General features: G+C 46.6%; 5 protein-coding genes across 6 annotated transcripts; all 5 read right to left on the bottom strand.

Annotated features, from left to right (window-relative positions):
- Positions 1-933: 933 nt before the first annotated feature.
- Positions 934-7,915, bottom strand: LOC104485120 (keratin, type II cytoskeletal cochleal-like). The gene is made up of 9 exons (XM_086768718.1): positions 7,352-7,915; positions 6,533-6,747; positions 4,794-4,854; positions 4,195-4,290; positions 3,732-3,896; positions 3,081-3,206; positions 2,437-2,657; positions 2,024-2,058; positions 934-1,898 (listed from the first exon to the last, which is right to left on the bottom strand). Exons 1-9 carry the CDS (start codon positions 7,913-7,915, stop codon positions 1,606-1,608), a joined length of 1,776 nt encoding a protein of 591 aa, XP_086624844.1. The 3' UTR covers positions 934-1,605.
- A 5,179-nt stretch (positions 7,916-13,094) lies between these two features.
- LOC104485121 (keratin, type II cytoskeletal cochleal) lies at positions 13,095-18,031 on the bottom strand. Of its 2 annotated transcripts, none has more exons than XM_086768707.1 (10): positions 17,686-18,031; positions 17,315-17,652; positions 16,270-16,490; positions 15,630-15,690; positions 15,030-15,125; positions 14,743-14,907; positions 14,495-14,620; positions 13,948-14,168; positions 13,794-13,828; positions 13,095-13,567 (listed from the first exon to the last, which is right to left on the bottom strand). In XM_086768707.1, the coding sequence occupies exons 1-10, from the start codon at positions 18,029-18,031 to the stop codon at positions 13,095-13,097; spliced, it is 2,082 nt and encodes a 693-aa protein (XP_086624833.1). The 2 variants fall into 2 exon arrangements, with proteins under 2 accessions (XP_086624833.1, XP_086624834.1); XM_086768708.1 differs by having other exon boundaries at positions 17,315-17,661; positions 17,725-18,031.
- Positions 18,032-22,516: 4,485 nt separating this feature from the next.
- Positions 22,517-28,896, bottom strand: LOC104485122 (keratin, type II cytoskeletal 4). The gene is made up of 9 exons (XM_010127383.2): positions 28,348-28,896; positions 26,962-27,176; positions 25,752-25,812; positions 25,356-25,451; positions 24,676-24,840; positions 24,109-24,234; positions 23,479-23,699; positions 23,027-23,055; positions 22,517-22,911 (listed from the first exon to the last, which is right to left on the bottom strand). Exons 1-9 carry the CDS (start codon positions 28,894-28,896, stop codon positions 22,517-22,519), a joined length of 1,857 nt encoding a protein of 618 aa, XP_010125685.2.
- A 14,439-nt stretch (positions 28,897-43,335) lies between these two features.
- On the bottom strand, positions 43,336-48,644 carry LOC104485123 (keratin, type II cytoskeletal 4). Its single transcript, XM_010127384.2, has 9 exons — positions 48,186-48,644; positions 47,251-47,465; positions 46,869-46,929; positions 46,118-46,213; positions 45,350-45,514; positions 45,138-45,263; positions 44,640-44,860; positions 44,324-44,352; positions 43,336-43,814 (listed from the first exon to the last, which is right to left on the bottom strand). Exons 1-9 carry the CDS (start codon positions 48,642-48,644, stop codon positions 43,336-43,338), a joined length of 1,851 nt encoding a protein of 616 aa, XP_010125686.2.
- Positions 48,645-54,310: 5,666 nt separating this feature from the next.
- LOC104485124 (keratin, type II cytoskeletal 7-like) lies at positions 54,311-66,873 on the bottom strand. The gene is made up of 11 exons (XM_086768650.1): positions 66,787-66,873; positions 66,344-66,642; positions 59,172-59,364; positions 57,760-57,971; positions 57,501-57,561; positions 56,982-57,077; positions 56,502-56,666; positions 55,976-56,101; positions 55,064-55,284; positions 54,909-54,933; positions 54,311-54,382 (listed from the first exon to the last, which is right to left on the bottom strand). The coding sequence occupies exons 1-11, from the start codon at positions 66,871-66,873 to the stop codon at positions 54,311-54,313; spliced, it is 1,557 nt and encodes a 518-aa protein (XP_086624776.1).
- Positions 66,874-68,594: the final 1,721 nt, after the last annotated feature.

The raw sequence follows: 68,594 nt of genomic DNA, 5'->3' as shown, positions 1-68,594 counted from the left end.
TGCTTCCCAGTCACTGCTGCTAGGAATTGTGCATGGCCCTACATCCTCTCAGGGAGCAAGAGCCAGGAGATGCCCACAGAGCCACAGGAGGGAGCCCGGGAACAGCGTGGGAGCTTGGTGAAACCCTCCATCCAGACAGGTCTTTGAAACCTCCCTGGGGCAGTGGGGGGGTTGGATGGCAATTGGGAGGCTGGATTCTGCGGGCACCTTGAAAGACCTCAGGTTCATTCAAAATGAAGCTGAGGCCTCGAAACAGCCCTTCCAGAGGAGCAGACAGGATATTTAGTGTATTTGCCTGTGCTAGGGTAACCTCGATGTGCAGATATTGGGAGCTTTGCCCTTTGCCCACCCCTCTTCGCTTGTGCTGCCCTCCCTTCAACTGCTCTTCTGGCTAGGGTGATGTTTGGCTGGTCCATCCCCTTCACTGTTCAATGCTGTTCTCGCTGTATCCTTACCGTGGTCTTAATGCTGGAGCTGGGCTCCTCTGCTGTAAGAGTTCCTCTTGTTTGCATTGTTAACAACGGCCTGGCTGAGCCATGCCCCACGTGCTAACTCATGAATCCCAACTAAACTGTTGGGAATCATCTTCCTTTTCCCAATCCCCTGCTCTTTCTCACTTCTGCAGTGACAGGCAGAAAGGGCAGTTCTGCAGTTAACCACCGTGTTGGGCTTCATCCAGCTTTGGCTCAGCCCTGAGGCAGCTTTTCCTCCCTGTGCCTCAGCTCACTGTCCATCCCACCCTTCCTTCCATGTTCCACAGCCTGTCCCAGAGCTACGCCAGAGCCTGAGTCCTAAAACTGAGGGTTTTTTCCTCAAGGCAATGGTCCTTTCTCATGAACTGCCTCCAGAGAGTCCCCGCTGCAGCGGGGCACAGCAGGCATCAGTACCCAGATCAGCGGAGAAGAAACGCTAAAAAGCAGCAGATTTTAAAAATGACAAATGCTCTTTATTGAACCATACAGTATGGTAGGTTTGGAAGTGAAGAGGCTGTAGCTGTGAGGAGAAGGAGTTAGAGATCAGTGTGGCAATTCATATACACAGAAAGCAATAACCTTTCCCACAGGTGCCTGAGAAAACAGAAGGGGCTGGAAAAATCTTTAGTTGTAGACAAAACATTTGGAGGTTGTAACACGCAGCAGAGGCTTTTAGAATATCTTGCAGTTATTTTCATTGCTGAGGACCTGGGACTGTGGTTTCACAAGGCTGTCACCCTTTTTTTAGGACGAATGAAACCAATGTGCTTGCCTGAGCGCGGCTGTCCCCGTTCAGCAAAGCGCTTCCACTTCGCTTCAAAGGCGTGACTCCGGCGGGAGACCAAGGGAAGAGCAAGGACTGTGCTGAAAGAGGACCACCACCAGCATCCACGACAGCTCTCCAAAGCCCTGTCAGCAACCTGTTACAACCTATGCTTTGGCCAAAGGTGCTCCAGATTCTCGCGGTGGGGTCCGGGTCTCCCCCCACTGTCCCAAAGGTGGAGGGTGAAGGACGGAGAAAGGAGAGGCTCTAGCGCAGCTATTTACACCATCGCTTTCAAAGGGCAGCACTTGCTTTCAGAAGGCAGGAAACATCTCGTCATCCACGCAAGGGGCACCATGCTCTTCATCCTTATCTGATGGTCTTTTTGCTGGTGGTGGTCTTGGAAACGATCCTCACGCTACCTCCTCCTGTGCTGGAGCTGATGCCTCGGCTGCTCCCAGAGCTGAAGGCGCTGCCTCCACCGTAGCTGAGCCCCCCGCCAAACCCTCCGCTCCCGCTGAACCCTCCGCTCCCGCCTCCGAAGCCACCGCCGCTGCTCACACTGTAGCTGCCGCCGCCACCGCCTCCCATGCCGAGACCTCCGCCCATGCCCACGCAGCTGCCGCCACCGTAGCCCATCCCGCTCGAGGTGCTGACCACGGCTGCAGGGAGACAGAGTACACACCCGCTTTAGGATCTTGCCAGCAGCCCGAGGTGGGGGGACCTGCACCACTGCCCCTGTGGCAGGAGAGGAGTGAGCAGGGGTGGTATGGGGGGCGATACTTACAGACGCTCACAGCTCCGACTCCCTCTCCGGCAAGCCTGTTGAGAAAGTGGAAAGTAAGCAATAATGCCAGAGCACAGACAAGATGTAACATTAGCCACCCGGACCATCTAATTAGTCTTTCATAGCCTTCAGTAGGGACTATTCTTTGGTGAGGTATGTCTGCATCACAGGTGAAAGCTGATACTGCTCATTTTTTTTAGTGCATCAAGTTCTAAGAGCTGGAGAAACTGTTTTCTTAGAAGGCTCACAATTTAAATTATCCCTCTGTCTGCACTTGTTTTAAGCTTGGTGCTCTTTTGCATCTTCCCCAACTTGGTGCTCCAGCACGTTGGGGTCAGCCCTCTCTTTGAGCTCAAGGAGATGCACCCTGCTTGGAAGACCAGCACACAACAGGTCCATGTGCTTGTCCTCACCTGCTCTCCTCTCCTTCCAGCAGTTTCCTGTAGGTTGCGATCTCGATGTCCAGGGCCAGCTTGACGTTCATCAGCTCCTGGTACTCACGGAGCTGCCGGGCCAGGTCAGCCTTGGCTTTCTGTAGAGCATCCTCCAGCTCGGACAGTTTGGCCTTGGCATCCTTCAGGGCCAGCTCCCCACGCTCCTCGGCCTCAGCAATGGCCGCTTGGAGACTGGCACACTGAAAGCAAGAAAAACAGACAGTAGTTTAATGTGAGCTACCCCAAACTGCTTTCCTGAATATTGCTATGGTGTTGTAGATACTGGCTAGTGACTCCCAGGATGGCACTGAGAGCTTCTGATGGGAAGGTGTCATAGGGTGGGTGACTGGGGAGCTGCAGCTGTCCCCAAGAAAAGGAGAGACATCTGCATCTCTTTGCTTTGCTATGCACCTTTTCTGGGGTGACATTGTAGCTCACAAGTTGCTGTCCCAGCAAGAAAGCAGCTATCAATGCACATCGTTGAGCTGAGGGACCTCCTTCAGCGGGCAGAGACAGAGGTGGCCATGCCCTCATTATTTAATGCAGAAGAAGCCTTTCCACCATCACCTCCCACCTGCCCCCTACCATGCAGCAGCTGCTCTGCAGGAGCATCCCCCTCCTACCTGTTTCTTCACACTCTCAATCTCATTCCGCAGCCTCTGGACCATTCGGTTGATCTCAGAAATTTCTATCTTGGTGTTACGCAGATCATCACCATGCCGCCCGGCAGAAACCTGGAGTTCCTCATACTGGTATGCAGAAAAGAGGAGAGTGCTGGTTAGGCACCACAGGGTTCAGGGAAGGGTGAGGGGACTTCAGGGCACAAAGTGTGGATCTGGATGCAAGTTGAGGGTGGGGGACAATGTTCCCCTGAGCAACCTGCCCATGGTATAGGAGCATTTGCCCTTAATTATCAATATATTCTAAGGCAGCAGCTGTTGCACTGCATAGACCACCTATGGGTTATCATCTACTGTTAAGAAGGTGAGAGGGAAAGAGGAGTGCTCTGTGTCTAAGGCCAGATCTACCAGTGACTCCTTGTGAGCCCAAGGTCACTTAAGCTTGGTTTCTCCACAAGGAATGTAAGGGTGGTCAAGAGTAGCGGTCCACAAGTGAACATGGGGATCTGTGCACAAGAGCCTATTGTGACACAATAGGAAATAAATTAATCCCTGGTGTAACGCTGTGATCCTTCCTCCGTTAGTCTGGCCTCCCAGAAGATAGTGTGATGCCACATGAATCACAGAAATCTGTCTGTCATTCTGGTTAGCCACCTTGTTCTGGTACCAAGCCTCAGCCTCAGCCCGGCTCCGGTTGGCGATGTCCTCGTACTGTGCTTTGACCTCTGCAATGATGCTGTTGAGGTCCAAGTTACGGTTGTTGTCCATGGACAGGACCACAGAGGTGTCGGATACTTGCTGCTGCATCTGGGACAATTCCTGCAGAAGATGCAAAAAATAAAGTCAATGGTCTGGTATCTGGGATGGAAACTATGCAGACAAGAGGTGGCTTGGGAGCTCTCTCCACCAAGCCATTTTCTTGCGTTTCCCCTTGCTCTGTCTCTAACTATCTACTCTTTTCTATCTTATGCCTGCATTATAATTTCAAAAAGGCAGTGACCAGTTTCTCTTCTTCTGCTGTACAGCACTGAGTATCATTGCCAGAGCTCCGGGGTATGGAGAGCTGTACGGCAGGGAGCTGTCGAGGATGCTATCGTGGGGCGAGCTGACTGCTTACCGCTTCATAGAGAGCTCTGAGGAAGTTAATTTCATCTGCCAGCGCATCTGCTTTGGCCTGCAGCTCAACCTTGTTCATATAAGCACCATCCACATCCTAAAGAAAAGAAAACCAAAAACTTATGATGAAGCCACAAGCCAAAGGGATTTCAGGACACCAGTGGGACCATCTCTCTGCTTCCAGGTCTGTTATTCTTTAGGCTTGTTTTCATATTGCTGTGATCAAGATTTGGGGTTTTTCTAATGTAATATTGGACATTTACTGTGAGCCAGAACAGATTCTTGGACAGAAGGCAATGCTCTGACTCATGGGGATGTGACCAAAGACACAAGATGAACTGAGTCACAAGAGGCCAGATGGTTTGCAACTGCAGCCAGAGGAGCTATCTTCAGAAAACAGGGCAGCTCCATCGGCATAGAGAAGATCATGCCCATTCATGGCCTCAGGAGGACCCAGCCCATACTTACTGCTAGATGTGCCAACATCATAGCCTGACCCAGCCATGAAGTTGGAGGACCCCAGCTCCCATCAGCTTTGCTTGAACTCTGTGCATGCTGAGTTAATTTAATTATCCGACCCATAACTTCCCGTTCACTCACCTTCTTGAGGACCACGAACTCATTCTCTGCACCAGTGCGCCGGTTGATCTCATCTTCATATCTGTTAGGATAAAAGAGTGAGAGGTGCAAATGAAGAGCAAAGCCAGCATGGGGAGCAGAGATGGAACCACTCCAGTTGTGGCTCACAGATATATTCCTTACTCCCACCTGTTTACAGCCCAGAGCAGATGCTGAGCAAATGATTAGTGACTCTGAGCCTGCGAGACTGCATGGTGTGAGTAGTCTCAGCTAAAATTAATGGATTTTAATCACTGCCCTTAAAGTCAAGCTCATACGTAAATGTGTGCAGGATCAGAGCACCTTTTGGTAGGAAGCAGGGGCAGGTATTCTTGGTGACCAAAGCAAAGTTATGCAAAAGGCTTTCAACGAAGGTGCATTGCCATGCCTACAAATATATAATAATGCAACAATTTGATATTTGATATTATAATAATGCTAATGGCTCTGAGTAACCCACTGAAGCATTTAATTAAAAAAAAGTCTGCGATTCTTTAGCTGTGGTTGTGCAAGAGCAGATCATTCTGCCTCAGACTGTTTCTGTGGAACTTTTTATAGCTCTGAGCAACATCCTCTCATCAGATAATCAGGGCAGGGCTTAGCTAGAAAGTAATCAAAACATGTAGGCTGTTGAGGCAAAGACCTGGATTTCAAAGGCAGGTTCGTGCCAGTCTTCCAATATTGGCAGAAACATCCCTGCAGATGGATCTCTGCACGGACATGGGAAGAAGTGGAAATTAGCCAGTGGACTGGGAACCAACTCTAGACTTGAAATAAAATGTGTTCTCTTTCCTAGGCAGTAGCTGCAAAATCCAGACAATATCGTTTGTCATTTTTGGCCTGATCAGTAATTCTAAAAGCCTGTAATATATCTCGAGACCTGGAATGCACCCAAGTACAACATACCAGAAGCTATGTCAGTCTGTCCTGTCAGGTCTAAGTACTGTCTCATCGTCCCCCACCTCCCAAAAAATCTGTCTCTTCACACTCTTATCTATCTAATATAAATGTATTTCAGGCCTCCAGGGTGTTTTTCTCAAATTTGCACTTGGCCAGATCTGATTGAATAAGGGACAGATTGTTCTTACCGAGCTACAGCCAACTAAAAATGAACGGCTTCACCTAAAAAACCTCCTAAATGTCCCTGTGCTTAAAATTGTTCATCCCACCTCTGCTGGACACTTTATCTCAGGATGGGATTAATTGCCTCCCCAGGAAAAACATTTTCTTTGACAATGATCAGAGAAAAGAGCTAAGCATCTTTCACGTGATCGGAGCTGAGGGAGGCTGAGCGCAGGCAGGTCACCCAGGGCCCTCTGGAAAGTCTGGGATTTCCGTTCCAAAAAGAGAAATGGAGGATTTTTGGAGCTGGCAGTTTATGTTTAGTTCCCTTTTTGCATATCCATTATACTAATGAGTTATGCATTTTTCTGTCTCCAGGTGTACTATTTTGTGAGATGCAATGTATCAGATGGTGACCTCTATTACAGCGGAGCAGCTTTCCACAGGTGCATGAATTCTGTGCTAAATGCTGGTCCTGCACATAAGAACTCTGCCATAACTAGAGGTAACTCTGAGATCAAGTTTTGCTTTTAGATGTTCATTTGGCAAACTGCAAGAGGAACCCAGTGCAAACACAAGATACGCACCAGTGAGCGTGAACCGCCTGCCCCGCTTTTCCCACCTCTTAATCATCTACACGGCAGAGCACGATTTCTTACTTGTTCTTAAAGTCTTCCACCATGTCCTGCATGTTCCTCAGTTCAGAGTCCAATCTTCCCCTCTCTCCCATAAGACTGTCCAGCTGCCGTCTGAGGTTGTTGATGTAGGCTTCAAAAAGGGGCTCGAGGGACTTCCTGGTGACTGTGTGCCCTTGCTCTTGCAGGAGGCTCCACTTGGTCTCCAGCACTTTGTTCTGCTGCTCCAAAAAGCGCACCTGGGGAAACAGAAACAGGCACGTGCTGAAGCCCATCTGAACAACGCGCAAAAAAACCCACTGCCAGGAAAAGGAGCAATCATTCAACACAGAAAGAAAAGGTCAAGAGACACTTGGAAGGTGGGGAGTTTATCACGATCTGCCCAATTTAGGGCACTGGATTCTCAAAAGTATCAAAAGCAGCTACGGTGTTTAGTGAGATTTTTCAAAAGCTATAAGGCAGACCAAGCACCTGTATTTGCAACTTTAGGTGTTTCTCCCCCCTCTAGGTGCTCTGCTCGTCTTACTGGTTTAAACTGGTGTTATCCCATTGAGTTGTGTAGAGCTTTGCTATTTTACAACCAGTAGAAGATCCATCCAGCCCCCGGGACTTTTTTTACAGGGAAGAGGGGGATTTACTTTTTCAATAAAATAAGGCACTGAAAAACTCATCCTTGAAAAGAAGAAATATAAGACAGTTCTTAGTTTTCAGCCAAATCCACGCTGTTTGTTGACTGGGATTAGTTCAGGCAAGCCCCTAAATCCAAAGGAAGTTTCTTCCTGTTGTTCTTTCCTGAGGCAACTGATAATGTGCATAGCTTGATGTCTAAGACCAAACTCTCACCTTGTCGATGAAGGAAGCAAATTTGTTGTTGAGGGTCTTGATCTGCTCCCGCTCCTGTGTTCGAACCTTCTGAATTTCCGGGTCAATATCCAGCTTAAGGGGTGCCAGGAGGCTCTGGTTGACTGTCACTTCTTGGATGCCACCAGGTGGACAAACAGGGAACCCGGGGCCACCTCGACCACCAAATGCGGGACCTCCCAGCCCAAATCCACTGCCCAGCCCATAGCCACCGCCACCACCAGCACCTGCTCCACCACCATAGCCAAGACCAAAGCCAGCTCCTCCACCAAAGCCGTATCCACCACCAGCTCCACTCCGTAGACCTCCACCGACTGAGCTGTAGGAAATTCTTTTGCTTCCACCTAGGTTGTAGAGACTTCTGCTGCCGAAGCCACCACCAACTCCAAAGCCTCCTCCGCCTCCGGCTCTTCCTCCTCCAACTCTGGAGACAGAGACGGAGCTAAAACTGCTTCTCGTACCACCGCCACCTCCTACAATAGCAGAGCCTGAGCTAAAACCCCTCATGCCCCCTCCAGTAGATGATCTGAAAGAGATCCGACTCATGATGGCTTGTTAAATTGGAAATGCTAAGAGCAGAAGAGAGACAAAAAAAGGCTGGTGAATAAAAGCTGCGCAGCAGGAAAAGAGCAGAGGGCAACGGAGGCAGAAACCCCTGTGATGGGAGAGCTTGGAAGCCTCCTCTTTTATCTGCTTGGAAAACTTGGCACAGGAATTCAGAACTTGATGTGCCTTGCAGCAACTTGCCTTGTCAAACACACCTAGGCTACAGCGAGGCACTGAAAAATGCATTGTTTGCAGGCAAGAAAGTAACGGAGTGAGGGAGCTCCCCCCTCTACCAAAGCCTGCCGCTCTGAGTCATGAAATTAAAATTGAATGGGACGACTCGCTGAGATCTGCACTCGGGAGCAGGATGCAACATGATTTTCCCGAGACCCTGGGAGCCGGTTTTCCTTAGGCGAGGCAAGGGCTCGCTCCTTTGAGTAAGGTTCCTTGAGCCGAAGATTTTACAAGGCGAAGTTTAGGGTTTAACACATTGCACAGCAAACAGGGCAGCGTAAATAGGGGCTTTTCCGAGGCTGCCAGCTCTGGGACTGGACGTGCATGTCGAGTTGTCAGCTTGGGAAAACTGAGGCTGAAGATGGTTTTATTTATCACTGCAGCTCTTTTGATTTCTTTTGGAAAAGGGATCTAAATAATCAAAGGCTTGCAGAGGTGAGCTGAGTGGAAGTTGTCTTGTGGTAGGATTTTCTGGGATCTTACAAAAAAAAATTGTCTCCCTCGTTGCAGAGGAAACGGAAGTTAGCACAGCTTTCAAAGACAGCAAGTAAATCCCTTTTCGAAAATAACTTAAAATTATATTAAATAGTGCTACAAGACTTATAAAATAGTTATTAAAAAGGTGCTTGAAATGATTGCTCTTCTCTTGAATCTCCTTGTCAGGCTCAGGGTTCAAAAGCTCCCTGGGAAGCAGCATTTTTATCATTTTTTTTCCGTCCCCTGTACTTAACTAGCAGTTTCCACATCATTGCTGGCTCTCCAAGATGTTCTGTGAAAGGGAAGTCACTCGCTTTTCTTCCAGCTCTCTTCCACCAACTCCTTCACTTTGCTGAGATCGTTCAGGCAGAAGATTCTTCTAAAATCCCCTTTGCCCCTTGATCCTAGGCTCTCGGGTGAACACTCGCCCAAGAGCTTCAATCGCTGTGGTGAGCGCTGGATTGTGCTTTAGGACAATGTAAAGGCAGGAGAGCTGAGGACCTCTTCTCTCATGTCCATGAAGAGCGGGACAGAGGTTACAAGAGAAGATGTCCCCTCCCTCCCACCCAATATTCTTCTGCAAACTGCGTTCTGCCCAGCCACATCCTTGTGCTGTGAGGGCCGCCTGCCTTGCTCATGTTATATGTCAGAAAAAACAATAGTACAGGGCAGAGAGATAAAACCCTGAGCAGCTAAGCCACAAAGATTCTTGAAATCGGCTACGTGAGCAATAAGTACAGGAGCTTAATCCAAAATGAGCGGCTTAAGGTTATCTGCTGCATCTCATGGCTTGTTTCTGTTGATGCATTTCCAATCACCATTTTCTCTGTCTGGGAACTTGAAAGAGCCTGAGCAGAAGGGGTTTTTTTTTTTGTTTGTTTTGTATTTTTTTTTCTCATTGCAGTCAGAAAAAGCCAGTACTTACAACTATCATCTCCTGCAAGCACGCCTGTCATTGCTTATTGCCAATAGCATGAGTCACCGGCACCCGCAGGGCCTGTGGGCGAGCTATCGTGGAGCCGTTGTTGGACGGGCTGGGCAAGGCTGAAAGGGAGACGACTGGGTGGTAGCAAGGAGGTGCTCGTGCCTCAGGAGTGGAGATGTGGGAACCTCCCGGGTGCTGGAAATGCAGAGTTTCGCAGGGAAAACCTTCCGTGCTCGTAGGTCCAGAAGCAACAAACCTCCATTTCACAGGTGATGCAGAGCAGCAGGAAACATCAATAATAACACCCACTGGGGTGCTGCTGATGTTGAAAATAAGGAAATTCTGTTACAAGCATGTCAGATGTATGGAAATTTGCTTTCCTAAACTCACAGATGTGAACTGGCACATGTGTGCCATATCCCGTGGACGGGGGCCAGGCAGGGAGCCTGCCTTTGACTTCCAAAGAGCTATGCAAAGTCACACCTGGGAACCAGAGCACAGACTGCAAGTGTTTTAATTAAAGCAAAGACAAAGGATTCATATTTAAGGCAGTCATTACCTCCCCAGCTCTTCTAGGAAAGCCTGTTGCTGCAGACAACGATAATTAAGTGGAATATTACAAAGGATTCCAAGAGTAAAGCAAATGATGGTTTAGGCACCAAAACAAGGAAAATTCTTGCAGAATCTCTCAGTCCCACACAGTTTCCTTGCTTGGCTTGTGTCATTCACATGCACTGTCCTCCCAAGCTGCTCTGGACGGCAGGTGGGCTGTGTTTGCGCCACGAGATGAGAAGGTTGCCTGCAGAGAGGATGTCAGTTTGGGAGGCAGGGCACTGCTGGGTGGCTGGTGGGCTGGGGATGCAGAGCAAAGGGAGGAGGAACGGGGCCAGATGAGATGTTTGCAGGAGCTCGGCTGCCTGTGAGCACCACTTCTCTTTTGGACTCTTTTATTTGCTTTTTTTTTTTTCCACCACAGACTGGAAGAAAAACATTCGAAACTTGTAAGTTTAGTTAAGGTCAGGTTGTCATTAGCTGTATTAATTCCTCACACCCATGCTGTGTAATTCAGCATTTGCACAGGCAAGTACAGAAATCGAGGTGGCTCTGGGTTTGTTTTTAAACTTCACTGATTTTTGGCCTCTGTGTCTGTGTCATCCTCTGCAACAGCAGGTGACGAGGAGCTGGGGTTTGTCCCAGACTTTGTTTTTTCTTACTGCAGCCCCTTTGATTTTCTGGGTGAAGGGAGATTTGATGCTCCCATGTTTCGTGGACCTGGGTTTCAGTGAGGTTTTGCTGAAGCAGTTGTGAGCGTCTCCTGTAAACCTGCTGGGCTGGCGTGTACTTGCTTGCTCTTTCCCATTTGCTGCGCTGAGTTATGTAAAGCCGGGATGTTGAGAGGTCAGGGAAGAGCGAAGCGTCTGACTCTTTGAAATGCAATACCAAAACCCGTCCTCAGTCTAGATCATCCTGATAAAGTCCTCCCCGAGAGCTCTGTGTATGTGTGGGTTTGCTATGTCTCTTTAAGAAAGCAAAAATTAAATACTGGTTTGGGTTTTTTTTCTTAAGCTAGCAGAGCTGTGCAATACTCTCCCTTCCGTGGAAGAAAGATTTTTGGATTAACCCAAATCATATGTTAAGAAGTGAACGGTGATTTATTTTTTTTATCGTTTAATGGATAAACCACCACCCTCCTCCTCCTGTTTTCTCCAATTCTTCAATTTGCCGAGGGACAACTGATTTCAAGCTTTTCATTATAATTTTATCAAACTTTTGAAACTTTTCTTCCAAAGTAATACAAAAGCCCCCTCCAGCTCACTCTACTGAAGTCTGGGAGTATTTCCTGCTACTGATTCTGCTTTAGAGTAAAAAGATGTAGGGACAAATAAATTACAATCCAGTTTTATTGGACATGTTCCAAAAAGAAAGAGGAAGGAAAATACAGCATCATATCACTATCATTGAAGTATCAAAAGCTGCAATTTTCTTTTTTTAATGGTACTTTCACAAAAATAAAAAGACATAGTGGAAGGCTAGAGGGGTAAATTCCATCAGAAAGGGGAAAGTTGATTTTGGACACTGGTGTACCTTGGGTTCCTGCTCCCAGTTGCCTTATTTCCCATGTGCTGAGCTGAAACCTGACTGCAATTTTCAGTTTACCCAGTGTCTGTCTTTAGGCAGAGAAACTCACACATCGTGGAGATACTGAAATCCCCCCAGGAGCAGTGTGGACATGGCCCTTCAGGCAGTTTTTTCAGTGTAATTTTCACTGTCTCAGACTTTCACCTCGACTGCTGCTACCAAGACAGTAGAGAAAGTCGTCAGGACTTGGACTGTTGGATGATTTCGGCTTTTTTTTTTTTAAGCCATCCCAACAAAACCTAGCGTGAAACAGGTCAGCAACCCAATTTAACTGCAGACACTGATCTTGCTTTTGAAGAACTCTCTGCCTCAGTTATTATTTAGAATTTTTTAAATCCTGTACTTTAGAAAACAAGCCCTTTTCCGTGTGGTTTGGATCAGTCATTGGTGGCTCCTCTGACAAAATACACCCACAAGATTACGTGTAAGGTCTTTACTTCTGCTCTGGGTATTGAAGAGGTGCCACTACGGGGCAAACTTTCATTTAAAAAGAGAAAGGACAGGAATGGGAGAGCAGTTTGGGCTTTCTTTTAGATAAGCTCATTGCAAGTTGCATCCACATCCCTGTTGGTGTTACTTTCCAGATGGAAGTATCTCAGATTGCCTTCCTAGGATTACGCTCTGAACCACTGACCAGGCTCGTGTGGCTGCGGAGTGGTGCCTGGCTTCACACAGCGGCACTGATCAGCACATCTGGAAAAAAACATGGGTTTTGAAGCTTGGCTATGAATGGGGGAAAAGGATTTTTTCCATCGCACTCAGGTGACTCAGAAGTGAATCCTGATAGGCTCTGTGCTCTCATAATAAGAGGTATTTTAAAAGGGGCCTCACACTTGCAGACCAGTGCCTGGGATCTTTCAGCAACCTCCTGGGGTATTTCTACATAGCAGAAAAATAACCCACATCTCTGATAAAGATGAGTTGCTTAACTTGAAGGACTGAGTTTGGTTCATCTCAGAAGTGAAGACAAAGCAGGCTGAATTGAAGCCAAGTTCCCAGCCCATCCATGGGCTTCTGTGGGCCAGAACTGAGACAAAAACCCAAGTTATTGCATCTTCCCTGCCATTTGATGTGTATTAGCTGACGGCCATCAGCTAACCACAATTACAAACAAGCTGCTCAGCCTCATTAAAGCAAAGAAACAAACAAAAAAAAACCCAATTCCCTGTTCAGAAAACCACTTAGGCCTGTATTTTCCTTTTAATCCTGTTTCAAGTATTTTGAGAGATCTGGTTAGCACGTGCTCTGCTGCTTTTCTTGAATGGTGACCCAAATGCTTAATAACTACAGTGCGAGGAGCCGGGAGAGAGGTCAGTGGAGGGGATGGTGGTGTGCAGGAGCAATACGGGAGTAGTGTAGGAGCAATGTGGGAGCGATGGTGTTAGAAAGGGTCTGGTGTTGTTTTCACTCCGGCTGTGTAGCATTCTTCAGGCTTTGGCTTTTTATGCTCTTTTTGCTGGAGGAGGTTTTGGAGACAATTTTCACACCTGGGTTGGTGCCTTTTGCACTTCCAGAGCTGAAATTCCCTCCGCTGGTGCTCTGACTGCTGCCACCACCTCCTCCGTAGCCAAGACCACTTGTGATGCCAAGACCACTGCCTCCTCCAAATCCACCTCCGAGACCACCACCACTCCCAAGTCCAAGTCCTCCTCCACTTCCAAAGCTGTAACCTCCACCACCACCGCCTCCTCCAAGACCGAAACCACCTCCACCGCCTCCTCCAAGACCAAAACCACCTCCTCCAAGACTGAAACTGCTTCCACCACCTCCTCCAAGACTGAAACCGCTTCCACCACCTCCTCCACTTAGGCTCTGTCCACCAAATCCTCCTCCTAATCCAGCTCCACCAGCCATGCCAGAGCTGGAGCTGATGACAGCTGCAAGAAAAAACAATCAGAGGGTCAGATATCTGCTTAGCAATCACCCAGTTCCAGAAAGCACTGTCATCAGGACTTGAACCCAGCTCCTGTCCCCTGTGCAAGTTACTAATGCTGGTGGTGGGCTCTGAACATCATATACTGGGCAAAACCTCCCTATTCCCAAGGTTGCTCACAACCTCTGCTCCCAGTAGGCCCAAGGCAAGATGAGCATTGTGATACTTACAGTAGCTGATGGGGTTGAGTCCCTCTCCGCTCAGCCTGTTGGAGGGGAGATAAAGGGGAGGTTAGGGCGAAATGAAGGAAACAGGCAGGAGGACCAACTGCTGGCAGGGGCAAAGCGATAGTCGCTGTTATTTCTGCAGGAATTTTGCTCCCACCTGCTCTCCTCTCCCTCCAGCAGCTTCCTGTAGGTTGCGATCTCGATGTCCAGGGCCAGCTTGACGTTCATCAGCTCCTGGTACTCGCGGAGCTGCCGGGCCATATCAGCTTTGGCCTTCTGCAGGGCATCTTCCAGGTCAAGCATCTTTGCCTTGGCATCTTTGAGGGCCAGCTCCCCACGCTCCTCGGCGTCTCCGATGGCTGTCTGCAGGGTGGCACACTGCAAGAGCAGGGGTTGAGACTCCTAAATGCTGCTTTTCTTTTTGAGCAAGAGTCACCCAAGGCAAAAAACCACCATTTTGGCTGGCGTGCTAATAAACAACAGTTGTGATTGAGATCATTCAAGCATAGCTAACATTTTTGGAGTAGAAATGCCAACCTGGCAAGAAAAATTTAATATGTAGTACAGCATGGTACCCTTTTCAGGAGGGAATACAACACATTTAATGAGGTACTTCATACTCTGTGGCCCCAATCAGCAAAGCAGAGCTGCAGTGCTAAGGGATGACAGAACAGGTCTCCGTGGGATCCTTTTGCTATTCCTACCTGGTTCCTCATGTTCTCTATCTCTGACCGGATCCTCTGGATCAGCCGGTTGAGCTCAGAGATTTCCCCCTTTGTGTTGCGTAGGTCGTCCCCGTGCTTCCCAGCCGTGGCCTGCAGCTCCTCGAACTGAGGTTCAGAAGGAAGAGTAAACTGTCTGAGATGTCCAGGTGGACAAGATGTGGCTCAAATATAGGGACAGCAGTAATTTTCCCTGGAAATGCATCCATGGCATCTATGGTTCTACTCACCTTGGTTTGGTACCAAGCCTCCGCCTCGGCCCGACTCCTGTTAGCAATGTCTTCATACTGAGCTTTGACTTCAGCTATGATGCTGCTGAGGTCCAAGTCCCGGTTGTTGTCCATTGACAGAATGACAGCGGTGTCGGACACTTGTGCACTGAGCTGAGCCAGCTCCTGCGAGGAAGCAGACAGGATCCTGGCCAGCTGCACTTACCTTTTTGAATGCCATTAATTATGGCAGTCACTGTCCAAGGAGGGACAAGAAGACAGAACTCAGGGGAAGAGGGTGTCTGTACCGTATCATAGAGGGCTCGGAGGAAACTGAGTTCATCAGTCAAGGCATCCACCTTGGCCTCCAGCTCCACCTTATTCATGTAAGCAGCATCCACATCCTGGAAGAGAGCAACCATGGGGACGTCTGCAGCACCTGGTGCCTCTTCTTTAGCTCAGCCAAGAACTGGCCGCTCCTGGCAATGAGGAGCTGCCTTTCACTGCTGCGGTGGGGCTGCCTGACTGGAGAAGCTGTGCTTGGCACATCCCCCTGGAAGGGCACCAAGAGGACATCTCTTGGCCAAAAGAAGCACTGTGTGTAACTTCGTTAGTGGGTAAGGAGGGGGCTGCAGGCCATTTGGCCTTGGTACGTGGAGGTTCCTGCCACTGCTGACCATCTTTTCTGTGTGGTCTGTTTTGCCCAGGCGAGCATGTGTGTATGTTGTGGGACAAGAACTTCCATCCTTCAAGCCCCTCTGTTCCTTTCCCCCAGAGCCACAATCCAAATGACAGCTTTAAAAGGATGAGGATGCAGCTCCATGAAATCTCCCATTCTTTAGGACTCTCCCAGCCTGTGCAATGGTTAGGGTTAGCTCAGCATCCGTAACACCTCCTGTCTCACCCACCTTCTTCAGCACCACAAATTCATTCTCTGCTGCTGTACGTCGGTTGATTTCCTCTTCATATCTGCAGGGATAGAAGGAAAGACTGAGTCATACCTTGGTAAGCAGAAAGTTGTAGACATCAGAGTGCAAAGTTATCTGGGCTGGGTATGGCATTTTCAAGTTAACCTCCTGGCCCAGCTTAAATTTGTGAAAATTCCATTTCTCAAAGGGCTGAGATGACATTTTGACATAACACAGATGAAACAAGGAGGGTAAGGCTGGTTTAGATTATTTTCCTTTGCAAGTGTCATCACAAGTTGTTGTGTCCTGGCTGAATCTGCATTTTCTGGTTGGAAAAATGTTGATGAACCACCTTTCTGTTGCTGTTGAGGAAGGCAGGGATTCTGCAGGGGGTGATATCTCACAGGAGCAGTATATTAGAGGGCGATTAGACAGGTGCCATGTTATGGGCTAGAGCACAGACTAGAGACACTTTTTGCTCTCTTTACCGTAGAACATTTGATTAATATCTCAGGCTGGATATTTGACCTTGAGAAAGCTAAGTTTAAGTGAGATTAATCCTACTGCCTAATGCTAAGCTGAACCATTTGCATCCTATTTCACCCCAGGGTGCCTGGACATGCCGCTAACAGGCACTCACTTGTTCTTGAAATCCTCAACAAGGTCTTGCATGTTCTTCAGCTCCCCGTCCATTCGTCCTCTCTCATTGAACAGGTTGGTCAGCTGCCGTTTCAGGTTGTTGATGTAAGCCTCAAAGAGTGGGTCCAGGTTGTTTTTGCCTGTGTTGGTTTTTTGACCCTGGTCCTGCAGGAGGGTCCATTTGGTCTCAAGCACCTTGTTCTGCTGCTCCAGGAAGCGAACCTGAGTGTTGGGAAGCAGAAGAGCCTTAGCAGAAGACACCGGTGAGCATGCTGATGGCAAATAATCAGTCACTGGGACTCATGCGTAGCACAAACCAAGGAAATCCCAAACCAAGAATATTAAATCCAGCTGTGAATATCCTCCAGGTTATCTAGGGCTGTGTTAGCCCATCCAGTAGCTAAGCAAACCATCTTCAGTGGAGACTTATCTTTAGATGCAATTTAATTTAGCAAACCAGTGAGCAATCGTTAGAAAATGTGGGTTCATCTTTCATTGCTTGCTTTCTTTAACATCCTTTGGTTTTTCCTTCTTTGTAAGAGATTATTTATCTTCATTCATTAAAGCTAAGATTGAAGTTCTACAGTTTAAAAGACAAGTGCTTAATTGCTTTTCCTTTTGCTCCTATATACTACATATTTACACAAGTAAAAACCAAGGAAGGACCTGAGTTGAGTCAATATAAATCGGATTTCAGCTTGCAGGCAATGAAGCAATAACAACTAACACATCTGCTGTGATTCCCCACAGAGACAGCTGGATTTAGCTGCTAGGTCTGGACCTGAAACTGGTTTACTCCATTTGAGCTAACAGATTTTACTTCTCAGGAAAAAAAAAAACTGGATCTAATCCTCTTATTACGAGTTCCTGATGTCTAGTTTTCTGTCTTGTAACTGTTTAGAAGAATGTTCTTTTTTATTATTATTTTAATGATGACATGCAGATAGGAAATATGCAAGTCAGTAGATTCATGAAGTCATATTTTTGCAGCTACAAGACTGTCTCGCTCCCTCTCTAGCACAATTCCACAGCACTTGCAGTCTCACCTTGTCAATGAAGGAAGCAAACTTGTTGTTGAGAGTCTTGATTTGCTCCTTCTCATCTTTTCGCACCTGATGGATGTTTGGATCTATCTCCAGATTCAGCGGTGCCAGGAGACTCTGGTTGACGGTCACTTCTTGGATTGTACCAATTCCAGGTGGGCCACCACCAAATCCCACTGGGTTCCTGCCACCACCCAGCCCTCCACTGAATCCTCCCAACCCCCCTACTCCACCAAAGCCAAACCCTCCACCGCCTCCCTGTCCACCACCAAAGCCAAGCCCACCAGCACCTCCACCAAAGCCATATCCACCACCTCCACCACTGAGACCAAGTCCAAGACCTCCACCAGCTCCGCCACCACCAAGTCCAAGACCACCACCAACTCCGCCACCCCCAAGTCCATAGCCGCCACCACCACCAACTCCCAGGCCAGAGCCACCACCAGCTCCACTCCCAAAAGCAGCTCGGAAGCTGCTTCCAACACCAATGGAGATCCTCTTGCTACCACCAAGGTTGTAGAGGCTCCTGCTGCCAAAACCACCACCACCACCACCACCACCTCCTCCAATGAGCCTTCCAAAACCACCTCCACCTCCACCAGATCGTGCCACAGACATGGAGGTAAAGCCAGCCCTGTTGCCACTTGGAATAATAGCTGAGGCAGTGCTGTAAGATCTGCCTCCACCTCCCGCTCTCATGCTGTAAGTTTGCCGGTTCATTGCAGCAGGAGATAACCACGCAGCACTGGCGAGAAGCAGCAAACAGAGAGTGCAGCTCTCTGATAGAAGGGAGTGCGGGATGCCCTTTTTATCCTTCTGAGGATCTGGGCTTGGTTGCATGGAAGTCCAGTGATCAATTTATTGCCTTCATGGTTTTGACGTGCCAGACAGCCAGCTGTCTTATTGAAACTTATTAAACACTGATTGCACTCAAACACACCTATTGCAGCCAGTGTGGATCTGCTCAGCTAGAAGAGTTATCTAACTCCCCGAATTTTGGCAGGGAGAGCTCAGCCTTCATGCAAAGCCTATGTGTGCATGCAGAGATGTATTATTTTATTTCCTTGCTGCAAAAGAAAAAAAAATATTAAGAAAAGAGAAATAGCTACCCAGATACTCCTATGCTACTTAAAAGATGCAACAAATAGACATAGAGCTTAGTGGGTGCTCCTCTGGATTAACTTGAGTTAATGGCTAAAGTGGCTGAATCTGAACAGAAAATTTTCACGGGGCTTCTTTGCCTGAAGGCAAAGTGCGTGTGTGATGTTCATGAAGCCTGACATCTCTTGCAGGGCTCTACTTTATCCAGTCTACCTGTTCACACTAGTTAGGCAGACACTCTCTTTTTGAGCTGACTCTACCTAGTGTGAAGAGGTCCAGATACATAGTTTTCCTCTGAGACACTATGTTTAGGTGTCACCTCAAATTTTGGCCAATTAGTATTAGGTATTTAGTGTATGACCATTTTCCTAGGCTCCCTTTCTAGAGATATTGGCACCTCCGAGGACAACTGCATCCTGCCCAGAGGTTGCTGTTGCAATGTCTCCAGCCATCTGATGATGTGATCAATACATTTACATTTTCATCTTCATCTGAAAAGCATTTCAATGAGAGAGGCAGATTTTCAAAAAACACTTTGCCTGGCTTTGTGGAACTGTATTATTTGCCTGTTAACATTAAGATGTATTCAGCCTTCAGTTTCTAGCTCTTTTCAGCTGTCATTTCTTTTAAAGACCTTTGAACCTTTCAATTCAAAGTGTTGCCAAAAGCAAAGAAGTAACCAGCATGAAAAATACTCCCACAAATTCTCCTTATTTTATTTCCTGGAGTCCTTGGGAAAAATAAGCAAATTCAGTAGGGTGTGGCGACATGTTCTGGCACCTCAGAGTTTGTGGAATTGCAATGTTTAGAGTATTTTATTCTTTGTATTTAAAAGCTCAGCTCATTTTCAGCATGTTGCTGTCCTGGTGGCATTGCCCATGCCATGCGCATGACTAGAGCTTAAACATATTTGCAAGACAGGACTCTACATGCCCTTTGAAATGCATTCAGGTGCTCCAGTGCTACGAAACCATTAAGTACAAGCTAAAAATCCCACTGACATCTCTGGAAGAAAAATTAAGCAAGTGCTTTGCCTTTCACCAAATACAGAAGACTGAATATCTGATTATCCTTGGAGAAATGCTGCCAGGCTGGCTCAAACCAGGAGACCTGGTTCTCTCAAACAGAATTTCCTATTGCAGTGCGAAAGCCCCGGTTGATACAGGTCGGCTTACTTCTCTTTGGAAAATGTTGGTCTGAATCTGCCTGGAATGTCACTTGAAATTCATGAACAACTATTGCCTCGATTATTTGCATAAAACTCAAAGCCCAGGTGCGACGGGAAAATGAAATTATCTTCATGCTTTCTTGACCCCAGTAAAGGCAGATTGTCCTGAAGCTGACAAACGGGTTCGAATCAGATATTAGAGCTGAATGGATGTAATGGGATTAAAGGTGGGGCTGCCAACAAGAAAGAGGGAATTGTCATTTTAGGCTCCCACACTCTTCTTCCTTCAGCCCACTGTCCACAAGGTATGCGAGTGATGCAAAGGCTGGGTGCAAAATGCACCGTTTCTTTACCAGACTGGTTTATGGTGTGGAGAAGCTGGGGTTTCCGGGCTCTGTACCCAGAGGTGGATGTAGCTTTTTGCATCAGTTTGGATCAACTCTACTAGACACTGTCAGTCTACAAAAGGGAATGTCCAGAGTGACACTGAGCAGGATCTGGCCTCCAATTGCCCCCCAAAAAAAACTTGCTCCTGGCCTTTCTTTCCAAAATAGCCTGATCTACATGAGCATCTTCAAGCAGGCAGCAGAAAACATGGATTTTGCAATACTCAGGGGTTGAGAAGGGCAGGGATGATTAAAGGTATTCTCTCAGAAATGAAAGAGCTGCTGGGCTGCTTTGGTCCCCTGGGGAGCCGGCTGGTTTTTGGTGTGCAGGTATTATTTTGCAGGGAGGTGATCAACATAAATAATGAGCTGTTGGGGCACTGAGAGCTTCTCATTTGGGTGTTTCTGCTTCTTATTTACATACAAATGAGATGAAGTCTGAGTTGTATGCATTGAGACAGAAAATATGAAGATAACGATTTCAAAAAATATCCTCTCTAGGTGAGTGGGTTTTGCCTTCCCGGCAAGGGCTGATCCTTTTGGATTTCACCACCCCACTGCCCAGACAGTGTTGCTAAGGCATGTCATTTATTAAAAAATAATTAGCAATCTGCTACCTGGTGATCACATCCAATAAACCATCTTACTTTCCATCAGAAAAGCGCTGCAGACATGGGGAGTCTGAATCCATCAGGCTCTGTGAGACAAGCAGAGGCAGATGCTCAACCAATGGGAACCGGTGGTGGGTTCATCATCACCACACCAACATGGACAGACCAAACCTGCCAGGATGGTTGAACTCATCCTCGAGCCATGTAGATGTTGGGGCAGACAAGGCATAAGTCAGCAGTGAAGTCTAGGAAGCAGAGTGGAATGTCAGGGAATAAATTACAACACCTGGTCCTCAGTCTGCTTTTCATGGGGTAAATTAACCTGCCCACAACCTGTGCTGCTTCCAGGCTGGGTGAGGAGAAATGAATTTCTCCAAAGGGCAATTCAGAGCAAAGTAATCTCCAGGGCTTTCAGCTGTGCCCAGGTGAGCAATGGGAGGGAAGAATTTGGCAGGGCTGGCTGATTTTCCTGGCATCCAGATGTGCATCCAGCTGTGACGAGTGCCACCATGAAATGCCCTTTCCAGTCATGTTATAGAGACCTTTCAGTGGGTCACTGTTCTGTGGCAACTGGGGGCTCTTACAGAGAAAAGGGAGAGGGCGACCTGATCTCACCTGTATCTCAGTCTCCTAAAATGATGGGAGAGTTTTCCCCTCCCTGCAAGGGCTGTTGGAGGGGGATGTCCAGGCACATCCTACAGACTCTGCTCTTCCTGTAAGTTCATGTGTTTTAAGGAAAGTGGGGCATTTGAGAAAGAAAGGTCCTGATGCTTCATTTTGGGAAGGTACACTTTTCTCTTGCTTTCTTTTAAAATCAGCCTACTCTTGTGAGAGGGTTTCCAGGTTGGGATGCAGGATTGTTTTCTTTTCTTTACTACCCAAGCTGGTTCTCACTGGTTTCTTTAAACAAGGGTCTGGTTGCTTTTTTGTTCTGCCTCCAGAGATCCCAGACAGTGTGAGAGATCCCAGGTGAACTGAACTGCACATGCCACAAGCGGTTAAATATCCTGGTTTACTCTGCATTTCCAGACTTCCTTATGGCCATGCTCATCTCTGGATGGAATAAAGGTATGCAAAAGTGCATCAGGAAGGAGAGCAGACAAAGTCTCCAAAAAACTTTGTTAGAACTCCACTTCTTGAGAGCTACCAACCCCACCCGCTGCGAGATTCACCTATCTCAAATTTTGTAATATCAGGAAGGGAAATAAAACCCATGAAGCAAAGCATGAATTATGCATGTAGTTTATTGAAGGTAGAGCTGAAAGTTTGGAGTAAGCGAAGGATAATCAACTCTGTTCACTTACACATTAAAAGCATTAAATCCGTCTGTCTACTACACACATAGGAAAAACAACGCATGCATTTAACTACAGAAATATAAGGTGCTCGTCGGTGTGTAATTAAAATCTGCTCTACCAAACCTGGTGTAGCAACTTGGACCAATTTACATAAGCATTACCAACCCTCTCGTAAACAGGAAAAATTGGCTTTTCTGGTGTCATTAAAGAAGTTAAATAATAGCTGCAGCTCCATCTTGGACAATTAAAATGTGGCTTCTCTTTCTGAAGTCGAGATGACCGAATTTTTCATCCTTTTGCGATAGTTGTGTTAGGGAAAGAAAATCCCTGCTGAAAAGAGGTCAAGCAGAGAAGACTGATTTAAGGGCCAAGATGATGTGTGAAGACAGCTATGGACTGTCTGAAATGAAAATCTCACCTAGCTGAGACCCTGGGGGGTAAGCTTCCCCCAAGAAGGACATGCAAGAGAAGGTGGGTTTTGGTCATGCAAAGAGTTTTCAGCAGAGCAACTAGCCTAATTGTGTGGAGGTGGGCAGCCCATAGTTGTGTGATCCCTGTAGCTATCGGAAGGAAGGGGAATACTGTTTTACTGCAGAAATGCTGATTATTTTATAATGCAATGTGTCTTTGCCCCCCGGTCTCTACCGGCTTGTTCTGACCACGCGCACAGCTGTGCTGTACCTGTTCCCAGTGCCGCAGACCCCTGCCCCAGGAATGATGACGGTTCCCGGGCTGCACTGCTCCACGCCAGCACACACAACGTTTCCTAGGTTGCCTACGCCGGTGGTGCACTGCACACTCTCTGCACCGGAGATGACTTCTCGCCCCATGCAGCTGACAGCACTCCTCGCCCCAAATCCACCCCCCACCCTGGGGAGGCAATCTACGCTCCGGGTGCTAAAGCCAGCACCGCCAACGCCAAAGGAGGAGACCACCCCTAGCCCTGCACTGGCCCCTCCTGCCTTGACGGTGCATTTGCCTCCGATTCCAGACAAGGATCGGCACTCCCCAACGGTGCCACCGCCGCTGACCACAGCTGTGGGAGAAAAACAGGCTCAGTCACTGCCAGAGCAGCTAAAACCCAGATTACAAGGAAATTTATAAGCTTAAAAGACTTGTAAGGAAATTAAGAGAATGCTTCATTAGCTTACCTACGCTCACAGGGTTGCCAGTACATATCCTGTTAAGAAAATAAATATCTCAAAGATGTATTTAGGGAAATATTCCCCAAATACACAAGCAAATAGAGGTGCTGCCCAGCCATTGCCTCCTTAGAAACCCCACAGCTCCTTCAGCTTTTCTGTGCTGAAGGAACAAGTGTGAGGTGCTGTCCAGATCGCCCATTAAAGCACTGGGGCCTGGATCCCCAAATCCCATAGATGTCTTACTATCCCATTGTCTTTTTGCACCGCAAGCAGGGGATCAAACTGCAGTGTGCTCAGTGCACTGCAATCCAGCTGCCCTGGGAGGATCAGGAGGGAACAAGGATGATGCTCCCCTCTGCACCCATGGGGAGCTGCCTTCCCCTAACATTTCTCACTGCCTCCCCTCCTGTTGGGTTTTGCCAGATATTGCTACGAGGTGCAGCCAGGGATACTCCTACCTGCTCTCTTCTCCTTCCAGCAGCGTCCTGTAAGTGGCAATCTCAATGTCCAGGGCCAGCTTGACGTTCAGCAGCTCCTGGTAGTCCCTCAGCAAGCATGCCATCTTGTCCTTGGCTTGCTGCAGTGCAGTCTGCAGGTCAATCAGCTTCTGCCGGGCATCTTTGAGGGCGCAGTCACCTCGCTGCTCGGCGTCGCAGATGGCCGTCTGCAGAGCTGCTATCTGTAGACAGTAAAGGGAAAGGAGGTGACCAGCGGTGACAGTAAGAGGTATCTCCACAGGGTTGCTCATGTACCCCCTTTTTTCTCAGCTAGGAGCTGCCAGAGAGCCTGAATTTAGGCTGAACACATGGTGAAGCTATCTGAGATGAAGGGGAGATGGCCCGTTGGCTGCACCCCAGCAGCAAACACTGTTCCTGTTGTAGCCAAACCAACTCACTTCTGCACAGTTGCTAAGTGAGAAATAAATCTGCCTCTTTGTGTACTGATAGCAGATGAGAAGCTAGAAATATAGGCTTAAGCTAGGGTTGAGGGGTTTTTTTTTGCCGCTCAGCAGGGTGGGAGCTGATGAGGACGAAGCCCTTTGCTGGAAGAAGCTGCATGCCCATGCAGCATTCAACCCTCCATCCTACCTGCTTCTTCACGTTATCTGACTCGCACTGCAGCTTCTGGATCATCCGGTTCAGCTCGGCTATCTCGCTCTGGTTGTTTCTCAGGTCGTCACAGAACTTGCCTCTGCTGCTGTGGAGCTCCTCCAGCTATTGCGCGGGAAGAGGATGATGTTAACGCTCCCGAATTGCCCTTTCCAGGGAAAGTGGCAACTCTTTGGAGCCACGTGGATGTTGGTGCTCCTGGAGAAGCATCCAGACATGACCTCAGCCCAGACAAGGCGACAGTCCCAGGTAGGTCCTGAGTACTTGCCCTTTGGGAAGGGGATGGTGTTCCTGATGTGTGTGCACAGAGGAGACCTCTCTGAAGCAACAGTGTGATCTGCTGTGTTTTGTTTTTACAGAAAATTCTTAAAACATAGCTTTAATGGTTGTTGGGGGACTTTTTTGGCATGACTTTGTTTAGCAAACTACAGTGCATGCACACTGTGGGGTGGGTTTAAGTTGCATCACGGAGGATAGAAATGGTCATCAGGGTTTTGTGGGCCAGGGGATTTCATTGCCATCTGTGTTGGCAGTGTAAATACTCACTCTGGTTTGGTAGAAAGCCTCCACTTCGGCCTTGCTCTTCTGGGCAATCTCCTCGTAGCAGCACTCAACACTTTTGATGATGCCCTCCATGTCCAGGTCCCGGCTGTTGTCCATTTGCACGATGACAGAGGTGTCACACAGCTGGCAGTCCAGCTGAGCTCTCTCCTGCAAGATCCATTGCATGTCAGTCCCGAGAGGGTCTGGTGAGAAGGTAAAGTGTTGGGGGAGGTTCTCCCATTAACACTCAACTAAGACATGGGGTTTTCCAGGTGGGTCACTGCTTTCCAGCAAGAGCTGGCAGCTGGGACCTGTTTTGGTGGCACAATATGGGATTGCTGCGTGCAATTCCCTAAGGAAGGGTGGGGAATCCTGGTGGAGCAACTCACTTTGTTGCAACTCAGCATTTCCAGCTGCATCAGCAGTTTTCTGGGCTTTGAATCCCTCAGGGATGAGTGCTTTGGGCGCTATTGCCTACAGACTGCTGGGAGGTGTTTGTCTAGAAAAGGTGCAAATGCAAAGCATCCCCTGTGTGTTTTGTTAAGAATTTGCTACATTTTAGACAAAAGTGTTATTTTCACCAAAATATTTTGGCTAATGGAGCTTAAAAAGCGAAGTACTAAAAATATTTGGGTTTTGAAGAATGAGATGTTTCAGTGGTGCGGGAAGCTGGTAGCTCTTACCTCCGCGTAGATGCACTTCAGGAACTCCAGCTGCTGCCGCAGGAGACCCACTCTCACCTCCAGCTCCTCCTTGGTCAGGTAGAGACAGTCCACATCCTGGAGAGACACCACGTATTTGGCGAAAAATGGTGAAGAAAGAAGGACTGTGGCAAAGCCCATTTTTTTCTGTTAGATTTGGAGGAAACCTCACCATTTCCAGCCCTTAAGTCTATCTGGATTTGTATTGTGTATGCTTACAACCTGATGTGGGTTTTCCAAATTCCTTGGGTTACGTCTATTTTGAGGTTACTGGTCATGGTGCCAGGACACCCTGTTTCTCTTCCTGGCCCCACACGTTTTGCCCGCATGCCTAACACTCTCAGCTGGTGTTGCAACGTTGTCCCTAGCATAGCTCACCTTCTTGAGGACCACAAACTCATTCTCCGCAGCCGTACGCTTGTTGATCTCATCTTCATATCTGCAGCAGGAAAGGAGAAGGATGGGATGCTGAGCCCCAGGGGTCCCATCTCCACCACCCAAGCAGCCAGTGCAGAACATGGGAAGCGTGATTAAAACCAGAGCCTCTCCCTATTAGCTTTCTACCTCCTTTTTTGATTTTTTTTTGCTTTGTTCCTATTTCTTTCCTCCTCACTGGACTTTGTTCATCAGTTTTAAATAGTCCACGCCAGCAGTGTCGGTGGCTGGAATGAGACGGTAGTAAATCAGGCCAAACCACTAGAAATGCAAAACCATGTAGCACAGCTGAAGGCTTGGATTGCTTCTTCTAGCCCTGCTGCTTCTTGTGATGATCTTCTGAAGCATTCAGGACTCTGAGTGTCTATGAGGAGAGTGTGGCCAAAATGCCTCGAGGGACATCAGGAGCTTGAGCAACCTTTGAAACTCCCAGATGCAATAGGAAAGAAGGCCAGTGCGTAATGACAAGTAATTGGGACGCAGAAGAACTTTCACAAGACAAGTCCGACCTCCTTGGTGGTGGTTCCACAAGAAAAAAAGTATCTGAGATACTTGATGTAAGATCTCTGGAGAAAGGACTACTTTTTTATCCTGTGCTGTATGCCACCAACCACCAAGTGTCCTGGCTTTTGGCTCAGCAGAGCACACAGGGAGCTGTTAAGGAATATCATAGAATCATAGAATCATATCTGCAGCTCAGATTAAAAAAGCAATTCCCACATTTCCTCTGGGGAGAGAGAATGATCTCCAACAGAGACAAAGTGGATAAAGCATGGGGTGGAGACAAATAGGCTGAGGGTTTTGTGGGAGCGGATGGCACTGGGGACATGAGATTTGGAGGAGCCACAGGCACAGATGATGTGGGAGATTTGAAATGGCAAACCACAGTGGTGTGCAGGAGTGTTAGGGAGAGAAAAAGTGGTTCCCTGTCCCTCTCCCTGTGGAAACATGGTGGTTGAAGAGCTCTCTCAGTCCATCACCAGCATCTGAGCTGCAGCTGTGGGACTCCAGTACAGGAAACCAGCCCAGTACTGATGTGCCCTGTGCCCCAGCCTTTGGACCTGTCCAGTGCAATTGCATTGTCTTCACCCTCAGAAACACCCCTCAGGCTGGCAAACACCCCATCTGCGATTTCCCTCTGCATACTACTTACTTGCACTTGTACTCCTGAACTAGGTCCCGGAGGCACCGCTCCTCATTTTCCAGCCTCTCTCTCTCACCCAGCACACACTCCAGCTGCTTCCTCAGGTTGCAGATGAAGTTCTCGAAAACAGGCTCCAGGTTCCTCCTGGAAGCTGGGAGGACATACTGCTGCAGCAGCTCCCACTTGGTGGTCAGCACCTTGTTTTGCTGCTCCAGCAGCCGGACCTGGGGAAGCAAGAGATGAAAGAGTCATGCAACCCCCTCTTGTCCCAGGCAAAGGTGCTTTGGGCTCCTCCACTTCCAAGAGGAAAAAAAAAGAAAAATAAAATCGGAATTGCAAATGGTTAAGTGTTGATTTCTCAGCAGCCTGAGATCGGCACCTTCTCTGAGCTAAACCTGGTCCCACCCAGGACTCGTATCACAGGCTGAACGTCAGTGTGTTTGCTCTTTGCTGAGGGAGATCATCTGTTTGACTAAAGCACGGTTCCACCAAACACCACCTCTTCCCCTGCAACGACTCGCTGGTGCAGGATCCACTGCCTCCTCTAATGGGCTGATTGCAGTAATGAGTTTTTCGCAGCACTAAAAGCTCCATCCAGGATCTCATTTGGATGTATCTGATTTAAACTCTAGCCATGGATATGTATCATGCCTTTCACTTCTAGATTAAAGAGCTCTCTAGTACTTGAGAACCTTTATGGATCATGAATAAGTCATTTTTCAAATGGGAGGAAGCAGAGCGGCTCCTCTTACTTGGGTTTGGTCGTGTCAGCTGCAGAACAACTCACGAAAAAAATCAAGATCAGACAAAGAAAAGGTTTCTCTACTGCTTGAAAAATCATTTCCTATAACACGTCTCTAAACAGCAGTGAAAACCCTTAGGCTTAGCTGGAAAACAAAGAAATAACATCTCTTTACAAGGTCACCAAGTCATTTCATTGACAGAGTGGAGGGACAGAGAAGTTGAAACTGTTCATTTCATTTCATCTAGACACCTATCTTTCTGCATCTCGTTGATGAAGCATATGAACTATTTTAAAAATTCAAAAGTCCTCTGAAGTTTATAGAGGTGTGATAGCAATGTCAGATTATACCTTTGCAGTAAAAGTTCCTGTTTTCCCTTTTTACATTTCCATGTGTCCATCCCTTCTCTCACAGCTTTTGATTTACTGTATCCTTGGAGCCACTCCCGGTTTAGCTATTTAGCAGATTGGTGACCATCGAAAGGTAAAATACCAGTGCAGTTGCCTTGGCGCAAGGCTTAATTCCAAACACTCTCCAGATAAGAACCACCATGGTCTATCAGAAACGTTTACAATACCAGGGTGCCAGGAGAAACAGCTACCAACATTTCTCTAGAGACAAACAGCCTGCACGGAGGGAAGCAGCGTCTCACCTTGTCAATGAAGCAGGCGAACTGGTTGTTGAGGTTCTTGATCTGCTCTTTCTCGTGGGTCCGCACTTGGCACTCCTCAGGGTCGACCCCCACGCAAAGGGGCTTGAGGAGCTCCGGGTGGATGCTGACGCCCCGAATCCCTTCAGATCTACCTCCACCGAGGCCAATGCCGATGCCACTGCCATAGCCTCCGATAGCCACGCCGTCCCCGAGACCTCTGTAGCTGCCCAGGCCACCGTAGCTTCCACAGTTACCAAACCCCACGACTGTGCCCACACCAAAGCGACCTCCGCCGTAGGCCACGCAACGTCCGATAGCGGGGCTGCCGTAGACCCCACTGCGACAGCTCCCACCGAAGGAAATCCGTTGCCCTCTCCCTAGGTCGCAAACACTCCGGCTGCTGAAGCCACCGATTCCACATCTCCGTCCCACTGGCTGGCAGATGGAAGCTGAGCTGCTGTTGCCCCTGCCGAGGCCGCAGACAGCGGATGCAGAGGAGAAGCCCCGTCTTCCCAGGAGAGAGCTGGAGGTGTAGCACTGTCGACTCATGGTGGCTGGGGGAAACGAGAGGTAACGGCAAAGCAGAAGAGCAAGAGAGGAGCAGGGAGTGAAAGAAGGAGATCTCCTTTAGCTTCTCCGAGGCAGAGCCCTTCTCCTTATATACATTTCAGGAGGTGCCTGAGATGCAAAAATTTAATTTATCCACTGGGTTTGGTCTGCCTGGCAGCAAGGAATGGCTTCCAACTTTTTAAACCCACAGCAAACACTTCTATCTCATATGAAATAATGTGGAAATTAAAATAAACTGCTTTGCTTGCAAGCTTCAGTTTCAGGACTTATATTTTACTTAATTAATCTGCTTCCTTATTGTGTAATTATAGTTTAGCAAAATAATTCAAGGGGTTTTTATTCATAGCTTGTTTACGGTTCAGTTTCACCACAGTGTTTAATTATGTTTCAGGACCTCCTGCAAAACGTCGTGGTGATGCCGCCTCTTCCAGGGTCTCTTGCCAGCTCCGGGCTGGCTCTTGAGCAATGACTGGTGGCGATAGGGAAGAAGGAAGGCATATCCATCAAAGCATGGCACTGACGTTGTCGAGAGCATTCTTGTAAGCATTCATTTCTTCCTCTCGGTGGGTATGGCTGCAGCTCTCGGAGGCAATTCGGTTGCAGCCATGTTTGCTGGCTGGTTCCTTATTGATGGAGGGTGAATTGTGTGAGATGGTGCCGAGGACAAATACGGTCGTGGAGTGGATGCTCTGGCAAATTTGGGGTTTCTGCACATGAAGTCAAGGTACTGGTCCAGCTGGGCTTCATGTGCCCCTTAGAATGTATGGAACTGAAGATAAGGCATTTCTGGGAAATGCTGCACTGCAGACAAGTGATTTATTGCTGAATTATATGCCTAGGGAAGGTGATACTTGTATTCAGTATCTGGGTGTGATGTGACTGGTGCACACAGCGAATTCGCGCAAATGATAGCTGGAGATGCAACCAAGTGGTGAAGCGAAGTGTTACAAACAGATTGAGAAATGTTAGCCAGAGTGAACTTTTCTCCTCGTATTCCTGTGACACACCTATTTGACATTAAATTATTCTAATAATATCTGTTAATGAGAAGGTACCATACCTTCTTAATTAAAATTCTTTAAAAGATTTTTGAATTTGCTTAGAAACAAATAAAGTTCCTTTTTTGCCTTAACAAAGCAATCTAATCACAGAATCACAAGTGATTGCATATCTTGCCCTAAGAAGTCTTGGCATCTTTGCTGGGGCAAAATTAACTGGTTCTGGGATGCTTCTTAGTCAATGCTATTGTAAACTGGAAATAGATTGTCTTGAATTAAAAATAATGCAAAGGAATTATGGTCATTTAGAGTATTTGTGGAGTCTCTCCAGGTAAAGATGTTCTTTTTTTTTTTTTTTTTTGCAGGTCTCATAATATGTTGAAATTAGCTATAAAATACTATATGCAATTATAATCCTGCACTAGTTCCATGGTAGCTGTGTTGGTTCGAGTATATTGGTTTGAGTACTTTTATTTGTGAGATTGAGATAGTTGGAGAAAGCAGACAAGCTTTTGGGCACTGCACCCTTCATGTCATTCCACCCAAGGAAATCCGAGCACCAGAACCTCTTGCTAGTAAGTGAAAGGGGGAATTATTTTTGAAATGTATTTTATTTTGTGCTGAAGTGTTTGTGAAAACATTTTAGAGTGCAATTGGGTGTGTGGTCTGAAGCCAAGCCTGGAGCACTGCCTAGGAATAGGACATTGCTTGGACTTTGGATAGGTCCATACAACATGACTTGCATGAACTCCTGTAGGTGGACATAACCACGGGCAAGCTGAAAAACAGGGAGAAGCCAGTCTGTCAGATTAGTGGCAGAAGTGGCTGTGGTCCTGCTTTCTGCATGCCTGAGCCCTGCACGCTGGCTCCGTGCAGCTGTAGGGGGGCAGAGGGGAGGCAGCGGGGATGGTGACCAGAGATACTGGGACTCAGCCGCCGCTCTGAGCTCTCCCATCCAGCAGGAACCCAGAGACAGACTCCAGCTCCTTTTTGTGGCAAGCAAACATGGCCCTTCATCCTTGAGGGCAGTGACTTGCTGGTTTTTCCAGCTGTGAGAAACCTGGATCTGGTTCGGCCTGGGTCCCTGCTTTCCTCTGTGTCTCTGCTTGGCCGCCCACTGTGGAGTGCCTTGTGCCATACGGGTGATGCAGCCACCATTTGAGAGCTTTAGACCCTCCAAACGCCTGGTTTTATTGGAAAGCATGGAAAATGCCACTAGTGGGACAACCATCCCCCATTCCTCCACCAGCTACAAGCCTTGAGATCCCTTCGTACATACAACATGCTGCCAGGCTCCTTCCCTGCAGATTGAAAGCAACAAACCTGCACTTCAACCTTCAGCTCCTCCTCACAGCCCTAAGAAGTGGCTTCTTCCAGGTGCCCAGCCTTGCACATCAGAGAGAGACGGTTCAGGGCAGCGCTTGTGGTTTCCATCTGCTGAGCTTTCACAAAGCTGGTTCGCAGTCACGTGGTGGAAGCCCTGAGCGCTGGTTACATCAGCTTTGAAGGAGGAAGCACTCCGATGCAATTTGGTCTTCTAAAGAGGACTGCAATCGCTTTTATTTCATTGGCCACGGACATGCACAGCACTGGCTCAAGTCAGACACACATGCCTTCTTCACAGGGATCTTCTCATCTCTGCGTGCTTTGTCTTGGTGACTGCAGGTCAGATAGTGTTTGAAGAGCTGTAGAAAGGGACAAACCTTCCTATTTACAAAGAAGAGATGAAACCATTGTTTTCAGACTGACGAGATTCAGCAAATCTTTAAAGCAGCACCTTACACCCAGATTTACCAGGGAAACCCCTGAGGTCCTTGAGCCCTGAATATGTCTTGAACTGTGGTGGCTTCCAGGAGACTTCTGCCTGTGAGATTTACATGTGCCCAGATGCATTAGGATAAATTAATTCTGCTTAAGCACCTTATTAAACTGGGACCTGTTAAGCCATGCATGCAGATAGGGAGAGCCTAGGGGTTTTTCCAGCCTGCTGTTAGGATTCTGACTTTAACCACCCAGACACCCAAACCTGCTTTCTCCCAGAGAGAAAACCGCTTTTTAAGACCCTCACCTGAGAAAACAAGGTTGGCAGGGCTTGACCGCGCTGGTGCTCTTCCTCCCTCCCTGCAGGCTGGGCAGCTTTTGTGGCTCCTTGTGAAAGGGACCGCAAAGTCACCATGACAATGGCTAATGAGGCCCCTGGGACATCTCCCTCTGGTTTCGTGGGTCCAGCCCTCCAAAGGTGGCTGTTGCTGGTCTCTTAACTGCAACTTGATTCTGCTCCCACATCAAAGCAGGTGGTGGATTTGTGGGGACTAGAGTAGAGATGATGGCCTGGGCTCCTTCCATTGCCACTGGGCACCTTGCTTTCCTCCCCGTAAGCTTGCTCCACAGCAGCTCTTCACCCTCAGCCTGGCTTGTCCCTGGCCATTACATAGCTTTTGTGCTGCTTTGGGACAAAAAGATGGACAAGATAATTCCTGATATTTCTTCCAGGCCATTCCCAGAGCATTGGTGGTCACTGCCCATATGCACCATCTGCATTTGCAGTGCTTCCCAAATAAGAACTTGCCAAAACCTTTAAGCTTGCTCCACAGCAGCTCTTCACCCTCAGCCTGGCTTGTCCCTGGCCATTACATAGCTTTTGTGCTGCTTTGGGACAAAAAGATGGACAAGATAATTCCTGATATTTCTTCCAGGCCATTCCCAGAGCATTGGTGGTCACTGCCCATATGCACCATCTGCATTTGCAGTGCTTCCCAAATAAGAACTTGCCAAAACCTTTACCCTCCGTCTTCAGTCTTTCTACTGAATGATAATAAACTGTGGGTGACCAGTGTTGGTCACATCACTGGTATTGATGAGAAGATGTTGAGGTATCATGGCAGTAGATAATCAGAAGGGTGTATAGCTTGCGAAGGTGACATCTCATGCAAGAAACATAGAGAGCTACCAACTAGCCAGAGCTGGGTGTCCACCCTGCCTGTGTCCTCTGTGATGCACTGGCCATGCTTGGTGCCCTGCAAGCAAGGCAGGTGCTTGTCCCCCAGGTGCTTCACTGGGGGACAATTTTGTCATATTCTGGGCAGTTCTTTATTTGTGTGATGGAAAACGTGGGCATTGTATGCAGAGCTGCATGCATCTTTCTGACAGAGCTTCTGTGACTTCTCGACATCTGACTGCAGTAGGCGGGGTGCCAGCACCAGCACAAGGTAACCTACTTGGATTTTTTAAATCAATGTTTTAATGGTGCTACTGGGTGACCTAAGCCCAGAAACTCTCCTTCATGGTTCTTATTTACCATCTTATTTTGCAAGAGACAAACAGGTTTCATACCAAAGTGTCCATCCCCTTCCTTTGTAACGTTCGTCTTTTGCATAGGAATTTGTAAGGCACTTTTGCATCATCTGACCAACTTGTGCTCACACTCGGGGCTTGATGGACTATTAGGGCTCTGAGTAATGGGGTGGAATTGGTATGGCAGTGTCGTGATGAAAGCGCAATGGCCAGGACTAAGCACTGGGAATTGCCACTGCAGAGGCAGAGCAGCCACATGCCAAGGGAAGGGTGCAGGGTTTGCACTGAAAGTGTTTTTCCAGGGAAAGACAGGTAATCCTTGTAAAAAGCAGCCATGAGAACCGCATCAGATTTTGAGTTTGTAACTACTGCCGTACTGTCTCACAGGACAGTTGTCTCTTCTCTTCTATGATACAGCCTTTTTTAACCAGAAAGCATGTTCTTTCATGCACTGAGCCAACCAGGGACTCCAGAGATGCCCTCCAGCAGCTGAGTGAAAGGGGAGAGCGTGGGAGGAGGGAAATTCAGACACGGAATTTCAACTAGTTCCCATCAATAGGTCTGTAAATCTATGTCTGTGTGTGCACATGAGCATATAGAATAATGACCATAGAAAGTAGCTGTTCAGTGTGTGTGGTTAATGTAATAGAGTTAATTTTGCAAATTTATAAACAGGTTTCTCAAAAAAAAATAGTGAGGTAGAGATGATGCACAAACATTGGGGGCAGTTGGCAGCAGAGCAGAGAACACAGGTTTTAGCAGCAATATGATCTCTGTGTGCTGTGTCGAATTAAAAAGCATCGCTTTGCAGAGACAGACAAAAGAGATGTTCAATAGAGAGCAAACCCTATTGCTGGCCTTGTAAAAATGACTTGGCAGGCAAGATAATGTAAAAGAATAAAAACATTTCTAGCATGGAAGTCCTCTTACCTGAATTCAGCTGCCTAAAAACTAGTCACCAATCTGAAGCTAGAGGCATGGGCTCCATGAGTAGTCAATGAGAGAGCTTGGTATCATCAAGTAAAAGCTTGTTTTCTAAGGTCACCAGCACAAGGAAACCTGGAGACAAGGAGTCATGCTTCTCAGGGACACAAGGGCATGATCCAAGAGCAGAGGTGGTATTGTATGTGGCTACCAGCCTCAGCAAAATAAAAGGACAAATACAAACCAGGAGAAATAACAATGCTGTGTTGTATGAGCAGCTATTCATTAAACTTTCCAGGTGGACACTCAGATTAAGGAGATTACAGAAGGTATGGCTTCTAGAGGACATACCTATTATCTTAATGAATGGTTGGTGTCACTTTTGTGATTCATTTTGCCACCAACACGCAAAAAAAACTCACAATGTGTCACTCTAGAGGTGGTGGCTTGGTGCGTAAGTTTTGTGTTATGGTTGTCTCCGCTGAGTTAACTAGATATAAAGAGCAGCATTTGTCCTAGAGGAATTTGCAAGCAACTTCTATTCATCACAGCCCTAATACTCAGAAACACCTGCTCCAAAGTTACCTAAAGCCCCAGTGCTATCTGCCCGGGAGAGGAGCCAGATGAAACATTGGGCACCATAGTCTTTATTTCCCCAGCTCAGCAAGCCTACAGGGTTGTAACCTCCATTTCCAGAGATTAACTCTCTGAATTGCCAGCAAACCACACATTCAGGGAGCTATAGGCAAGCAACGGTAGTGATTATACCTCTGGTCTGGTAATCCCTCCTCCCAAAGCTAAATGCCTTTCAACCATGACTGTGTCCTCCAGCGTGCAAGATCATTATGCCTTCTGAGAGGCAAAGATGGGCTTTGATTTTGCTGTGTTTCTGAGGTGGATTCCTTCACTTCTTGACCTAAATCTCATTGTTGAAGGAAATTCTTTCTTCTATGGCCAGAAATGTGCCCGTAATGAGTTTGAAATCCAGCTGGGCCACTATCAGCACCCATTTCACCAGACCTGGGAACCTGTGCTACAAGAAAACACAGCACTCAGTAACTGGAAAAGAAAGCCAGAAGCAGCACAGAGAAATGGTAAAGAGAAAATCTTCCTGTGAATCATGCATTTTTTATAACTGTGCCAACAGGAGTCCCTGGCCATGCTCTGTTGGAGGATAAAAAGAAATACATTATTAGGCATATCTGCTACTTTCAGAAGAAACTGCACTGAGTGGGATGTTAGAAATGCAAGATTTCATTTAACAGCTGCTCTAATTCTGCATCCAGGTGATCCTGAGCAAATCAGGCACTCATCTTCCTCCTCTGCTCAGTGGAGCAGAGTAATTTCTTGAAGCAACATCCAGTGTAATTTCTTGAAGCAACATCCACGCATCGGTGTGTTGCCTTGTTATTCTCTTTGTTCTCATTATTATGTGGTTGCTTTTTCTCCTTGAATATCCTATGGGATAATCCACCTGCTAGGTGCTGTGTGATACCAGGGAATGTTATGCACCTGCCTTTCTTGTTCTCTGTCCAGAAATGGCTTACATGTGGAAATCTCAGTGACCAAAAGCCAGCTTGGTGTTCAAGACATCCTATAATTGCACACCTGGCCTTCCAGCTCCTCCTTGGCTTAACATAGAGAGCATTCCACATTTTTTCTCCCAGGTGTTTTTGCAAACGCCATCGCCACGCAGCTCAGCATCGCAAATATCTGTCTGCAGACAGGCTACCTGTCAAAGGACAGACGGGTGGCTTTACTTTCCCTTTAATTACTGAGCATGACGATTGTGGCTTCATTGTCCTCATTTCAATTAAGGACTGACAAACACCCAAGGCACACAGTCCCCAAAGCGTCATACCCCCTTTGAGTGACTTCTTTCAAGTTACTCCAAGAGTACATGATAAAGAGAACCAGTTGTTTATGAGATTGCTACTGGGTTTGGCATAATTGCGTGTTGCTCTGCAGAGGCTTAGCACCTCCTTCCCACCCAAACCCTTCGTCACTGTCACAAGCAGAGTGCTACAGGGCAAACTCATGGTCTCATCTCCAGAGCTGGAGGTCTCGGATGCTGAGTGTTCAGACCTTGTTTCTCAGTTACACCAAATCCTTTTTCCTTGGCCCCAGAACTGAAAGCGCACCTTTAGAAGTGAAAGGTTTTTGTGCTTTATCCTTCCACTTGCCTGCTTTCTTCACATTTTTCAACCTGCTGCTGCCCAGAAATAATAGCAATATTGTTAATTTAACTTCTGCCAAACAAAATAACTCCTGCTGAGAAAGCTGACAGAGGTCCTGTTTAATACACTGTCCTAGGTCAACATCTGGGCTCTTCTAGAGCTGGCAGTTGCACTTGTGCAGTGGTATTCAGTAGCTGATGTGTCCTTCATTTATGGCATAAATGCCTGCTCTGCTCTGAGCTTTCTTCAGTGCTGGCTTTTCTGACAGTGCCCATCTCCCATCGGTCATCCATTTTCGCAGTGACCGAGGCGTTGCAAAGCTTCTGCCTAAAGGTCGCAAAAAGCTGCAGTCCGAAGCGATTCCCCCTCATTTGTATCACTTTTGGGGAAACACAGGACTAATTGTATAATGGGAGTTTTCATCCTGCAGCTAAAATCTGACCTGGAGTGATTCATCACTGAGGAATATATCAAGCCTCCTTTCATCCTGCAAATGGATAAATCCATGTCCTGAACGGGATCATGGCCAACAGGCCAACAGAGGATTCTCCATGTAGGTAATACCCGAACCCTGAAGAGTGTCAGTGGGATTTTTGTTCCCATGAGTAACTAGCACATAAGCCCTGTTAGTGAATATGTTGGATAAGTCTCTGAAACCCAACTCTGTCCGTGCTAAACTGAGCTGTGCTAAAGATGAGGGTGTTTCCAGGAAAAAAACATAACCTGCATTTCCCTGCGGACAGAAAAGGAAGAATTGCTACCTCTTCAAATACACATCTCAGCAATTCCAGCTCCTGCCTCAACAAATCCGCCCTGCCCCACAGATCTGTCATGGCACAGTGTGCACTGTCCAGCTCCTTGGGACCTGGTGCAGGACCAGCCACATGCAGACACCAAGCAGTTCACACTCAGATAGCCAGTTGGTTTGCATGGCAGATTTTTGTTTGGGTTCCCTTCATTTGTTCTAAGCAGACTTGAGAATCATGTTGTCTGCGGCTAGGAGTTTCCTTGAGCCACCTCAGTGGCAAAAGCCTAGAAAAAGTGGAGAAAGGAAGTTAAATGTACTGTCCAGTGTTCTGAGAAGAGTAGACTTCCTGAAAAGGTTTTGTTGATGTAGAAGAGAAACTCTGAAATCTTGACCAAAAGCAGAAAAAGAGAACTCTTGAGGGCAACCAGGTCATAATTTACCCAGATGTTTGGTTTTACCACCAAACAGAAAGGTCCAAAATTCTCTTTATTCTAGTGCAGCTGAGTTGAAGCATCCAGAGAAAAAGGATAGTTTTCCATTAAAATCACCTTAAAAGGAAAGAAGTTGTATTATGCAGAGGCAAGAAAGATCCAGCACAATCCCATATTGCTTGTACCCAAGGAGGCGGAGAATCCTCCACCCACACACTAAGCTGGGACCACAAGCCCAGAATGTCTTGCTTCTACCCGGATCCATCCCTTTTCAGGTGAGATCTCAGACTAAAAGCTTCCCCCTCCCTCCTGTTAGTAATATTGACCACATCAGAAGAAACAACTTGCTTTTGAATATAATGTGGATTGTGGAGCCGTCTGGCTGCAAGGGTGTTCACAGGAGGAACTAATTACTGCCTAATTTCTTACCCATATTTATCCACAATCTGCTTTGTGGCAAGCTCTTTGGGTATCATTTGTTCCCACCTGTGGTGCAAAATGTCTATCCGCTTCCTCAGGTTGCAGATGCAGGGCTGAAAATAGAGCCTCAAATTTCCCATCTGTGCAGCCAGGAGACACCTCACTTGGCTGCCGCCCCTGTGTGCCAGAATTGATGATAATAGAGTAACAATTACAGCAAATGGTGTGTTCATTAAAGAACAGAAAGCAAGGTATCAGGAAGAGAGCTAGCCCATCCCATTTGGTCCAGGGGTCAGAAAGAGGAAATAAAACCACTCTGCCTTCTGAGAGCTGGATACATAGCTTGACAAATTGGTCTCTGAAGGAAAAGAAAAAAAAAAAAAGCAAATGAGCCCTGATGATTCCCTGTGCAATGGTAAAAAATGCAATAAATCTACAACTGCTTCGTCAGGATGCAACTTCAGTCTTCCAGGAAATTCTGAGCTATTTAAACTTCTTTTGTTTAACATCTAAGATAAAAAGCTGAAGTTACACAAGTTGATTTTTTTTTTTTTAAGTGGGATACTCCAAGCCATATCTTTCTGATGTGGCTGGGGACTTCCCAGTTTGGCTCTGTAAGGAATGCACCACAGAATGAAGCAAAATTCCTGCTCCTACCTTATCAACAAAGCAGGCAGATTTGCTCCTGATTTCTTTATCTAGGTATTCCATAGTCCCAGATGATTCAGCCCCAGAGCTGAACCATTGCTGGGAACTCTCATCTCTGCTGATGTTTCAGCTGTTTTCACTGCTTGCAGAATGATTGGGACCAGGATCACCATCACTGTGATTCATCCTGCAAGCTCCTTTGCTGCTATAAACTCCAAATCTTATGCACTCGCTGGGATCCCTGCAATCTCTGAGATCTTTAAAGCCAAAACTATGGTACGTACTTCCACATCTTGTGCCACCCTTGCTGCATCCTGTGTGTGGTCCACCACTAAGGTCTCCATAGACTTGCACAGAGACCAAAGGAGGGTCTTGTTCCAGCAAAGCTGTTCAAATTTCTGGTTTCTGCTGCTGACATAGTTTTCTTTTGCCTTTTCTGCTACTTCTGAGATAAAAAGCCTTCAAAGGTCCATCATCCAATGCTAGACCACAGAGGTCTAGCATTGTACACTCATTCCAAGCAGGGAGAGAAGAAACAAGCAGAGCAGGAAGGGAAAGAGCCCGTCTAGTGGCAGACTTTGAAAATATCCCGTGTGTTGGGCATGGCTGGATGAGACAAATGTCTTTTGAGCCTGCATGGTTTTGTTTAGCTAGTGGCAATTGGTAGCTGCTTTTGACACAGAAAAACATTGCAGCAACTATCACACACACAGAGAATAATGAGCAAGTGAAAAAACTTAAATTACAATCTTGGCTCAGGGAACATTTCCTTGTTTAATGTATTCCACTCGGGTTAATTACCAGTTCAAATATTTACTGTGAAGTGTGTTCTTTCAGTTGATTGTTGCGGTTGTGCCATCTCTTCTGCCTTGTACTGCAGGGACTCACTGTGGAGATGACTTTCTTGGAGACGACTTTCTCTCTGTTCCTGTAAAGCTTTCCACCTCTTCCTCCTCTTCCCGCATTCTTGTTTTGGTGTATTTAGTGCAGAGAGATGCTTTAGGAGAAGGTGACTCACCTTTCCTAGTCTGTAAATTAAATTCAGGGTGAGTGGATCAGTGTGATAAGGCTGTCTTTTGTTAAGATTAATTTATGGCAGGTGCATTCCAGCCTGGACAGGGTGGTTGAAATAGAAAATGTTGGTTATAAAGAGTGACATATTTGCAGGACATTGCCCGACACAGAAGTAGAGTCACTCCCGTCTTCATACTGCTCTTTTTGCAACACACCCAAGACATGCTTGGTTTTTGGAGTAGGCACCCTCTGAGTTGCCAGTCTGTCCCCATGGATGATGGGGGAGACCTGGACCATGCACTTAGTCAAGATATCTTTACTTCTTCCCACTTTCTTCTTTATCTCCTTGACCATAGTCAGCTTTGGCTTGGAGTGCTTGTGTTGGTCAGCTAGAACATCAAAACCAAAACATTTCATAGAATAAGATGGCTGGAATTGTATTTTTAAATTATTAGTGTTTTTTACTAAAAGAACTGAATAGAAACATTTCTGAATTATCAAAAGGTTTTTTTGGTTATTTTTAACTGACAGAAGATCCAGTTCTCCAATTTAAAACAACTGTTTGCTTAAGATAATTTCTCTTAGAAAGAAGACCCAAAAAATAGTCAAGACAATCCTCAAGATTTGGGAAAAAAAAAAAAAGTGGAAAGGAAAAATAGCAGTAATTTACCAGGAGATGTTCTTGAGCTTGTGATACAAACTTTAATGAATAGCTTGAAAACCATTTGAGATTAACCTTTTCATTTTGCTGCTGTGACAAAATCTTAAGAGCTAGCCCGTTCAACTGTGGCCATAGAGAAAAACAAAAATAAATGCATCCTTCATTTTCCTCTCTGGTTTGCTGAAATTATTGCTAGGAATATTTGGGTGTTGGCTCAAACATGAGGTGGAAAGGAGTTGTCCTTGTTTTGGAAGAGGTAGTATCATCACCTTTCTTTATTATTCAGTCCACTAAAAGATAATGATTCTCCCACTGAAATTAGGCAGTCACCTACTGCTTCCTCGGTTGGAATGGGAGAAGTCACCTTCGCTAATATTAGGAAGCTACTTTGGACTCCTGCCTGCAGTTCACCCTCCAAGGAAGAGCATGAGGCACTACAACCGACAGCCCAGGCTTGTGTCTCCTCTTATCTGGGACACCTTGGTGTCACAACTTCAATGGCCAGGAGGGGAAGGGTCTGGAAAACCTGGGGCTTGCTGGGCTTTCACCCCTTCAAGGCTGGGAACGTCATGCAAAACCAGTTCCAGTTTTGCCGGGTCATGGAGGTGGTGGAAGCAAGGGCACAACAAACTGGTCAAGTCAACCAGCAGTGGCTGGTGAGGACTAACCCCACATCCCAAGGCTGTGGCTTTCTCCACCGCCTCTTTCTCAGGCAACCATCGTTTTCAGCATTAGCAAAACCCAACAAAAAGTGGCGTCTGAAGCAAAGCCAAGATGAGTCATTCTGGCTATGGATTGCAATGGGACAGCCATTCCTCCTCATTGCCACAAAGAAGAGCTAAACTTGGAGCCACAGTGGTTCCTGGACAGCTGTCCTGCACATGTCGTGGCCCAGAGTGATGTGTTAAACCGTGCAGGGAATCGGTGACATTCAGACAATTAGCTGGAGCTGCCTAATGTCTCAGCAGAGACTCTAGGCATTGGGCTTGCCCTCTTTCCAAATTACATTTGCAAGTGGTGAGTGTATTAAGCTCAGATGCAAAATTACCCACCTAGGTGGGCTCCATCTCATCTAATTGTAGACACTTAGAAGTTAGATAAACCTCTGAACTGGATTTCCTCATTTGAGAGAGGGGCTCGGATGGAGGACTCTCCACCTCACCTAGCCAGCCTGACACGCAGTTGGTCAAAGTTAGATGAGACAGTTTCTTCTCTTAGCAGAGAAATCACATCTCATGCACTTCCTCAAAGGTGCTTGTCTTCTTCCTCGTGGCAGTCTTTAATATTCACTTTTTTTTAGGTTGCAATTAGAATTTTGCCCTGTGAGAGCAGGGAGATTAGTGGTGCCGTGTGACCTGTAATTCTTCTTGTGCTGAGACAGGAAGAAATGCGCTGTGATAACAGTGTTTGTGGATCCAGTGGATGACAGGCAGGGTGTATTCATCTGGGTACATGCAGGCGTCTTGCATGGTGATGTCTCCATTTGTGCTAATACCCCTGCCCCGGGCTGCTGTTAGAGCCAGGAGAGATCAAATCGATGCAGTCAGTAGAGTCTAGAGCTCGATGCATTTCTTCCTAAATTAGGCATCTGTGTTTGGTCAGATGAATCACCCCGTGGAAATATTGGTTTCTTTCCATGAAATGAGTCCCCAGCAACCAGCTCACACATTGAGCTCTCCGTTGGAGACTTCAAAATGGAGACTAAGTCGATCCCACCCTGTTATGGCCAAGAGATCTCATAACTTATCCCTTTGCCTTTTAAGTCAGCTCTAATGCTACTGAAGCAAAGGTTTTTGTGTCTGAAATACCTATGATGCTGGCAAAGCACAGCCCTGATCACAAGCCCGTTGAGCCCATAAAGTCGGCATTGGCATCTCTCTATTCAACTGCTGTGACATGGAAGGATAAAACAAAAATTTTGTTCTGAGGTTGCAGTAGTGAATGAAGCTATAGGCTGGCAAACTTGTCATAGAGGGCATCTTACAGTGCTCAGAATTATTTTGGAGGTTTCTGTCAATCTTTGACATCAGTTGTTACTTGGGCTATAAAATACCTTATAGATGATGTGATATAAGGAGGTAAATAAAACAGAATAAATACCGTTGGATTCTCCTGGCATCGGAGTCCCACGGTACTCCAAACTGCCTAAAGAGTATCAAAATATCTGTTTGGTTCTTTCTTCCCCCTGTACACTGTGAAAGAGTACTTCTTCACCCATTTTGTAATTTCTTTAAATATCATCTATGGAGAAATTCAGAGACAAAACATGTACTTTTGAAGCAGTTTATTGAACATGCAGTGAAAAGCTGGGAAGTTTGAGCAGTCAATGAAAGAAGCTCTGTTCATGTGAGCACAAGATGTCAACTCAGAAGATTTATGCACCAATAACTTTGCATTTTGGGGGTAGGGATGGGGGGTGAGCTCTTCTAAAAATCAGCACACTTTGAACTAGCCACCCCTAACATGCAGAAGCAAATGAAAGTACTACATATCTATCTGTAAGCAAATTCCACAAAAAGCCTATGGCTGCAGTGTAACTAGCAGGTGCTTTGAGAGTTGAAATTGCCTTGTTTAAAGTTTAAGCTCAAATTTGCAGCTCAGGGTTTCTTCTTTCACAAAAAAAAAAATAATAAAAAAAAAAGAAAAAAAAAGGGAGCATGCTCTTTGCAGTGTCTCCTGGGAAAGTTAAATCGTCGCTCTTTTCTGAAATGCTTTGGGAGGCGCTGGAAGAAAAAGAGATGTCTTGTAAGGAAGAATATTGTTAATGCATCTGCTCATTATGGGAAAACCTAGAGAGAGAAGGCAGTACAACAGGCAAACTCTTAAAGCTGTGATAATCTAGACAGTATAAACTCAGAGAAATAATACTGTGTTGAGCACCTGCTGGAAAAGCTTGCTTGATGTGTCTTTAGGGTTGGGGAGTCTGAAAACAGAACCTGGTGGGGTGTATATCTGATGATAATAAATGTGGGAGTGGGCTTGGTGACAAATGTTGCTACTAGTAGGCAGAGAAACTACCCTGCATCATCTCAGTGGTAGGAACTGCACATCTAAGCATTGCCCTCTGATGTTGCTGGCGGTGCCACCTCCCCAGCTGACGGCCCTATGGAACCACACAAGGGTCTCTGACGACACTGAAGTTCCCCACCACGCCGTTGTTGCACCCCGCAACTTCAGGACTGTTTGCAATGACGACAGGAGAGCCCCCCAGTTGCCTTACGACACAGCCTTGGTTTCCGAAGCTGACCACCCCGCCAGCTTGGCAAGCCCCCATCCTAGCATTCAAGCCTCCGTTTCCTGTACTGATCAGCGTGGGGGCTGGGTACCCCCCACTCCGGGAGCTGAATCCCCCATTTTTGCAGTTGACCCCTCCGGCTTGGCAGTACACCTCTGGGACACACTGCTTGGCCACTGAGCTAATGACTCTCTTGGGGTGGATCCCAGCGCTCCGGGAGCTGAATCCTCCGTTCTGGGAGCTCTGTCGTCCGGACCGTCTCCCCAGGGAGCCGTAGCCACACGCAGCCCCGTTTCCAGCCAGGATCCCGCAGTCGTCGGGGATATTGTAGCCACTGCTGACCACAGCTGCAAGACAGCCCACGGGATTAATTAGCGAGGAAAACAGGAAGACTCTCACAAGGCAAGTTGTTTCATGAGTGACAGAACCGACCAAACCTGATCTCCTCTAGATTTGTCCAACGTCTCTGAGCCCCTGCTCCTTCCAACTCCTCCCCCATGTCCCAACACATCCCCTCACAGATCCTCCCAGTTCCCAGATTGCTCATCTGGCTAGTGGCATATTCTTTCCCAGGTTCAATGCACATTGGTGCATTGCCCAGCGGGTTCACTGGAACAGCTCGCTGTTGCCTCCAAGAGTAGAAAAGGGTCATCAATTTGATTCAAAAAAGCTGATTTTTTTTTTAAATTCAGAGGTACTTGGGATTCCTGGGACTGAACCTTCAACATCAGCCTGGATTGAAATGGAAAAGGGGCGCAGAGGCAGAGGGAGCTGGGGCAGACAGATAATGCTAGTCCATAAGCTGCTTTTCCTAAAATGAGAAACACTCACGGCTGAAAATCTTCAGGTTACTTACACACGCTGACGGGGTTCCCCACACATATCCTGTTGGGGAGAGAAGAGAAATGCACATTAGCCTATTAACCCGTTGCATGCGCATCTAGAAACCTGCCATTATTCATAACTTCCAGCCATACATCCAGCCCACTTAATCCTTTGTTGTAACACGTCTGACTATCTCTGGGACAGGAACTGTTTTTGCTGGCACAAGGGTGGCCCGTATGGCCTCCAGCCATCTCTCCAGCCCCAGTTTCTGTGAGCCTGGGAGGATCCTGGAGCTGCAAAATTCACTTGGGGGCTGGAATCGTTCTGACTGAGAGCAGGTTACCCACCTGCTCTCTTCACCCTCCAGGAGAGTCTTATATGTTGCAATCTCGATGTCCAGGGCCAGCTTGACATTCAGCAGCTCCTGGTAATCCCGCAGCATGCAAGCCAGCTCATCCTTGGCCTTCTGGAGGGCATTCTGCAGCTCAACATGCTTCTCCCGGGCATCTTTCAGGGCACAGTCTCCACGCTGCTCAACATCACAAATGGAGGTTTGCAGGCAGGAAACCTGTCAGAGGGGAGGACAACAGTGCAGGTTTCTTCAAGGCTTTGTTTCCTAATTCCTGGACTTTCTGGTTTGGATTAATCTACTCTTCCCGTTGCAAACAGAGGAAAAAAACCACCAGTGTCCCTCCTCTCTGTCCACTTTTCAACTATACACTTTCCAACTGCAGTCTAGAGAGGTCTTAAGTCTATTCAAGGCTAATGTGTCATCTTCCCCCATATCTGAGCTGTCCTCCAAGACATTGCCCTTTCTGGAAATATCGCCTCTGGGTCTCTCCTACCTGCTTCTTCACGTTCTCCAGTTCACACTGCAGCTTCTGTATCATCCGAGTTAGCTCTGAAATCTCACACTTGTTGCTTTGCAGATCGTCACAGTACTTGCCTCTCTTATCCTGAAGCTCCTGAAACTGGAACCATGAAACAAGACAATCGTCAGTTTTGACCTGCAGCCTTTTAAGTTACCAGACAGACATCCAGGTTGCTTCTTACTCACCCTGGTCTGGTAGAAAGCATCAACTTCTTCTTTGCTCTTCTGAGCTATTTCTTGGTACCAGCATTCAACGTTCTTGATGATGCTTTCCATGTCCAGATCTCGGTTGTTGTCCATTTTCACGATGACTGAAGTGTCGCATAGCTGGCGATCAACCTGAGCTCGTTCCTACAGGTTGGGGAATGGCTTAGTCAGCTGTTAGCAATTCTCAGACTTTGTAGTGAAGGAAGGGCTGGAACAAAGAGCCACACTGCTCAGCTGATGGGTATAACAAGTCAAGAAATGTCCCTGAGGTTGGCTCAGCAGAAAATCCTCCCTGCTGGATGCGTTGCCACACGTCAGCTGCTGACCTACATGCTGACCTACAGCAGTTCTGTCCACATCAAGGGCAAGGTATTTGAGTGACTTAACCCTTGGTATCCTGTCATCTTCAGCTGCTTTAGTGATGTTAATGACAGGATTGAGCTGGGAGTTTCTTTAGCTCTAATCAGACAACTGCAATCTGGAGTAACTTGACAGACGCATCTCTTTTCTCAGGAGTATAGTTAGGACACAGCCAATTCATACCTGGAGCTGCATTAAGAAAGGGGGAACCACCCTACTTCCAGTGTAATCATGTTAATATTATATCAACCTTGTAGTTCCATGCTTTGAAGTATTCAGGGCTTGGAATGAGACATGTCCAAGAGGGATTTCAAGTTGCAGAAATTTGGAGCACCTGAAGGATAAGAAAGAACTACCAAACTGCTGGGATGGACTAGAGAAACCCACCTCCTCAAATACACATTTCAGCAGCTCCAACTGCCTTCTTAACAGATCCACCTTCACCTCCAGCTCTTCCTTGTTCAGAAAGATGCAGTCTGCATCCTGAAAGAGAGGAGACACGTTCCAACCCAATCTCGCTGAAAACACTGGAGAAACAGGCAGAAGACAGAGGCAGTGCCAATAAAACAGAAACATGTTTCAACAAGATTTCAAGAGCAGAAAGGTGTGAGAGGGTGTGTCAAGATGCCCTGGTGTCTCCTAAAGGAAAACAAAACTGTTCCAATGTAACTTACAGGGATTAGACTGTTTATTACTTAGGACCTAGTTACAAACTCAGAATTGACTAGAGTATTTAAATATAATTTTTTTAATATTGTTCAAATTATTTCTGTTTTTCTGACATCCAAGTATAAATAATGTGAGGAGACTGCCAGAAAATAACCAGCGTCTTAGGCACCGAGTATTCCAGTGTGATCTCTCCCACACTGTTCGCCATCCACAAATACACCCTCCCATTACAATTCAAGAATGTACTTGGGGTAACGTAAGTATTGCTGTCATGCCGATGATGTAAGCTTTGATACATTATTTTTACTTTCTACTTGCATTTGCCTCTTTTTCTGACCTTGTGCCTCTTTACAGGCCTCACTCCTTCTGCTTATTGTAACACTTTTGCCGGGCGTTTGCTAATAACGCACTATTCAGCCAAGCCAAACCTATTATAGTTATAATAATTAACATATTTAAAGCTCCTCACCTTTTTGAGTGCCACAAACTCATTCTCCACAGTTGTACGCCTGTTGATTTCCTCTTCATATCTATTGGAAAAGGAGAAGAAAAGGGCTGAGCCAAGCAATACTATCAGACACACAGACATTAACCATCAGGTATGAATAACAACCTTTGCTTGCTCAGAGACTGCCATCAGGCACTGCAAGATCAGTGCTTGGAGAGCAAACATTAAACCATCCTGAGATCAGAGGCTTCTTCATGAACGGTATTAACCATGCAAAGAGTTTGCAAGTGAGACAGAAGAATGTGACATCCCCAAAGGGGATGTGCCACGTCTGGGAGATGTTGCCTGAGATGAACCAGAAAAGTGAAATGCCAACAGCTAGAGGAGACCTGAAGGTCCTTACTTGCACTTGAACTCCTCCACCAGCTGGCTTGTGGCACATTCTTCGCTGCCCAATTTTTGCTTTTCACAAAGCAAGCAGTCCAGGCGCTTCCGCAGGTCGCAGATGTAATTTTCAAAGTACAGTTCAAGGTTTTTCCCTTTCTTTGGTAGGACATATTGCTGCAGGAGGCCCCACTTGGTCTCCAGCACTTTGTTCTGCTGCTCCAGGAATCGAACCTGCAGGCCAAAAAAATAGCAATTCTTCAAATAAAGAGAAGAATGGAATAAGTCAACACATGGTTTAACTGACTGCTCTGACTGTGAAACTGCATGTGTACAAATAGGGTTTTTGGGAAATGAGAGGTGATATGCCATGATGATCATAAAATTATCTGCCCTTTATTTAGAAATCTAAAGGTCACATGTCTAAATCTACCTTTCTCGACAATGAATAGAACTAAAGCTCCTGTGGAAGGTGCTTCTGATGTATTTTAGGATGAGATTGTATCTGAAGATGGTGGGACCTGTTTGTCTCTTTTTTCCTATAAATGGATCCTAAGGTGACAGCTCAGACTTAGATGTCTAACATCAGGATTAACCTCCTCTGCCTTCAGGAATGTTTTTGGAACAGTCATGATATTTAAAGACAAAGGGGGCAGTGAGATATCCAGCCTTGAACTGAGGCTGTCCAGAGAGGAGACACCAGCAAGAAAGTCCAGTGCTACCATGGCCATGATACAAACACCATCAAATACTAGGATCGGTATGTGGCTGAAATGAGCCTTTCCCCAACACTGAAGATCTCACTTTGAACCAACGTGGCTCTGTGGGAATCTGGACGCTTGCACAGACCCAGCTTAGTGATTCATGGCATGAGCTGCACTGGGGTTTTGTAGGAGGTTGGTTGCGTTTTATTTTTCTCAAAGAAGTGCCAGTATGGAGCAGGTTTGCACTCACCTTGTCGATGAAGCAGGCAAATTGGGTGTTGAGGATCTTGATCTGTTCCTTCTCCTGACAGCGTATTTCATGTTCCAGTGGGTCGACACCAACACAGAGGGGCTTCAGAAGCCGTTCATCGATGCAGATACCTTGGATGCCATCAGCCTTGCGATCGGGGTAACCTCTCACAATACTGTATCCCCTGGGGCCACAAAGGCCGACCCTTCCTCCAACATTACCGTAGCCTACGCCACCAAAGCCGAACTCTCCAAAACATCCAGTACCACAGACCCCATTTACATAGGAAATTCTTCTGTTTCCACCCAGGTTGCAGACGCTCCTGCTGCTATAGGCACCAGCTCCGCATCGGACGGGTTGGCAGGCAGAGGCAGCGTAGCTTCTACCACAAATCTCTGAAGCTGAACTGAAGCCTCTTCGTCCCAGGACAGATCTCACTGTAGGCGCCTGTCTGCTCATCGTGGTTTATTTGAAGGTGGAATATGAAAGTTTAGGGGAAGCTCTTCTGCAGGAGAGGAACAGAGATCCCGCTGAAGTGACACAGTGATGCTACCCCTTATATACATTTGGGAAGCTGGCCTTGATAGGATCAGGACATTAATTTAAAGCGCTTAAGGGTTTGGTTTGCCTGGCAGCAATAAATGCTTCCTAAAATGCAAAACAGCCCAGCAAATACTAACTACTGAGGAAATAAAAGGAATCTAAAAGTGCTCTGTTTGCAAGTTGGCTTAGAATATATTACAGTTTGAACTGTTCCCCTAACTTACACTAATTATAGTTTAGCAAACATTTTTGAAGAAACTCTTTGTGATTTGTTTGCAGTGTGTCGTTTGGGGTTTTGTGTCTCATGGGTTTTTGTGTATGATAGCATGTTTTGCAGACTTGCACTTTGTGGGGGTAATTTCACAATCTCTCCTTTTCTCTCACCAGGCTTGTTTTTGGTGCAGAAAAGTAACAAAAAAAATTAATAATAATAATGGGAAAAAAAAACACAGTGGTAATCGTGTTGTGATAGATGGATCATTTCTGTACCTGAAACACCAGCAAATTCACTGAATTATGGGTCTGGATTCATAAGCAAGGACCAAAAATGGCTCCCAAATGCCCCCAAATAAATTCCTGTGCAGCATTTCACACTGACCTTCTCTTACCACCATGAAACACCACTGAAACAGAGCAGGTTGCATCCAGGAACAGCAACATATTTCAGTTTGCTTAACAGATTTATGTTCTGTGTAGTCAGTGACATTTTCCCTTGAGTAATGCTGCAAATTCTTAATCTGAAGTCCATTTCACACAGTTAAATCTTTCGGCCTCACTGTATTGGACCTTCTACCAAGCTGGATGCCAGAGACCTGTTTGATTCATCTTCTGATAGTTTCTACACAGAACAAAAAAGGTACAGTAGCTTATTTCAGCCTGGTGCAATCCAGCTCATTCAAGAAGCAACAGCTAAAAGTTCAGTGACTTTGCCAGACGTGTCCTTGACAATCAATGGAGATGCACCTCCAAGAGAAACAGCTTCTGGGTCCATGCTTAGGGGAACTCGGGTGATTCACTCTCCACAGGCGCTGGTCTTTCTCCATCAACAGAGGAAGTCTTAATGAGTGGATTAGACTGGACACCAGAGATCGCTTTGACTCACATTGGCAAGATGAATGTGTCTCTCCCCATCACCAGCCCAACCAGGTGAGACAGTGAACCTGCCCACTGTCCCATGGCCTTCTCCAAACTGACATTTTGAAAGTCAAAACAACAGGACTCTTTCAGCTCTTTGAGAGTAGTGTTTGAGAGAAAAAGGGGCATTATAGTGCAAACAACTAAATGCCCTCAGCCCTTCCTGACCAAAGGGGAGCGATGCTTGGAGAAGTCTGCATGTTATACAGACAACATGACAGTACCTGGAGACACCCAGATTCTGTTCCTTCATCCTCATTAACCCCCTCCAAAAACATTTTCCAAGAATTAGGATCAAGCAGTACAAATCATCAGAACAGTGGTAAATCTCCTTAAAACATTCAACCTTCTCATATCAAGTGCTTAAAAAGAAGACATGCACATCGAAACCATAGGACGTGACTACAACACTGAGATTCACAAGGCTATTAATTGAACATGTAATTGCAACTTATGTGAGTTTGAGGGGCTGGTGGTATAAATTAGTTGCGTAAATGGATACTTTCGCCCTATACAAATGGAATAATTCAACATATTTACAGCATGACTTTCAGATCACACCTTTGTTTATAGTATTTTAAGCTCACAGTTTATACTGGGCTGCCAGCACAATTGGCAATATCAGTTAAAACAAAGGGAGACTTCAAGCTAAAGCTTGTAACTCCCCAGATCCTTTAAGTTCTAAACAAAGATTTATCAGAAGCAAAATGTATATTTGAATCCAAAGTAGAGTACAAAAGGCAATGGTTACGAGCTCTATGTAGGAAAACTGCATCCTGGACCAGAAGTCAGACTGAAGGCTGGTGTGCCATGGCTCCCTTTCTGCACTCCATTATACACGTCGGCTGTGTGGGAGACACCTGGAACGTAGCATAGACTGCAATTAAACATCTGTGAACCAGTTGTGCTGCAGCAGCCGCAGTTCCAGAATGCCTCACCAGAGCCACTGACTTCCTGATAGGTAAGAGATTTTGGATGTAAGTTGCCCAATATTGAGTAAAATTTTTGTGTTAGCCAAATCCCTGTTTCTCCTGAGTCCCAGTGAGAAGGCAGCTATGCAGAAGGTTCACTTAATGTCTTTTAGGTCTTCCCAAGGAATGACGAGTGTTTCGCCTGTTGATACCTAAGATGTCAGGAATCAACAATTTGTTATTGTGAGTATGGACTTGGGAAATGGGAGAGTACTCTGAAGCAAAAATTGCATCTTTTTGACTCAAAATAAAAGGAGGAGGACTGAGGAAGCAAAAAAGGAAAATATTTTGATGAGGTGTTGAATGAGTCATTTTGACAACTTGCAGTCTCTCTCTTTGTCAGCATTCTTCTCCCTGAATGTGCTGCTGAAAATGGAATTCATTATAGCAACATGTGAAGTTCGCTAATTTGTTTGTTGCCTCTGGAGATTAATCTGGACTGGCTCTTAAAATATGTTCGATGTGATAGTCTCAAAGAGCCGTACTCCATCTCTGTAATTATCCACAGCCATAGAAAACTCATTGCATTCAGATAGGACAATGGCAATAACCTTCTTATGCTAACATCACTTGGCAGATGTAAGATTGGGTCATAACATGTATTTTTGTATACATAGTTTCATGGACTATATAGACTCTTGTCCATGTCATTCATGGTATGTTAAAGGATTTAGTTGATTCGTGCAGCTTTGTTCCATTGTATCCTAAAGCCAAGGTTGTCCAAGGGAATTGAATCTGGTAATGTGTTTTTTCCTTTCATTAGCCTACATCTGCTCTGTGTTAGGAGCTGAGGCTGGGATTTTCAAAGGATGTTCCTCATAAAATTCATCAAACACTGGGCCTCAGTGCACCTTCCTCCCTGCTTCAGCCATGAAATTAGCCATTTATTCTAATTTAATCTTTGAGACTCCCTCTATGGCTAATGGAAAGAGATAGTCATCTCCAGACAGTGATTCATCGCATCCTAAAATAGGCAGCTGTGACAAGTGGGAGGAATCCACCTCTGGAGGTACTTGCCTTTCTTCTATTGACTACCAGAGGCAGTCTAGACAACCAGACAACTAGACCAGGCGCCCCACTTCTGGATAGTTAAAGTTAGATGAAATTAGTCCCACCCTTTGGGTGCCAAATTTCTTTAGCACCTTTGAAGTCTCAATGAGTACACAACATCATATGCTCTCTAGATTTGCTCAGTTCCTGGTGTATGCATATATCATATCTCCATACAGTGATTAGCGCCTGTATAGCTGAGGCTTGCAATAAAGCAAAGGATCGTTTTGATCTTTTTCATGTTGATGTCTTCCTCCCACAGAATTGCACAGTGAAAATGAATGTGGGATGTACGGGAATCCAGGCCCCTGAATGGTATGGCATCACGCTGCCTGTTAAAGGATTAGAAAAAGGGAAAAAAAATATTGCAGCTGTTCTTGGATTACAGCAACTTCCCTGTAAATCTACAGGAGCTCTTGTCCTTCTGGTTCAAGCTCTTTTCTTGGGCAGAATTGTACAGAAGAAAGGAATGGCCCATGGAAGTTGGGTCGGGTCCTCCTGGAAAGCATATTCAGCAGGCAGGAGATAAGCTCTTCCTTCTGTTATGCTAAAACCCTAGTGCCCAAGCACAAGTTTGATTTAATTTGTGATGCAGCTTTGTGACGAACTGCTGAATTTCTGACGGAACGCCCAACTGATTCATCAAGGGCTGATGTTCAGAGAGGCTGGTCACAAGCTTAAAGGAAAGCACTTGCTCCATTAACTTACCAGATCTTGAAACGGTGACTGGGGGGAGTGGAGTTTGGAGTTGAGAAAGCAACACTAATTCTGTCTCATTTCCCTGACTTATTCTTCTCTTGCTTAAAAAGTGTCAGGATCATCTGTTTTCAGTGGGAAAACCATAACCTTTATGAGATACTTAAACCCCTCTTGGTGAATATTTATGGCTGCTTGATTGTTCTTTTCTTGTTAAATCTTTCTTGGGGTTTTCTTCATTAAAGATTGTGACTGTTTTCTTTTGTGCTCCTTATATTTGATAGGGAAATAGCTTCATATCACATGAGAACTACTGGGGGGAGAGAAAGCCCTTCCATTTCTGAATCATGATAATTGCTTTGGATAGGAAAGACTTTCCCTCCGGATGCTCCCTTTTCTAAAAGACATATCTGTCCAACTTACCTATATATGGTTCATTTCCTTGTTCTGCTCATTGGCTTTCATCAGTTTAATTGCAAAATACTTTAGTCCTTTGTGGTTGATTTATGTTCCTAATTTGTTGGCTTCTTTTTTTGATCTGCTCAAATGTACAATAAAATATCTCCCTTTGATCTGTTTTGAAATCCTAAACTGGTAGCTGTGTGATTTCTAACATGATGCTGAAAAAAGCAACCAAGCACATTCCTGATTTTTTTTCCTATAATGACCCTATAGCAGCAGATTTGGAAGAGGTATCAAATGAGTTTTATCATCACACCTCTGTGGTAGACACACTATAAAAATGCAAAAAGGCTGAGATAACTTCTCTATGAAACTTAAAACATCCATTGAATAGCATTGGATAGGAGCCAAATTTGGTGCAAATCAGCATAAATAAGGTGACTTTTAAAGGCTTCCATAATTTACATCAACCAAAGACTAGATCTACATGACACTCTCCGGGCAGCCCTGTCACCTCTGCTTAGTTGTTAAGACTTCTAATCAGCAGATATCCCTTGTTGAACTGAGGAACAGGGCACTTCTGTACTCTTGGCAAACACTAAAAACCAAGAGGCAACACATTTGTTCTCCATGCAATTTACTGGAAAAAGAGAAAAAAGTTGAAAGCTCTTGAGTCATCAAGGTAGAAGTGAGGGTGCTGTAATTTATGCATATGTCAGGACACTCAGCAAGGAAGCTAACAGGAATACAAGTGACATACTCTTTCCTCAATATAGAAGGTGAAATGTGTTTTTTTTTTAATTGAGACTTCCTTTATGACTTGCCTGCCTGCGTATGGATGACTAAACTGCTCCAAGACAGCGAACAAAGAACATCACTGCCCCTCCTCTCGATGACCCGATGTGTCTCAACACTTCCACTCCACTGACTTGCCTAAAATCACGTCACATAGACTTTGATGAAATGGTGAATCCTAGAGAGCTGATTTCCAGAAACACTTCCCAAAGCACTCTATGGAAAGGATTCTGAATTAAACATCACAACTTGTTTCATGGATAACAAAGGCTTTATCAGGAACAATTTAAGGCTAGTAGGAAGCAGGAATTGAGTGATAAAAAGATAAGTGCCACAACACAACCACCAGCCCTTTAAAGAACCAGCAGAAATCAAAAGAAGTATGTTTTAAGTGTCCCTTTTTTGATGTGATCCTAGTGGAGTTTCTCAGATGTGGTTTCATGACGCTACAATGTTCTTGTATGCAGTATGCCTCTTCCTTGTCTATAAGGTGGAGTTGAGGACATTTTTGCCTCTGAAAGTGGAGCAGGGCTTTCATTTTTCTACTTTAGGTCTTACATCCTGGTTGTCCTGACTCTCACAGCTGAAGTTTAGATCCACATGTTCCTGAGGCATGAAAGTCCAGTTGAAATCCTCACCCCTGGCCAGCACATCTCTTGGGGGTGAGCTGGGTTTCCCGTGCTCTTTGCAGCCCTGCAGCTCTCTCCACAGCTGCCTACAGTCCTACTGCAGAGTCCACCTGTGCCTGGAGGGGCTGACCTCTGGCATGAATGGCTCCCACCTCCAGCCCTAAATTCTTTGCTCCAAGGGATGCATTGGGGAGCGCCTGGGATATACTGCCTTCCTGCAGAGCTGGCAACGCTTCTGGAGGTGAATCCTCTGTGGCAGGCAGCAGCATCTCCGGGTAGGGATGCTCTACGAACACTACAGGAGGACCTGCGTCTTCTGGGCTGCTTACCAGATCCACATCTCAAGTTAGAGATGGTGTTGCAAGGGGTGGCAATCACTGTCAGGGGAAAATACAAGCAGAATCACTCATGGGGAGGATGCAGCTTTCCCCCCTCCCCGCCAACCAGAACTAGATTGTTTAATGTTGTAAGGAAAACAGAAAACCTTGAGCGTACTTACATACTCTCACAGGGCTGCCAAGGTGTATCCTGAAGGAGAAGAAAATCACAAGGTTATCCATCACATAACTAGCATTTCCAGCATTTTCCAGCCTCCTTGTCTCTGCTGAAGAGTCCCAAGGACTGAACATTGTCTGCACATCGTTATAGTGGTACTCACCTGCTCTCTTCACCCTCCAGGAGAGTCTTATATGTTGCAATCTCGATGTCCAGGGCCAGCTTGACATTCAGCAGCTCCTGGTAATCCCGCAGCATGCAAGCCAGCTCATCCTTGGCCTTCTGGAGGGCATTCTGCAGCTCAGCATGCTTCTCCCGGGCATCTTTCAGGGCACAGTCCCCACGTTGTTCAGTATCACAAACTGATGTTTGCAGAGAGGATATCTGTCAGGGGAGACACAAAAAGTCCTTACTTTCTTTGCTCTCTTTCATACAATACTCACCTTTGAGAGATAAATTCTCTCTTCTTTTGAGAGTCACAAGTTGGGAGCTATTGAGGTTGTTTTGAAAGCCAAATATTTCCAAAATCAAATATCAATTCTGAAATACTAAAGAAGGGCTGGACGTGTCCCTGTACTGTCAGACTGTGTTTAATTCTTGTTTTGAGGATACCAATACTTTGTTCTAATTGGTAATCATAATTAACATTTTCCATTACTTCCCGTTATAAACTATATAATGAATTAGATGGTCTGAAAATTACACCAATTTCTATGGGTGCTGAATTACTGGTGAGTCATAATTCTACCCTACTTATTGGATGCTTTGAACCTGTGTCAGAAGCATTGTCTTCTGCCAGAATTCTGGCTGGAGCAATTTTCTGAGTAGCTCTAGCTAATCCAATGATCTAATTTGGTACAAATAGTTCTTTGCAGTAATCAAAATGATCCCACAGAAAATAGTCCAGCAGATAATCCTGCTTCCTGCTCAGCGCTGGCAAGATCTTCTGTAGACTAGTGGAACTAGTGTGCGGCAATACTCTTTGATGAAGATGAAGGAAATGCTACGGAGATGTAGAAAACATGACTTGAGATCTCACATCTAGGATCCAGTGAGTAAATATGATCCATCATACCTGCTTCTTCACGTTTTCAAGTTCACACTGCCTCCTCTGGATCACAAAATTCAGCTTTTCCATCTCTTGCTGTTGGGACTTCAGTTCATCACAGTGTCTCCCCTTTGCCTCCTCAAGCTCTTGGAACTGACAGTAAGAAAAGAGAGCTGGCTATTAATGCTGGTAGCATACATAATACAGAGGCCTTGCTTCTCTTTCCAGAGTGAATTAATCTAGTTTTAGAAAAGTCCTCATGACTTTACAGCTCCTGAGACTTTCAGCAGCAAATGGAGCTTTCCTCCTGTAGCTTTCACTGTTCCACTCACTGACAATCTCCCCATTCCCAGCATGACTGAGTCTTGTCCCATTGCTCTGTATCTATTCTGGGGATCTTCTCCTCACTTTGCGACTGCTTAGTTTAGCAGAATGGAAAATTAGGTCTGGAAGTTACATAGTGAAGACAGAAAGAAAAAAAACCCACGCCCTTTGGACTACTATTTTTGACAGTGAGAGAATTAAGGATGTATCATTGGATGCTACAACTTACCCTAGTTCTGTACAATGCATCCAACTCTGCTTTGCTTTTCTGAGCTATGCCCTCATACGAGCACTCAGCACTCCTGAGGATCCCCTCTATGTCCAGGCCTCGGCTGTTGTCCATTTTCACAATGACAGAGGTGTCACAGGGACTTCTCTCCAGCTCAGCAGTTTCCTAGAAGCCACGTGAAGTGACAGTCAGCTGTCAGTATGCCTCTGTCCCTGGATTTCTCTTCTCACACTCCAGTGGAATTACCACCACCAGTGAGAGTTTGACGTGAGCCACCCAGGAGTTGAGACTAGAGCTGATCACACATGCAATTCAAGGTTTTTTTTAAGACCTCAAAGTCTTCTTTATCTTTAACGGATTCCCATTGCCTTCCAAAAAGATTCTGATGGATTGGTTTAATCAGGTCTAAATTGATGTAGACAGGAAGCAGCTGGTAGGAATAGATGCCATCAAGCAAGAATGGGACAAGAGCATCCGTACCTGAGCAGACACACATTTCAGGAACTCTATCTCCTGCTTTACGGTTTCCAGCTTTGCTTCCAGCTCTGTCTTGGTCAGATAGACACAGTTCGCATCCTAAAAGAGTTCCCAGACATTTAGAAGTCAAAGTGGTGCCTACACGGAGACCTAAGGCAAATTCATTTTAGAGTAATAAGTTTTGTTTAGGAAGTGTAATTGGGAAGGTCAGCTACCCCCTGAACAGCAACAGCTGAGGGGTCCCAAAAGCATATACAATATTGCTGAGTTCTTGCTTGAAAAACATCATCATTTGGGCACGAAAACTAGCAAGTTCTCAGTTCAGGATTAAATATATTTTCTATGCTAAAAGGCAGAGGTTTAGTGCTTTCTGGCAATGCTCTGTGACACGTTTTTCTGCATCCATATTTGTCCAATGACTTTAAACATTCTCAAGACCCAACCCTTGTCTTGCAAGGAGCAGATCAGAGGAAAGTCCTTGGATCTCTGCATTCAACCCTTCCATTCATCCAAATTCCTTACCTTCTTCAGTAACACAAACTCATTCTCGGCAGCTGTGCGTCTATTCATTTCCTGTTCATATCTGTTGGGGAATAGAAGAGATTGGTTGCTGGGTCATACTGAGGCTGGAGACTTTGTTTGTGTGAGTATTTAGGGGTCAGGGTGCTTTTGGATCTCAGCCTTTTGTTAGAGAGAAGTGTATTGATAAGGACAAAAATAAAAGCTCAGTTAGATAAGTTGGTTGAGCTCACTACCTTGTGGACGGTTTGTGCTCACTCACTTGCATCTGAACTCTTCAATGAGCTTCTCTGTGTCATTCAGCTTAGGCTCCATCTGCCCCTTCTCATGCAGCAGTGAGTCCAATTGCCTCTGCAGGCTGCAAATGAAGTTGTCGAAGACATGTTTGATGTTCTTCTGGGATGGTAGGACCTGCTTTTGAAGTAGGTCCCATTTGGTGGCCAACACCCTGTTCTGCTGCTCCAGATGCTGTACCTGTATTCAGAAAGCAAAGCCACCTTCTTCAGGCACAGGCTTAGATGCATCATATAGGGATCAAGAGCAGCCTTGAGGAGGAAGACTTGGGGGTAGGACAAGAAGCTCAACATGAGCCGGCAATGTACCCTTGCAGCCCGGCAGGCCAACCGCATCCTGGGCTGCATCAAGAGGAGCTTGGCCAGCAGGTCGAGGGAGGGGATTCTGCCACTCCGCTCTGCTCTGGTGAGACCCTACCTGGAGTAGGTACAGCTATGGAGTCCCCAACATAAGAAGGACACGGACCAGTTGGAGAGGGTCCAGAGGAGGCCACGCAGATGATCAGAGGGCACCTGTGAGGACAAGCTGAGAGAGTTGGGGCTGTTCAGCCTGGAGAAGAGTAGGCTGCAGGGTGACCTTAGAGTGGCGTCCCAGTGCCTAAAGCGGGCCGATATGAAAGCTGGAGAGGGACTTTTGACAAGGACATGTAGTGATAGGACAAAGCATAATGGCTTTAAAATGAAAGACATTAGATTTAGATTAGACATGAGGAAGACATTCTTCACTGTGAGGGTGGTGAGGCACTGGCACAGGTTGCCCACAGAAGCTGTGAATGCCCCATCCCTGGAAGTGTTCAAGGCTAGGTTGGACAGGGCTTTGAGTAACCTGGTCTAGTGGAAGACATCCCTGCCCACGGCAAGGCGGGGTTGGAATTAGATGGTCTTTAAGGTCCCTTGCCACCCAAACTATTACAAGATTCTATGATCCTACAGCAAACTGGTCTTCTATTCTCCAAGGAAGCCCTAGACAGCACAGTCTTTGTGGCAGTTACAGAAACCATGGAATATTTAAATAGATCTGCATATCAATTTGCTGATAGTGGAAACCATCATTTATCTCTAGGAGACAATGCAACTTTACCAGGTCAAGCTGCACAGAGATAAGTCAACAGTGCAGCAGCTCAGTAAGATACCTGGGAGGAACAGCTCCCTTCCACTATCAGTAATAAAAAAAAAAGATGCAGCTTATCAAAGCACATATGTAAGATTAAAATAACATTATCAGCTAGATCTGCACTTGAAGTGCCTGCTGCTGGAGCCATGCATGCTGAAAGCAACACAAGGATGAGAGAAAGAGAGGAATCAAAGACCTGAGCAAAAAAAGAAAGTTTCGTTCACACTTAAACCTCCTCATTCCTTTAAGTCTTGTCTCAGCTCTCACCTTGTCAATCAAAGAGGCAAACTGGTTATTGAGGCTCTTCATCTGCTCTCTCTCCTGCTTTTGCATGTGCTGGATTTTGGGGTCAATCTTCACATCAAGAGGCTGCAGCAGGCTCTTGTTGACATGCACCGCACGAATATCTTCGCTTTTGCAACTCCTGCTGTGGAAGCCTAACCCATGACTCCCATCTTCACTGTCGGCATGGATGCCCCTGCACCCCCAGCCTCCACAGACCCCCTGTGTGATGCTTCGGCCAGAAGTCGTCCATTTACACCCACCTGTGTTTTGGAGGCTTTGGCTGCTGCGGCTCCAAGCTCCATAACCTCTGCCAAATAGCACAGCAAAGGGGAAAGAGCTGCTTCGGCAGCGGCTCAAGCCACTCGCCGCAGAAGACAATGAGAAGAACTTTCTTCCATGAAGAGACCTTCCAGCCGACAGCTGCTGGCTCATGCTGACAGACGTGATGGAGGAGAGGATGCAGCTCAGGAAGGTGCCCTTTGCTCTGACAACCCCGAGCACCTCCTTTATACACATCTCAGAAGTGGGGCTTGGTTGATGCAGATAAATAATTTGGGGTTTTCTTGGGGTTTGCCTTGCCTGGCAGCAATTTGTAGGTTTAAATATGCAAAACAATGCATAACACTGAACATCTGTGAAATCTTACGGAATTTTACTGTTTTTAAATTGCTTTGCTTGCATGTTCTTCTTGGAGGATCCCGTGGGCTTGGTTTTGTGAGGATTCTTCTTTTGTTTTAGTTTTTTCTCCTTCCTTACATTAATTACAGTTTAGCAAATGGCCTGAAGAGTGTCTCATCTGTCAAGGACAATCTGTAAAGGAATGTTGTGTTGAGCAGCAAATTAAAAGTGATTTTTGCAGTATCTGTTCTTCTCACGGTCACTCCCTTCACAAAGGACGGTATAAGTCCATGAGGCACAGCCAAAGGCAGCCCACTGCCTGGAAGTTGGGAAGCAGAGCATGGACCAGACACACAAATCCCTTGCTGTGGTACAAGAGTGCAAAATACTTCTTTTTTATGAATAGCCTTCCATACATCATCCTCAGTTACAGACCATAAGTGACTGGGCAGAACTCATCTCCTCTAACTTTTGAAGCTAGATCTGCTGAGAGAAAGGCATGTCTGAGATATTTGCTCTCCAGAGAGCCTTCCTCTTCTTCACCGAGTCCAAGAAAGTCTAAAGTGACCAGCTCAGACTTAGATGCCCAACTTTTAGAAGAATAAATTAGCGCAGCCGTATCTTCTCATTAAGATTTCAGCTAGATTGTGTAGAACACATTGAAAAATGAGACTTGCATGCAGATAACAATACATAGCGTAGAAAACAGGAAGCTCAGACACAAGGCTGTTAACTGGATGCTTGTTAATTGTTTAATTGGAAACAGTGGGAGGCTTGGCCTTGGTGGGGAGACTATGAATGCACCAGCAACCAGTATCCTGAAAAAATATCTTATTAATACAGCTGTTGCATGGCTACTCTTTGTTACTATTCTTTGTATTCAAGCTTGTAATTGAAACCCTTGGGATACCACAAGGCAAATAAAAAAGATTTATTAGAGTGGCTTGACAGATGGGGAAGAAAAGGCTGATAAGTTTAATATATTTGCTGAGAGCCTCACAATACCTCAGAGGTGGAGCCAAGATTACATCTCTGTCCCTGTGGCTTCTTGCCAAAGTCTTTTTCAAAACAGAAAGGCAAAGAGTTTCATTTCAGTTTATTTGAAAGAAATTGTTTTCCCCTGCTATTATGCTGCCCTAACTTTTTCAATAGGCTCTAACATTGGTCAATTTTTTTTTTTTTGTAATTAAACATTTAAGCATTTCAGATTCCCATGAAATGTCATAGTATTTCACTTGCTCACTTCTTTCTTTGCTTTCACAGGGATTTTTTTTTCTTTTTCTTTTTCTTTTCTTTTTTTTTTCACTCCCTGGGCTCATTGGAGGGCTTTTTAACCACCTTTCACAAGACGGCTAATGAAAAAACAAAACGAGCTACCAGAAACCTTTCTGGTATTCTGTCTCTAAGAGTAGGTGATGCCAAAGGTTTTCTTGTACCTCATTATTTGCAAATGTTCTGCACTGGAACAGCTTGCCCTGAGCCCAGCAAGAGAGATAATTGGGGGTATGAAGTAGCTGGAAAGACCACTGGCTTAATTGCAGGTTCTTGACAGCACTATCAATTACACCTACACATGGAAGAGCAGGAATGATTGAAGTCCTCAGTGTCTCGGTTGCTTAAATACAGGCAGAGTCTATGGCAATCCAAGCTGGAAGAGCAGGATTGGGGCCCAGGAGGAGGGCATTTGGCCTGGAGCCGCTCCGACTTAGTCTTTATTTTGTGCTTCCAGTTTGTTTCTCCTTGGTCTCCCACTGAATCCCCTTGCTGCATCTGCATGACCCAGATGACAAGGTGCTGTGATGTTTGATGATCATCCTGCATCTTCTGAGCAGGAGTGGGTGATTTCACAGCACTCTGCCTGGCCCTGCTGCTAGCAAGGAGAATTTGGCTCCTTTCAAGCAAGAAAGAGTTAGCTCAGAGCTTTTGTTTCCTTGCTGTGGTTAGAGCCTACAGGGTCATGGATGGTTTCAAAAGTTTTCCTCCAACAGATAGACTTTGGTAAGTAAAACTTCTGAACTTGGGTTTTCACACGCCCCAACATAGTAAAAGGTTCATCCATCCGGATCAGCCTTGCCTCTGACTCTGAGTCTTGATGTCTCCTGATGACACTGAGTCCCCAAAAGACAGATGATGCCACCTAATGCAACCTTTGGGCTGTTCATAACTGCCCAGCTCAGGCTGTAGTTTAGAGGACCACAAGGGTCAACTCTGCCTTCCTCTCCCAACTTCATCTCATCCCACCCAACTTGCTGCAGGAGACAGTTTTTGTGTGTCATTTGACAGCAAAGAGTCTCCAAGTGTAAAATACACCATATCTTCTCCACTTACTTCCATCGAGTTGGTGGAATTCAGTGTATTCATGTCAGAGCAATTGTGTTTGCTGCAGCTCCCTTTCAGGAGAGGGAGGGTTGTGTGCGTATGTGGGCACCGGGGGAGTAGCTCCCAGGGTAATGACAGCTCATTAATTTACTTCTAATCATCAGGAATTTTGGAAAGAGGCCCAACAATGAAGATAGGAGGCCCACAGTTTTCATGGTGTGACAATGTAGCTGTGACTAATTGCACATCTTTTTGCCAAAGTAAATCAGAAGGGAACTTCTTGTTCTGGCCACATCTGCACAGCGAAGAGACTGATGGAAAACTCCATCAGTCAGGGAGACTGGAAGAGCAGGCACAAAGACCAGCTCTACATCACTGTGGCACAACTTTTTTCTCCCACTAGATGGTGGTATCTAATGCATCTTCAGCCTCCCTGTCCACGTGGCTTCTTGGCTGGGTTCTTGGTGGTGACCTGTTCACATCTAGTTCAACACTCAGAAACCTCTCAGGATACCACTAGCAACAGCTCACTCATAGCTGTAGAGGGCAACATTTAGGAGCCAGGAGAGTATGGGACCAACAAGGTCCTCAGTCCTTGCAAGACAGTGAGGTTTCACATGGATTTGTACCTGAGGATGACTATGAGCCTGGGATGTTTTGTAAAACGTGCGTGTATCCAGTAACACACCTCTGTCAGAAAAACAACACTGAGATAGAGTTACCACCAGCTTCAAGGACCTACTATCATCTTCTTCACCACCTTGGTGTCCTCCCCTCATGCCTGAAATCTTGCTCATCGTGTCGATACTCTTGGAGGCTCAAGCTCTGCCTAGGCACAGGATGGCATTAGGCACCTACTTTCTGTGTTACATTCTGAGCATATTTACAGTGTTGTGATGACTGATAATACATGCCTCAAGATATTAACAATAGTAATCTGAAGGCCTGATCTTATGATCATCATCTTCTTCTCATAACTTCAGCTGAGCCCCTGACCCTCAAAAATCAAAATATCTCTGGGCTCAGCCTTAGGCAGTCTATTGTGTGGCTTTTTCCATCAAAAATGCATGGGCAATATGTAATTGGCATATGCAACTTAGCATTGAGTCAACAAGAAATCAGCAATAGACATGTCCTTATACACATTGACATTTGTCCTCGTTTAGCCACTTTCCACACTTTGTATGTACTGTGGTGGTAGAAAGAAAATCATCCACTTGATCATCCCAGCTCAAATCTATGTGGTCCAAAGACCTTAATCTCGGCCTTGTCTTAACAAAGCCAAATGCACAAGCTTCTACAGATACTAGCACATACCTGCTGAAGGAGAACAGCAGCAATAATTAAGCATTTTTTAAATATTATATTTTTACATAAGTGAAATCCTGGACCAAACTTTTCACTCCTACTTAAACAAAGGTAATTTTATATGGAATAAGGTGCCAGAACACTCGTCTCCAGAAACTGGAGATATCATTTTAGCTTAGCTGACAAGCAGAACAGGTTTTGATATACCCTTCCAAACCATTCCTTCACTAAATTAGCCCAGCTTAAGGCTATGTACTCCCAGTGTGTAAACAGTACTTAAAACAACTTAGTGGAAATGCTGATCAAGCCCCTCATACGAGTTGGAGGTTAGCAATCTTTTCTAAGTTGGTCTCCTGTTGCAGTCAACCAAAACAGATGGTTTGTCTGATCTCCTGCTGGTGATTCATCCCATACTAAGGTAGATGCACAAATTAGGTCTTTTGAACTGCCTCCAGAAGTGCCTAGTTCTCTCCATTGACTCTCCCTTCTTCCTTCTCGACCTTTCACTCTTCAAAACAAAAAAAAAGTAAAAACCCCACAAACCTGACCACAGTGTTCATATTAATTCCTTATTTCTTCTGATTAGAGATGAGAAGCTGTAGGCACCCTGTCTACATAAATAAATTTAAAAGTGAAATTAAAGCCCAACAATTCTTGGTAGAGTGCGGAATCACCTTTTTATTGTGATAGGAGGCTTTGTCTTGGTTGAAAAGTTTTGCCTGATCTGCTAGATAGAAAATGGAGTTGTGATGATGCAGCTTATTTATCACTTGGACCCTGAAGAACTGAACTGTTTCAGTGAGTGGTGTAGAAGCAGCCATTAGCAGGGTGAATAAACTGTCTCAGCTGCTGGAGGGTAGCTCTGCATGACATTTTGCAAGCCAAGGTAGACTCACGCCACCCACAGGCTGAAGCTATGGGATGGGAGCCAGTGGAGATGAAAACACAGGCTTATCTCAGCAGGGATTGCTAACATAGTCTCCAGATTTCACTGCCACAGCTGACTGCTTCACAGCTTGTGTAGGGCTTTCTGTATTTGATGAGGGCAGTCATAATCCAGTTTTGACTGAAATACAGTGTCTAGACCTCCCCACATGCAGGGTGCTCATAGCTGCTTCCAGACTATACTATAAAAGCTTGATTTAGCTCTTTGTGACTCCTCGTCGACCTTCTTTGGTTGTTCTCACAGCTCATTTGTAAATAAGTCTCATGGTGGATTCCCCACCAAGCTGAGTATCTTGCTCCCCATTGGCTGCCAACCCCAGGCGTCTTCACATCTGAACTTCTTTGAAAACAGTTGAGAGGATCCTACCTTCCCTCCAACTAGGGAAAAGACACGAAATATGACACTCCAGTTATCTAAGTGGAGCATTGCTAAGTAAAGATAAGACAGTTGCATTGAGCTGCTTGAACAAACTTCCACAGTAATCTCAGATGCTCTGCTCTTCATTAGAACTTTTGACTGGACTTAAAGGAGGTTCTGTGAGAAATTTAGAAAACACTGCATGGAAGTGACCATTGAATAAGATGTTGGCCAAAAAAGGCTTACTTGTGTACATACATCCAACTTTCATTTGGGACCTCAGGGGGAAAAACAGGACTAGAAGGGAGATAAGGAGATATTGTTGTTCATAGACTTTCTCCTCCTTCCTTTATCTGCAACTGCAGTGCTAATAAAATCCACATGGACAATTCAGTCTGCCCTCTCATCATTTAATGAGTGACTCCTGGAGGGAATGATGGAACTGAGATGTAGCCACGTGTCCCGGTTGATTGGCTAGATTAGGCCAATAGGACTTGTCCCCTGAAACCCATTTTCACACCAGATATTCAGTGTAGGCACTCCTCCCCCCGCCCCCACCCCACAATATATGTTCTTTTGTAAACTCCATAAACTGGCGTATATATTTACAGAGTTATTTCAAAAATCTCATCATACACATCAGAGCTGTGTCCTCCCATAGACCAATACATACACAACAGACAGGGTTTCAAGCTTTTAGTTGCAAAAGACAAGGGTTCCAAACAGCCCGAGTTGAAGTGCTCAGAGAAAGCCTAAGAAAATAACAGCAAACATCACAATATTGTCTAAAACAGAGGTATGTGGTTGGAGAATTCAGGAGATGGCTGTGCTAGCACAAGAGACCTTCCAATTATGCGTGACCCATTTGGGCTGTGACACAGTAGTGGGCAGGAAAGACACAATTTCCTGAGATAGGGAAGAGAATGCATTCCTTCCCACTCCACTGGAAGAATCTTGCATGTAAATCCTGCTACTGGAAAGCATTTCGAGAAGAACCTGAGCCGCTCCCACACACAGACCTATAACCTGGCCATAGAGAAGAGCACTCTCCTTCAGAGGTGCATTCTTCAGTCGAATCTTCTAGGCAGTCTCTCTTACCTCCAAAGCTGCCTCATTCATAACTCCCTCCCCCTCCAAGAACAGTCCAACCTGCAGAGCCAAATCCTTCACTACAAGAAGGGTTAACAACCTCAGAGATACAGCCTCCAAGTCCAGACTCATAATCCCCACTCTCAGAAATGAAGATACTGCCAGAGCTTGAACCAGCAACAACAGAGACTGAGCAGCATTCACCTCCAGAGATGGACCCTCTCCTGCCAGAGCTGCTGCCACCGCCAGAACTCACCCCTCCGCTGTGGGGACTGCATCTGCCACTGCCAGAGCTGGGTCCCCCTCCTACAGAGCTGGTTCCAACACCACCAGAGCTCGATCCTACATGACCTGAGCTTCCTCCTCCTCCATACCCTGAGCAGCCGCTGCCTCCTCCTCCACAGATGGACCCGCCACCACCAGAGCTCGATCCTCCATGACCTGAGCTTCCTCCTCCTCCAACTCCTCCAGAGATGGACCCTCTCCTGCCAGAGCTGCTGCCACCACCAGAACTCACCCCTCCACCATGGGGACTGCATCTGCCACTGCCAGAGCTCGATCCCCATCCTCCAGAGCTGTGCCCACCTCCGGAGACAGAGCCTCTGCTGCCCGAGCTTCCTCCTCCTCCATACCCTGAGCCGCCACTGCCTCCCCCTCCACAGATGGACCCGCCACCACCAGAGCTCGATCCTCCATGACCTGAGCTTCCTCCTCCACCATACGCTGAGCCACCGCTGCCTCCACCTCCTCCACAGATGGACCCACCAAAACCAGAGCTCGATCCTCCAGGACCTGAGCTTCCTCCTCCTCCACCTCCTCCAGAGATGGACCCTCTCCTGCCAGAGCTGCTGCCTCTGCCAGAACTCACCCCTCCGCCGTGGGGACTGCATCTGCCACTGCCAGAGCTCGGTCCCCATCCTCCAGAGCTGTGCCCACCTCCGGAGATGGAGCCTCCGCTACCCAAGCTTCCTCCTCCTCCATACCCTGAGCCGCCGCTGCCTCCCCCTCCACAGATGGACCCACCACCACCAGAGCTCGATCCTCCATGACCTGAGCTTCTTCCTCCTCCAACTCCTCCAGAGATGGACCCTCTCCTACCAGAGCTGCTGCCACCGCCAGAACTCACCCCTCCGCCATGGGGACTGCATCTGCCACTGCCAGAACTGGATCCCCATCCTCCAGAGCCGTGCCCACCTCCGGAGACAGAGCCTCCGCTACCCAAGCTTCCTCCTCCTCCATGCCCTGAGCCGCCGCTGCCTCCTTCTCCTCCAGAGCTGGACCCACCAAAATCAGAGCTCGATCCACCATGACCTGAGCTTCCTCCTCCTCCATAACCTGAGCCACCGCTACCTCCTCCTCCAGAGATGGACCCGCCACCCCTAGAGCTCGATCCTTCATGACCTGAGATTTCTCCTCCTCCAACTCCTCCAGAGATGGACCCTCTCCTGCCAGAGCTGCTGCCACTGCCAGAACTCACCCCTCCACCATGGGGACTGCATCTGCCACTGCCAGAGATCGATCCCCATCCTCCAGAGCTGTGCCCGCCTCCGGAGAAAGAGCCTCTGCTGCCCGAGCTTCCTCCTTCTCCATACCCTGAGCCGCCGCTGCCTCCTGCTCCGCCTCCAGAGGTGGACCCGCCACCACCAGAGCTCGATACTCCATGACCTGAGCTTCCTCCTCGTCCATACACTGAGCCACCGCTGCCTCCACCTCCTCCAGAGCTGGACCCGCCAAAACCAGAGGTCGATCCTCCAGGACCTGAGCTTCTTCCTCCTCCAACTCCTCCAGAGATTGACCCTCTCCTGCCAGAGCTGCTGCCACCGCCAGAACTCACCCCTCCGCCGTGGGGACTGCATCTGCCACTGCCAGAACTGGATCCCCATCCTCCAGAGCTGTGCCCACCTCCGGAGACAGAGCCTCCGCTACCCAAGCTTCCTCCTCCTCCATGCCCTGAGCCACCTCTGCCTCCTTCTCCTCCAGAGCTGGACCCACCAAAACCAGAGCTCGATCCACCATGACCTGAGCTTCCTCCTCCTCCATACGCTGAGCCACCGCTGCCTCCACCTCCTCCAGAGCTGGACCCACCAAAACCAGAGCTCGATCCTCCGGGACCTGAGATTCCTCCTCCTCCACCTCCTCCAGAGATGGACCCTCTCCTACCAGAGCTGCTGCCACCACCAGAACTCACCCCTCCGCCATGGGGACTGCATCTGCCACTGCCAGAGCTTGATCCCCACCCTCCAGAGCTGTGCCCACCTCCGGAGACAGAGCCTCTGCTGCCCGAGCTTCCTCCTCCTCCATACCCTGAGCCGCCGCTGCCTCCTGCTCCGCCTCCAGAGGTGGACCCGCCAAAAACAGAACTCGATCCTCCATGACCTGAGCTTCCTCCTCCACCATACCCTGAGCCACTGCTGCCTCCTCCTCCTCCAGAGCTGGACCCGCCAAAACCAGAGCTCGATCCTCCACGACCTGAGCTTCCTCCTCCTCCACCTCCCCCAGAGATGGACCCTCTCCTGCCAGAGCTGCTGCCACCACCAGAACTCACCCCTCCGCCGTGGGGACTGCATCTGCCACTGCCAGAACTGGATCCCCATCCTCCAGAGCTGTGCCCACCTCCGGAGATGGAGCCTCCACTGCCTGAGCTTCCTCCTCCTCCATACCCTGAGCCGCCACTGCCTCCTCCTCCACAGATGGACCCGCCACCACCAGAGCTCGATCCACCATGACCTGAGCTTCCTCCTTCACCATAGGCTGAGCCACCGCTGCCT

The sequence above is a fragment of the Chlamydotis macqueenii genome, chromosome 29, assembly GCF_036417535.1.
Source record: "Chlamydotis macqueenii isolate bChlMac1 chromosome 29, bChlMac1.mat, whole genome shotgun sequence".
In the NCBI taxonomy this organism is placed as follows: domain Eukaryota; kingdom Metazoa; phylum Chordata; class Aves; order Otidiformes; family Otididae; genus Chlamydotis; species Chlamydotis macqueenii.
This window is presented reverse-complemented; position numbering and strand designations above follow the sequence as displayed.

What these genes read in the sequence shown, in the direction of transcription:
- LOC104485121 (XM_086768707.1), bottom strand. Translation starts at nt 18,031, where the DNA reads ATGAACCGGCAAACTTACAGCATGAGAGCGGGAGGTGGAGGCAGATCT. An exon ending in AGGCTTGGTACCAAACCAAG is followed by an intron (nt 14,621 to 14,742) that starts GTGAGTAGAACC and finishes TCTGAACCTCAG; the next exon opens with TTCGAGGAGCTGCAGGCCAC. An exon ending in CTGGAGGGAGAGGAGAGCAG is followed by an intron (nt 13,829 to 13,947) that starts GTGGGAGCAAAA and finishes CCCCTCCAACAG; the next exon opens with GCTGAGCGGAGAGGGACTCA.
- LOC104485120 (XM_086768718.1), bottom strand. Translation starts at nt 7,915, where the DNA reads ATGAGTCGGATCTCTTTCAGATCATCTACTGGAGGGGGCATGAGGGGT. An exon ending in TTGCTTCCTTCATCGACAAG is followed by an intron (nt 6,748 to 7,351) that starts GTGAGAGTTTGG and finishes CTGTTTCCCCAG; the next exon opens with GTGCGCTTTTTGGAGCAGCA. An exon ending in CTGGAAGGAGAGGAGAGCAG is followed by an intron (nt 2,059 to 2,436) that starts GTGAGGACAAGC and finishes CTTTCTCAACAG; the next exon opens with GCTTGCCGGAGAGGGAGTCG.
- LOC104485124 (XM_086768650.1), bottom strand. Translation starts at nt 66,873, where the DNA reads ATGGAGGATCGAGCTCTGGTGGTGGTGGGTCCATCTGTGGAGGGGGAG. An exon ending in GCAGTCCCCATGGTGGAGGG is followed by an intron (nt 59,365 to 66,343) that starts GTGAGTTCTGGT and finishes CCATGCCGACAG; the next exon opens with TGAAGATGGGAGTCATGGGT. An exon ending in CTGGAGGGTGAAGAGAGCAG is followed by an intron (nt 54,934 to 55,063) that starts GTGAGTACCACT and finishes CTTCTCCTTCAG; the next exon opens with GATACACCTTGGCAGCCCTG.
- LOC104485122 (XM_010127383.2), bottom strand. Translation starts at nt 28,896, where the DNA reads ATGAGTCGACAGTGCTACACCTCCAGCTCTCTCCTGGGAAGACGGGGC. An exon ending in TCGCCTGCTTCATTGACAAG is followed by an intron (nt 27,177 to 28,347) that starts GTGAGACGCTGC and finishes TTGCTTCCCCAG; the next exon opens with GTCCGGCTGCTGGAGCAGCA. An exon ending in CAGATAACGTGAAGAAGCAG is followed by an intron (nt 23,700 to 24,108) that starts GTAGGATGGAGG and finishes TACTGTCTACAG; the next exon opens with ATAGCAGCTCTGCAGACGGC.
- LOC104485123 (XM_010127384.2), bottom strand. Translation starts at nt 48,644, where the DNA reads ATGAGCAGACAGGCGCCTACAGTGAGATCTGTCCTGGGACGAAGAGGC. An exon ending in TGAAATGTGTATTTGAGGAG is followed by an intron (nt 45,515 to 46,117) that starts GTGGGTTTCTCT and finishes CCCAACCTGTAG; the next exon opens with GAACGAGCTCAGGTTGATCG. An exon ending in TGGAGAACGTGAAGAAGCAG is followed by an intron (nt 44,861 to 45,137) that starts GTAGGAGAGACC and finishes CCCCTCTGACAG; the next exon opens with GTTTCCTGCCTGCAAACCTC.